Below are 50,625 nucleotides of genomic sequence, written 5' to 3' on the forward strand. Positions count from 1 at the left end.
CAATTTTTGAAGGAGGTATATCATTATACTTGATTTTGCTATGACTGGGATATCAACTATAGCTATTGTTCACTTAACTACCATGCTATATAGTCTTATTCTCGGTTAATCAAGGAGAAATGAAACTAGTATTAAAATATCCTTATTATCCTTATTAGGGTGTAGTAGCTAGGAGTAAGACGCTCTCGTTAAAATTGTTGTGGTGGGCATCTTTGCCAATTGGTCTTGGTGATGTCCGTTATATGGTGATTACCTGATGATTTTACTTTCAGTTCAATCATAGTATGGTATAATCACTTCGATATCCTTTCCAAGACTCTATCCAATGCTTTTCAACCACAAGATTAATGCCATAACTGTCTATTTTTTATAAGGTAAGATGATGACAACGATGACCAAGAGAGAGAAAAAGGATAATGACATTACAGTAATGATACAAATCAATCATGACATTGTATTCCTAAATATCAATTTACAACTTCGATCGATAAATTCATCTCCTATGGCTAGGAGAACATAATTTAGTCATGGAAAATTTTGCTAATCAGTCTTTGTAAGATATTTTCCACTTCAGTAGAATAATTCATCCCTCAACAAATGATTTTATACCAAATGTAGAATAGCACTGGACACTTTTCCGACTGACTTTAATGATACATTGATTGAATAGTAATCATTTCTTTTTATTCCCTCTTATGATGGTTAATGCTCGCTAATGTCGATCATCAAGACAATCATTGTATGTGTTATTACGACGTGAAAGATCGTCTTTTAACAACTTCATGGCCTTAGTAATCAAGAGGATCGCTTCAAGCTATATCATATTCCTCTTCTTGGTCATTAGCCTGGTATTACCCACATCCAATTTAGTCGGTAAGTCTTGTTACTTTTTTCATTTATTTCAATTATCTTCAACTACAACAGTCTACCCACATTTCCAAATAATCACCTCATATGCTATGCTAAGTGTTGCAACATGATCATTAATTAATGATCACCTCGCTACTGTACATGATTGTATCCACCAAAATTGATAGGAACGAATTTGTGCGATAGCCACGTTTTTTAAACAATGTTGTTTTTAATCGCATCATGACGCTTATCATCAAATACCACTTTTTCCCCCTTAAATTATTACAAATGCTTTCAAGATAGTGTTAATTAATGGATTAATGCTGGCTATCAACTGTGTCTTGTTATGTAAGTGACCGATTATTAGCAAAATTGTATACAGTACTACCGTATGTATATCAACAAATTCCATCAAAATTTCAACAAAACTTCGCTCTTAACTGAGCCTGTAGTAAACTAACCTGCCGGTACAATACACTAAAGTGATAGATTGTAACCTTTCAATTGATAAGAGCCCTATAATTTCCCTCAAAATGAACCTATTTCCACTCTAATTTGAAGCAATTACGTTCGATGTCATTAATTCTATTTCCATGCAATAATGGATCATGAGATTGATATAGCAGCGCTAAAATGATCATTAAATCCAAGTGCCCCCCCATGTGGCGAAAAGACATTATTTGAAGCATTATCGAAAATAAACGCTAAAATTTCTCCACCAAAAAGTCATCGATGAAATTAACGAGTTGTTCTACAGTATATACGCGTAGAGTAGAGGCCAATATCACTTTACTTTAAAAGCTGAAGTAATACAGTCTAATCGAAATCGTTTACTTAAAACATTCCATATACTGTAAGTTAAAAATAAAACTAAATTTTCACTGTATTAGATAGGCGTTATAACATAGCTGTTGGACGATAAATTATCCTTCTATATTGTACAGTAATCATAACAGATTAATTTTTGTCTTGATACATTGTAATTGATTTCAAAAGTGTTCTCATGGTATTCCATGCAGTAAAATGAATTAGATTGTTGTCATTTTATTAGAAGAGTGTAACTAAATCTGCTTTTCATAGGTAGAGCTCATGATAAAGTAAATAAGTCAGAGCATTAGTCATCATAGGAATCAAATCCTCAATATTTTAGTACCATCTGACATAATAGCTCACTAAATACCATATTATAGTCCACAAGACTGATTTTTTGATATCATCTCTCTCTAGCAGATTTAGTCAATTTAATAGAATGATTTAATTATGAGATTACTACCAAAATGCTTTAAATAGTAACTTCAATTTGAAATCATAAAGGCTAAAAAGAATTTTGATATCAATTTCTGTTACAATAATACGAATTCCGGCAGGCGATCTAATTTGTCGTGATCTGATAGAATTACATCGTAATGGTAGAAGATCAGGAGGCTTCCTAGCTAGAAAATAATAATAATGATTATAAATAATTTTACCCATACAATGAAATCTGGTAGTCCATCGAATTGACCTATATACGATAGTATTACTCCTCATCTTAGGCATAGAAAACTAACTGGTTTCATTTTACAAAAGTCATCATCATCGGAATAAACTTTACTACTGTAATACATCGATAATTATTTTAAAATTTTATTATAAGCTGTAACCGTCATCATTTTTGATCAGTTGATTGATTATCAATGATAGCAGGTTAGATAGATAGAATAGGAGGTAAACAAACAACTTTGGTATACTTACAGTCATCTCTTTGTGAAAGTCATTAGGATAAGTCATAAATATTGGAATTCAATAGTAACAGACAGATTATCGATTGAAAAGGTTTTTAATTTCAATTATAGCTTTCACCATACAATGATTACTTCTAAGTGATCATTGTAAACTAAAATGTTGTAACTAACAGCGTTTAATTCTATTGCTAGTGCTGCATGGCTCAACTAATTTAGCATTATCGTTCGTTCGTGTATTACTGATCTCGTAGGAAATACAATCCGTACATATATGCCAGCCTTAAACTGTTTTTGTCGTTATTATCGACAAGTTATAATGACATGTACACACGTTTCTTAGTATTTAGTTGATAGCAATAATATCACTATATCGTCATTTTATTTATAAGGGGGCTAGCAGTTATTACAAATTAGTTAACATATTAATTTCAAGTAACATTTCCAAGCGATACCATGATTTTTCATCGCTAAAGATATTGATTCTATAAATTATTAATGATTAATTATGGACAGACTGTCTGGCACCTTGCATATTAAAATTCTCAATGTTATGTTTTGTCTCTCATTAAATCATGTTCATGACTGCTATCATTCACAATCCAACTACGATCGTATTATTTCTTTAGACGATAATACCTGGTCTTGTGATAAAACACAGTAAGCTTGATTTTCTGTCAATCGCTATTAGAATTATGCTCAAAAAGATCAGTATGAAATTTCACATCAATACCTTAAAATTTCAGTATAATCCTCTGCATATCCTATTTTTAAAGTCATTTTTAAGTTAAAGCTATATGTCAGCTCAAATTTCTAAATTTTCCATATATCCTCGAAGGATTTCACTAATTCAGCATCAATTAAAAAATATCCTAATTATACATAAATACAAATTATAAAGTTCAGGGGTTAATTACGAAGTTATGAATACCTTTTTTATTATTAGGTTATAGTTAATATTAAAGGTAGAACTTTTATTGAATAGACAATATTGAGAGTATAGTTATATTATTGTAATGGCTAGACGTTTAAGGCCATTATTTATGTCTGTAATCTAAGAAGCTAACATGAAACGTTGTGCATTATGATAAATGATCACAAAGAAAGATGAAATGATCTTTAATAAGAAAGAAAACAAAACTAACAGTACAGTTCATGCCCACATTGCCCAGCTACTATGCTCTATTTAAATAAGCGAAAAAATTTTATCCTAGTCAACAATTTGCTTAGGCTATGATTTACCTTGAAATAGAAGCGATAGTCTTAATTAAATATTATAGAGTAACCAACATTTTTTTCCGATAGTAATTAATATTGTAATAAGCTAGAACGATGTTATTTATTTATAATTCGGTAAAAATGTTCGAAAATGTCCATTATGCGAACGTATAATACATGTATCGTGCTGTGGAATTTAATTATTTCATATCCGCTTCCTTTATTTTTAAAAGCAGACATCAAAGGGTAAATGTCTCCTAAATTAGTACTAATTGCTAGGGATGTTCTTCATACTGTATAGGAAATGAGTGTTAATGCTATTTCTTTGGAATGTACAGTTATGCTATCACGATAACTATTTTTCTACAGGTTTATATGCTCTAATTACCTGTATGAAATCCAAAATGATTTTGAGCTATAGAATTTGATACTAGTCATAATCATTCTAATACGGCAGATCCAGCAGACAGCCGATAGAAAAAGTTTAAATTACACAAACATCAAGTTATAAATACCTGCTGTAGATAGCCAGATATTTCGAATGGAACAATTTAATTTATAGAAATTATTGCAATTCATTCAATTAGGAGTATATCTTTAAGCTACAAATATCGGTAGCCAGATATGTGTAAACTGATACAGATATGATCATTTAAACACTCGATTACGACGATATCACGATAACAATTTTATTTTTCTATAGCTTGAAACTATACAGCAGCAAATGCTTACTTTACTAAACAGTCTAAATAGAATAATTATATATTATATAGATATAGTTAAATCTTCAATGTTATAGAAATCTGACGATTAAAACTATACTAAAGTCCTTAACATTTTGCATCGGGTAATAGCTTAATTAATATTAGAAAATTTTCAGGCTTCAACTTCTTGATTAAATGGTGATAAATAACAAATTGACCAATATAACTATAACTGAACACTCGTTATCTTTCGAATCATTTACATAAACCTATCTTGGGCCTTGTTTAAATTTTTAGCTTTTCAAATATTTCTTAATTAAGAGCTTTGTCTATACATTTTACTTTTGGTACTATGCTTGGGAATTTATCTAAACTTTGCTATATATTTAATCTAACCTTATATATACGGTATTTTCTATCTAGCGGCTCAAACGGTGCAAGCTACTGGTTTCGGTGTTAAAAGAGTTCGAGTTTATTCTCGAAATATTTTATTAGACTGCCAAATTACTGCAACAGCCGGTGTCCAGTATTCTAAATCATGGGACCGCAATGGCAATATTCAAATCTCGAACTCTAGTCGTTTTTCTATATTACAAAATGGTTTACTAATTAGAACAGTACAAGTTGGTGATAATGGAACTTATACGTGCACTGTTCGGTATGCAGATAATAATAACAACCCGAAATCTACACTTGCAAAAGGCGATTTAATTGTAGAAGGTAAGAGTAGTAGTTATTATCACAACTAATATGCCACCGTATAACAATTTTTGGATCGCTGGTATTTTTTTTATAAACATGTGACTGATTGCGCAGCGATAGAATATATCCAAAATAAGATGCTGATATCATGTTGTAAATCATGGTGTTTCTTTAACCTTATAGTATTTTCGATTACCATTTCACTTTAATAATTAATTATCTACCTTTTATACTCATTTATGCTAGACATCAAGTGAATTTTCTTTTTAACCAGTAATCTGTATAAGCTATGCTACTATATCATGTCAGCGTATAGTCTACAATATCCCCTTCTTTCAATATAATATCAGTTAAATTTATAGATTTAGCATAACTACTAATCATACTTTCCGATCAAAGTACGCATGCTATAGAGCTAGCGAACTCATTGTTGTCGAAATTATTAGCACCATGATTATTTTATTTAGCCTAGTCGTTAATGTTCATTTTGGTTACTGAATATTAAGAAATTGACCTCGTAACGAGCTAGTAAGCTAGCGACAGTGAATTGTTAAGGCTACAATAGTTACTACCAAAATTTTTTTACATCTATATTCATCGTTAATGGTTGCTCTTGATTCATGGCTTTTAAAATAAATTGTCGATTAATAAACCATTTTTAAACTGTTTTATTCAATTTATAGCGCCACCATCACCACCAACTAAACCGATTGTTACTGCAATCAGTTCTAAATCGATAATATTATTATGGAATCCACCTTTAAGTAGTGGCAATTCGCCTATAACAACTTATATTGTCGAATACCGTACAGCAAGCACCTCATGGGCAACTGTCCTACAAACCTTATCCAATAACAATGTAAATATATCTAATTTACGGCCCAAGACATTTTACTACTTTCGCATTAAAGCTGCCAATATTGTTGGAACTGGAAGTGAAAGCCCATTCACCACTGTAGAAACTTTACAAGCAGGTTTGTACACCACTTATAGAATATCTATTATAGCCATACTTAATCAATCGTCTCGAAATAACCTATACGTCTTAAATCGTCTAGAACCTTCTGCTCCACCACAAAATATTAATATAGTCGCTCTCCAAGTTAGCAATACCTTAAGAATATCGTGGCAAGTAAGTTGAACTTAAAACGAAATAAAGTTTGTACTAGTTGTAAAATATAAGTTACGATAGTATAAATGTTTATAAAATGTTTAAATTGTATATTATTCTAATTGAATTAAATTTAATCTTTGCAGCCCCCACCGGTCGATCAGCAATATGGCACCATAGCAGGCTACAATATAGCTTACAAGCCAAGTGGCGTACAAAGTATCGATTTTGAAATGATTAATATTGGTGGTAGCACCACTACAGCTGATTTAAACAATTTAAGCCCTTACACAACATATTCCATTAAAATTCGAGCCAATAATAGCATTGGTTTCGGGCCATACAGCCAAATTTACGAGAAAAGGACGCGAGAAATAGGTAAAAGTATTCGGATCAAGTATAATAATTAATCACGTGCAAATTTAAACTTTTATACTATGTAAAAGTTGACATAGAAGTAAAGATGATTTAATTGCGATTTCTAAATTTGTTTTATGTTCTATACAGATCCGCAGGCATCTCCACAACAAATTCGAGGAAACAGTGTAACGTCAAGTGTTATAACACTAACTTGGCAACCACCTGATCCGTTTCAAACTTATGGGTCAATCATTCGATATCAGGTTAATTCTATTAGCGTAACTTTTTGTGTAGATTATCTTTTGCTCGGCATTAACATATAGCGAAAGAGTCTAAAGATTGTAGTTAATTAATACTTCTAATTTATTTCGTTATTATACTAAATGATTACATATATCTTTATTTTGTTAATTTATTAGATACGAGCTCAATTGACAAGTAATACCAATATTGTAAGATATTTTGATCAAGCATCTGATAGCGCATCCATTATTCAGCGTGGAAATGCTACCAATTTAAATAAATTTACTACTTATACAATGACGGTTCGAGCATATAATAGTGCTGGTCCTTCACCTTGGAGTTCGTCTATTCGTACAACAACCTTAGAAGACAGTGAGTCATTTTATAGAAATTATGGCTAATAACTTAAATTTAACTTAATATTTTGTTCTGCTAATAATATAACATTAAGTACCGATTTAAGCAGTGTTTTATAGGTTAACCATAGATTGATCATACTATTAAGTATATGGTACCATACTAAATGCTTTACTTATTGCAATAAATTTAGTTCCAGGAACTCCTTCAGGAGTTACAATTTTAGAAATTACTGATCGAACGATACGACTATCATGGAATACTCCAATAGATCAGAATGGAATTATCATCAGTTATAGACTTCGTCAATGCTTGTTTAACACTAGCACTTGTAGTACTTGGCAAATTTATTCCAACACCACGTTTTCTGGAGCTCTTAGCTCGTTACAAGCTAACACTAATTATGGCATACAATTAGCAGCAAGCACAAGCGTTGGATTTGGCAAAATGTTTCAACAAAGTGTCACAACAGCTCTGCCAATTAGTGAGTTTATGCTTTGATGTCCCATTTTCTTTGAGTTCTATTTTTACCTGTGATATCATAATTCAATCTTTGTACTAATGTACATTTCGAATTTTATTAGATCTGCCGGAAGCCCCTGGTAGACCTAGTCCAACTGTACAATCGGCAACATCGGTTTCACTATCATGGTCACCCCCGATCTCAACTGGATCTGGTTTACTATCCCATTATAAATTAACTTATAATAAACGAGCAGAAAGTACTTGGACTCAAATTAATGTGCGTGCCAATGAGACACAATATACGGTTACAAATTTAGCACCTTATACTTATTATCGATTTCGGGTCTATGCCGTCAATACCTTGGGCTCAGAAACCCCTAGTCCGATTACATCCTATATTTTGACGTTTGAAGCAAGTGAGTCTGTAAAAATATAAAACTTATATAGTGGCAAGGCTACAGCTAGCTTGTATAGTGATCTCTGTAGTATGCTATCAACTTTTTGCGGTGACATACCGTATTTATGTTCAATTGGTAAATACTTTTATGCATCTGTTAACGCACAAATAGGCAAACGTTTTATGCTTTACAAGAGTAGAAATTAACCGAATCATGCAATTTAATTATTGATTTTAGTTCCTTCAGCAGCGCCTCAGAATGTCGTTGCTATCCCCATTCGAGATACTAGCCTATTAATCAAGTGGCAAGCACCCCCAAGCAGTCATTGGAATGGTATACTATTAGGTTATACTATCGTTTATCAACAGCGTGGATCAACTTTGGAGCAATCAGTCAACGTAGATGGTGCAGAAAAGGATAGCTTTCAATTTAGTCAGTTGTTAACTAATACTGACTATGAAATTCGAATTCAAGCGCGGAATAGCCGTGGAGGTGGAGTATTTAGTCGTCAAATCATAGCTCGTACTCGTGAAAGAGCTCCATCTCAGGCTCCATCTCCGATTACAACAAAGTCAATTAATGCGACTGCGATAGAAGTGAAATGGGGGCTTATTCCTGATGGTGCTGCACGTGGTATTATTATGGGATACAAGGTATGATAGTATTTAATTTAGTAATAACTGTGCCTGGTTATGGACTAATTAGTCATAGAGTGTTAGTAATTACCTTTTCTGTGATATGAATTAGCTTAGCAGAACGTATTTTAACTACAAGAATATCTGATTTAGTGAATCGATTGATGAGTATGTTCCCAGATAACTTACTTAATTACTAAACAGATTCGATATTGGCGAGAGATAGTCGCTGGCATATCCATCAGAAACGTTAATAACGCCACAGCAACTTCTACAATAATAAGTGGTTTAGTCAGTGAGCGGTCGTACTATGTACAAGTTTTAGGCTATACGTCTCGAGGAGACGGTCCGGCAAGTTCACCACCAAATTACGTCTACGTATCTCCCTTAAGTATGTCATGGTATTACATTAATTATCAATTCACTTGTTTTGGCTTAGCCTCATGTGTGATAACACACCCAGAGAGGATTTATAAGATAAAATAAGGAAAGTAATAGCGGTCCTAACTGATAATTTCTTTTGTTAACATAGTTCCATCAGCTCCACAAGGCATTACCTTCAGTTCGATTTCGTCTAATTCTCTTCGAATTAATTGGGTTATGCCATACCGACCTAATAAACCAATTCTTCAATTTCGAATTGGTTTTGCTCTTAATTCTGCCACGCAGCTACAAAATATTTACATTGCTGGAAATAGTACATTTAACTTTCGTCATAACAATTTGCTATCCCGGCGTGATTACAAATACCAAGTTTGTGCAGAAAATGCTGCTGGATGGGGATGTAGTCTTTTCTACATTGTTAGAACTGAATCTACTATCGGATGTAAGTACTGCAAATTCATAGATAATTTAATGGAAATATGTATGTAGCAAATATTGAACTAGAACTATCCAAGGGAAAGGATTTTTGTAGCGAATTTTTTAATTAATTCGTAATTGATTTCACTGATTGAATTGCTGTAATTAGTATGAAGCGTACGATATAAATTGTAAGCTAGAGTTTTGTAAGACTTCAGTCGGTTGCGGTCGTCATTATCTTATTATGTTATAACTTTCCAATTTCAATAGTTTATGTTGCTTTGGTAGTTTATCTAATTCATATTTTCAATCACATTGTAGCAATCCCAGCTCTAGCTCAATCAATACGATATCCGGCAGAGACTATTGGAGCTCAATCATTTGTTATGTTATGGAATAATCCAGCAGGTACTTATCCAATCCGTTATTACAGAGTTCGCTATAGTAGTGATGGAAGTACATGGTTCGTTTTGGATGAGCTCATTCCTCCATCCCCTACAAGTTTTATACTACGTGGTTTTCAGCCTAATACCCGCTATTTTCTGCAAGTTATTTCAACTAATGATTATAATAATGGATTTTGGAGTAGCTCAATCCAAGCACAAACTTTACCAACTTGGCCAAGTCAGGTTCCATCTAACGTTTTAGCGCAAGTTGATAATTCAACGACTATCCTCGTTACGTGGACAGGCATTTCTACAACCGGCTTTAATGGTGTTCCACTTGGTTATCGCTTGCGATATCGAATTGTCGATAATGCTAATGTTTACACAGTTCTTCAATCAGCAAATACAACAGCATTTCGTTATTATATACAAGGTTTATTACAATATTCTACTTATGGGGTCTCTGTTGCCGCATACAACAGTAATGGTACTGGGCCTTATAGCAATGAAGTGACTGTTCAAACTCAAGCTTCCGGTAAAGTATTTCTTGCTTCGCGTTATCCGGAGATTTATTTATCGCTTTTCTATTATATAATATCAGCCTATTATATAATTTATATTAATTCATTATTACTAATTCTTTTATAATGCTCTGTAGCTCCATCAGCAGCCCCAACTGAATTAAATATAGTATCCAAAACGGCTACGAGCGTAACCCTAAGTTGGACAGCACCACCATCTAATACGCATAACGGAGTACTAAGGGGATATTTGGTTAGTGATTTGAGTATTTTCCGACATTTATAAAACTAATTGCTTATTCTAATCATTTTTATAACGCTTTTATGCTCTTATTCGACAGATTGACTTCTGGCTTGTACAGAATAATTCAACAAAGAAGCAAGTTAACACCAATTCTATCATTACACAATACACTATCAACAATTTAAGGAGTTTTGCTGAGTATGCTGTATTAGTTAAGGCTTTTAATGGATTTGAAGGACCTGCAAGCGTCACTGTTCGAGTTACTACTTCGCAGTCAGGTAATGAAGGATGTAATAATAACTGTGATAGCTCAGTTAAATGAACAATATATCTCGTATTTATTTTGATTTGATATTGTATTGCCAGTACATAAAACACAATAGATATTGCAGTTACTGCACTACCCTAGCTATTAATTATGTAAATATTCGATGATATGCATGATTTAGCATGTCTAATATCGTATTGGTACGTTTTGGATTTATTTTTTAACCTGATATTATAGTACCTGGAGCGCCTTTCGACATTGCAGCCGATAATGTCGAACGGACAACTGTTGCAGTGACATGGTTACCACCTGATCGACCCAATGGTGAAATTACAAGTTATGAAGTTCAATTTGGTTTAAATACCGCTCGAGAACTAAATACTCAAGTCGTGCCAGACCCTAATCAACGTCGGTTGAATATCGCTATGTCATGGAATAGTACTTCTATTATTTCTATACGAGCTAGGAATAGCATTGGCTTTGGAGTGAAATTAACCAAATACTTTGTTAATGTTTATCAATATGGTAAAGTAGATATACTTTTACAATCATTAATTTTATAGATATTTACTTTTCTCCATTAAACTACCATTTTCTAGAAATTGATCTACATGAGAAATTTACTATCATTTTTTATCTTTTAAAATTGTTATTGTAGTGCGTCTCCAATACAGCGGTACATCAGTTGGCAGCGTTACATTGACGTGGACACCAGCGATACCAAGACTAATGCCTAATCAGACAAACTATATCGAATATCAAGACATAGGTATGTCAGAGCAATTTTTAGGACACGCATAGTATAAAGCAAAGCATAAACTATGGTATAAACGTTGGTAATGAAATACGAGCACATAAAATTCTACATATAATTATCTACATCTTAACAATATTCTTGTACTGATATCTGCAAGAATTAATGAGTTTTAGCTAACGTAATAAGATATTGAATGCATATTGTTTACTTACCATTTAGCTAATAATTCCAATTGGATATCAGCCGCAAATGAAATTCCAGTTGCTTCGACATCATTTCAGCTAACTGGTTTAAAGTTGAACACAAAATATCGATGTAGACTTATTGTGAAAAGTGCAGATAAAGCTTATATTAAATCTGTGATTGGGATTGCACAGGGTGAAACAATAACGGGTAAATACAGTTACAAGCTGTACCACTATTAATCATATCATCCATGCTTGTTTTTAGAGTTTTACCTATGAAATAGTGAGAAGCACTCATTATTTTCCATTAAATCTACTTTATTATACGTATTAAAAATATACTTAAAGGTTGTAACACTTATTCATGGTAATAATTATACATTTTCTATTGAAATTGTAGGTAGTGGTAGTCAGCAATTTTATCAACAATGGTGGTTTATTGTCATCATAGCTGTGATCTGCTTAATTGTCCTCATTTTGTTAATTGCTACATTATATTGGCGAGGAAAATCAGAACCTAATAAAAATACTGGTATTCAAGAGCTGATTTTAATAGCTTATACTATATTGCATATTGCAGCTATTCTAAGAGTATTTAGAGTGCTATTTACTTTCGTATTAATCACACTTCTATCCTATTTGTAGTAATCTTTAGACATCCAGAGGCAAGAAATTCACAAATATCTGAGGTTCGTACAGGACCAGTTGGCGATATGGATTTAAATGGATCAATGAATGGGATTCCATTGACAGCGAGAAGTTCGTATCAAGGTAGTGGTTATGATATCAGAAGTACAATTCCATCCGAAATGCCTTCCTCTAGGTGAGAATACTATGGATATTTTACAGTGTTAGCTACATTTAAGTTATTGTTGCGTCTTGACTGCGGCTCCTTATTAACAGTAAATTGATTACTTGATAACTTTAGGCCACCTTCAACTGGACTTCCGTCTCATATCAACGATGGATTTAGTGATGAAGAAGATGAACGGTCTATGAGCCATCATCCATTGACTGATGACGATCATTACCAGAGACCCCCAATTGATGTTCGCCAGAATGGACTAATTCAACGAACTACTATGAATCGTTTCAATGAATTGGTTATCGATGAAACTTCTGAAGAAAACGATGATGGTGATGAAACTGACTATCAACAGAATCGTAGTTTCTTTGTGACAAGACGTCAAGTTGATAGACCTAACAATGCTGTAAATAATTATAATAATCGATCACAAGGACAACATTCAAATCAATTACCTCCTCATTTAAGATCGAATGGATTTCTTGTATCTAATCAGACCACTGCTCCATCGTATAGCAATAGCAATAATGGCACTAATGGCAGTAATGGCAATAGAGTAACCGTAAATAATAATCGAATTGATCCACCGCCTTTTACAATCACGAAATTAAGTGCTCCTAGAGCAACTGTAACAACTGACGATGATAGTGAATTCGACGATCCTCAACGGTTAAGATCACGTTTTAACCAACCACCTTCTAGCCTATCAGAATTACCTTCTCGTCGGCCAAATCGTCTATTGACTTCTCACTCACCATCTAGCCAATCTCGTGATGCTATAGCTTCTGATTCGCTGCCACAATCACCTCGTGGCCATTTAATTTCCCGTTCACCACCTCGTTCACCTCCTCGTTCACCTACTCGCGGTGTACCTCGTTCACCAGTACGTTCTCCGACACGCTCGCCACCGAGGCGTGGAAGAAATACCAATGTTGTACCTAACGGAAGGGAGAATCCATTATATAGGCAAGAATCACCTCCACCGAGAGGTAGAGGAATGCCAATGAGAGGTAGAACAAATGGCGTTCATCAACCACCTATTATGCAACGTAGTAATGGACAACCGCATTTCAACGATTCTCCATCACTATCTGAAAGTGATGGCGATCAATTAGATGATGAAAGAGTAACTGGTGCAATTCCACAGCGCAATCAGCCTTTGCCGATTCCACCGCAACGTACGGAATCGTTAAGGGGCAAAAAATCAACTCTTGCTAATGTATCTAGAGGTCGAGGTCGAAACAGCCGTGGTAGCAATCTTCGTGATCGATTAAAGCGATTGCCTCAAAAGCGGTCATCGTTTCCATATCGTATAGAACATTTACGTCACGATAACGAAAGCGTTCAAAGTACTGATAGTTCTATACCTTCAATGTTAGAAGAGCCGAGAAATGTGCGAAGTCCACGCCAATTTACTCAACGTGATATTGTACAAAACTATCGTGATAATGTTGTTCGCGCATCTATGAGACTGAAAGGGCTAAAGCATCAAAATGGAAATATTCGTTCTAACCTAAATAAAAATCCCCCACGTACGAATGGAAATCTTCGAACGAATGGAAATGTACGCGGTGGTGGTAGGGCAACGGGTATTCCCTCTGTTTACTATCACAGCGAGCAAGGTCGTGTTAAACCAGGATTACCAGATCCTTCGTATTTTATATAATGCATGTTAACTTTATGAGGCTAGAAGGATTTTATTTATTTTATGGAAACATTTCGACCGTAATTGTTTTTATAGATCATATGAGATTTGTTATATAGATTAAGATGGAAATATATTGGATGTTTTTTCTAATTCATTGTACTGTTGTAACAGTATTTTGTATCATACATTATAACATAGAAATGCTATCAGCTGAAGAGAATAATAAATAGTGATATTAACTGAAAGCTATCCGCTGTCCTATGGTACTGTATTATTAAATCTACTTTATACAAAATAACTAGGGGCTTTTTAAGCTACTTTAGATAGAATTCTATTGGATCCAATTTATATTTTGATTCTCTAATTATTCTTATCATCAACGCCTGTTGTGGATAAAGCGTTCTATTTTGAATAAAAATTTATAACACTCTTGTTAACTTTAAAATTAATCTTGTGTGATGATTCGAGTACGGTTTGGCTACACTGTAGTCTATACAAATATGATAAGGTATATTGCTTTCAAGTTTTAGAATCTGTACAGGGCAAAAGGCAATTGGTTATCTACTTTTAAGAATGAAAATTAATTGCCCGGATATGATTTACAATGGTATTTTATATTAGCATTTCTTAATAATTACTAAATTGTATTTTACTTTCCCATATACGAAGGTAGGTTAGAGTTAACCTCCAATGTACACGTACGTATGTTCAAGTTATTAAAAATAGCAGCACAAAATACACAAATGAATGCTATAACTAAAACTAGCTTTATTTCGTTTCAATATACCTGTACCACAGGCATTTGCAACACTAAAATACGCTCAATGCAGAGCGTTGTTTATGAACCAAAAATGCTATCATAAAAAACATCTTTTTTCATACAGATACTTATATTGCTGTAGCTGACTATAGTATGAACATTTATGTAGGATAGACTTAATCAATTACTAGATTTTATCATTCAAGATATTAGCTTCGATTTCCTAACTGTGCGCTCTATAATGAACGAAAATTGACTAGGAAATTCTATTGATAAAATGCTATCATACTGCAAAATAGGCAACGTCAATACGCAATTGCATATGTCATGGACTAGAATAGCTTCGATATTAATTTTAATAAGATTATGTCAGCAAACGGTGCTATTTGGCTACTCTACGATTTATAAGGTGGAGGGCAAACGTGAACATCGCCCTTTGAAGGTAATCCAGCTTTCTCCAGCAACCCAGGTAATGCATCGGCTTGTAGGATAATGTATTGAGGTTCTTGGCGTTGCATTCGTCGCAGAATTATACAAGCCATCAACCCAAAAAACATGAGTACCAAGAATCCCAAGCATCCCCTAATTATGGTCATTAATATCCAAAAATTCGATATTATTATTACATGTTTGTCTGATACGAAAACATTCGATTATGCTGCAGTCATGGATATCACTAGAACAATCTGTTTTTATGAATTAGCTAACGATAATAATAAGTGTAGAAACTTTAAATTGAAATTGGATAACTTACCAGAAATACACTGCTTTGGCTAATATAAAGCAGCACTTGTGAGGGCCACAGCATTGTGTCATCATAGGACATTCGTTACCTTGACTATATCATTGAAAGACAAGTTTATTATCGAGTAATCAACGAAACGATGGTGGTTAGAAAGATCATTTAGCCGTAAACATCGACTTTAAAATCCGAAATGTTTATTTCTAATGATAGAGTGCATTTATTAGTTAATTAATCACTATTTGATGTGTTCTTACCATGGATCCATATTGATTTGCCTAAAATGATGAAAGGAAAGAGGTGAAAATTAGTCACTGGATAAGCTATATACCGAATAACAATACGAATTAAGACAATAATATATGTCAGAAAATGGAGTGCAAATGAATAGGCCAAATAAAGTGATGGTATACGAGGATACATCTTCAATTACCGGAAACTTAAACTGTGTAACCCTTATAAAGTAAAATATTGTTAAAGCCAATTTCTATTTCTTCTAGTAATGATTTATTAATTCATTTTCGGTCTTTTACAGTCGTAGCATTCGACATTGAACACTAGTACGGTGCTTATTCAGCTCTCCAACGAGACTGAATACCGACTATCAGCACTAACTTTACAATCAGCAACTGCTAGAATTGAAGAAATTGTCAGCAATAGGTTTACTTCCAGTCTTGATGTTTATACGAGTAATATAATTTTTTTAAGAAATCGTAATTGTAGGGTAAATGTTACGTTAAGATTTGAATCTATTTACCACATCATACCGTAATCGCTATCACTATTAAATACGTCATTTTTAAAAGATAATTATGATTTTCTAAAGCATATAAAACGCGATAATATGCAAATTTCTTACAGTAATTGCAGATTTTAAATCACCGTTAGACTATGATGCAGTTGTTGATTATATTCACGGAAAGTCTATTTCATTCTTTGATCATTCGCAAACCGTTTAAGCTATTACTACGATTCACTAATGAGGAGTTCGTGTGGTCGATTAGCTGTAGGTTTTGTAGAAAGATGAGATATACAGTTTACTGATGATTACCAGCTTAATTCTAAAGCGTTGGTGAGACAACAAAAAAGAAAGCGATAGCAATTGGATTCAATCCGATGATAGAGTATCTTTATATACAGTAAGACGAGTTGAAATATTGTAGAATGCAAATCTAGTACAGTTATTTTTCGTGTGTTTTATGGTGCAAGGGATAGACAACAAGAAAGAAAATAACAGCAATTGGATCTAATTCGACGATGGAACATCTTCATAAATGATGAATTGGAGTATTATAGGATGCAAAACTAGTATAGTTATTTTTTGTATGTGTTATGATGCGAGCGATTAACGACAAGAAAGAAAGCGATAGCAGTTGGATCTAATCCGATGATGGAATATCCTCAAATATAGTGTATTAGAGTATGATAGAATACAAATCTGGAGCAGGTATTTTTTTTGTGTGTGAGTGTGTTATAATGTAAGAAATAGACACATAAAAGCAAACGATAGCAATTAGATCTAATCCGATGATGCAACATCTTTCTATGTGATGTGTCAATAATGTAAAATACAAATCTGATGTGTCAATAATGTAAAATACAAATCTGGTATAGCTATTTTTTGTGTATGTGCTATGGTGCAAGGATATAAAGAAAACGATAGTAATCGAGTCTAATCTGTGATGGAACATCTTTACATATAGTGTATTAGAGTATTATAGAATACAGCGTGTGCTAAGGTGCAACGGTATAAAAGAAAATGATAGTTATTGAATCTAATCCGATGATGAAACATTTTTACGTATAGTGTGTTGGAGTATTATAGAATGCAAACCTGATTTTTTTTTGTGAGTGTGATGGTGCGAGGAAGAGATAAATATAAAATTAAATCTATAAAAAGCTATGATAAAAGCATAAGCTTGTATAAACTCAATATCTTTTCAGGTGCTATCACTATGTTATCAGATCGAAGCTTATCAGAAAATAATCAAGCGCAACAATTGATTAGTCTGTTTAATAAAGAATCGTAATCGATCATCAACGAGATTGACTTATTAGAAATAATCAAAATGCAACAGTTAGCTAGAGTGTTTAATAAAGAATCGTCATCAATTATCAACAAGCTTAACTTATCAGAAATAATCAAATAAATCAAATGCAATAGTTAACTAGACTGTTTAATAAAGGATCGTAATTGATCATCAGCGAGATTAATCAAAAGTAGCAATTAGCTAGAGTCTAGACTGGTTTAATAAAAATATATATGAATCGTAATTAATCATCAATAAGCTTAATGAACTTATCAGAAATAATCAAATACAATCAAGTTCAACAATTAATTAGAATGTTTAATGAAGAATTGTAATAAATTATCAACAAGATTAACTTATCAGAAAGAATCAAATGCCACAGTTAACTAGACTGTTGATAATGAATCGCACGGTAATTAAACCTCAATATGCTTAGATTAACTTATCAGAAAGAATCAAATGCCACAGTTAACTAGACTGTCGATAATGAATCATATCGTAATTAATCCTCAATATGCTTAAATTAACTTATCAGAAAGAATCAAATGCAACTAGACTGTTGATAATGAATCGTATCGTATGTAATCCTCAATAAGCTTAATTTATCAGAAATAATTTAATATTATCAAGTGCTATAGTGAACTAGATTGCTTAATTATGAATCCTAATTAATCATCAATCAGATTAAATTGATAATTTTATCAAGATTAGATTCGATGTTCATGGTTACTAAATTAGCGAAAATTTACCCAAGATCAGATTGGAGAGATCAAAACGAGTATAAGTAAACCAAATTGGGAAAATTCTGCCTGACTTTGAACGCAAACACAACAAAAATGTTTATCTTGAAGAAAAAATTCCTTTATAAGCTCTTCAAGTCCGTTTCAATACGCCTGTTAAATGGCCCAACAAGTAGATGACAGAGAAGATACTGCCGTTGCAATTTTATTACACTACCCTATCAGATGTGATGGTCTGTCCAAGTATTTCCACTAGGTAGAATCCAAGTATTGTCTGAGCACTGTATTTAAGCAAGTAATAGCGGTGCTCACAAGTTCTCCACGAGTCCAGAGTCCAAAATTTTACTAACAATAGCTAAGACTAGCCTGGTCGTAGATACTCTTGTAAGACTATGAGAAAAGCGACTTCGACTAGACATGGCGTAAGCCGCACCTTTACACCCAAAACTCTCAAGTCTAGTATTTACTGAGTCCTATATCGCATACCAACTTATTGCAATGGAAGCCTGCTTTGGCAGAGTTTTGTCAGGCAATCTCTTACTCGGATTAGAATGGCGTAAGGCGCATCTTAATCTCAAATAAGTTGATTATTGCTTACTGAGTACTGTATCGCATAGCAACACGTTGCAATGGAGGCCTACTTTGATCGAGTTTTGTCAGGCAATCTCTTACTCAGACTAGATATGGCGTAAGCCACATCTTTATCCCAAATAGATCGATTAATATTTACTGAGTCTTGTGTCGCATACCGACGCGTTGCAATGGAGGCCTGTTGTGACAGTTTTTGTCTGGCAAGTTAATTAACAAAATCAATTAAATTTACTTCAGGCAATAATACCATCAGTTTGAATCACAATAAACATTAGAAATGGTAGATATTTGATTTACCAGTAATTTACTTTCCTGCAGAAATTCTATGTTGGAATTCTTTATATATATATATATAAAGTTATTTAATTTTTTAATATCAGATAAAGAATTTATAGGACAGAAATGATCACATTTGATTATATGATGTCTTAGATAGTGATAATCTCAAAGATCGTTTTTGCTGTTTTACTTTTGCCGTAATTAATGCTTGAAATATAATTCAATTTCTTTTGGAAATAAACTGGCAAGCTGGTCATAAAACGACATTTCATGTTATGTAAATATGATCTTAGTTGTTAAAATACTCTAGCATCATCATCTATGCAACATCTTCTAACTTTTGATCTTGGGTTCAATGGTATCTAACTGAATAGTATAGTACATAGTAGATATTTACTGTAGTTTCCCGAGATTAAGAACTTCAGCTCAAAAATAATTGTATTGCAATTACTTATATCTATGATTTGACAAAACTTCTCTCTCTATAAAATACGCGTATAAGACATATGAATTGACTAATGGTTATATCTTAAAAGTTTCAAAGTTACAGTTTTAATTGCTATTAGATATTAGTGCCTAGTGGCTAAAGTTTGACACGATTTAATCCTTTGACTTTGGAATCTCTGGGCTACGGTGCTCAACTGTAAATTGACAGTAAATCAGTTTTGAATAAAAACTAGTGAATATTTAACCCTAACCATCATAGCTAGTTCCTCCAGAAATCTACGCGTATAAATAAAATTACATTTTTTAGCAAAATCAAACGGCCTATCATATAAGTGTTGATGTTACTCATTAGTTCAATATTAAGCAAAGTACGCTAACAATATTGAAAATATTGTTATATTTCCAGTTGCTTTATATAATCAAATATAATTATTTTTACGTGAAATAACGACACATGTTTTTATTAATTAACTCATGTAAGCTAGCACCTAAGTCATCATAGGTCAAAGTGAAAGGCTTAACAAGGAGGAATCAAAATGATTCTATTGGTTGGACTATATATGAAATATTAGATTGAATATGATCTGTATCAGAATACATTGATTAAATTCTCATTTATTTGATCTGAAATGTTATACTAGAATACGTCTTTCACCTATTATGATATTCATCATTTTAACAATACTGCCAACGTTTAAAGATCTACTTATTAAATTTATGTTTCTAAGAGTTTCACGCCATGGTCGGTAAGATAAACATAATAGAGTGTAAGGTTTTGCCTTCCGGATTTGTCTTGAAATCAAGTTTATTCAGGACCAATCTCTTATATAGAGTTCTTTCTGGTTTAGCTGTTTCCTATCCTTTATAACAGATTGATGCTCTATTACAATATATAATTCTATAAATTAATTTATTAAGGAATTGATATCCATTGACATAATTTAATTTTCAAGTGGCATGTACTGATTAATATCACTTTGACTTATTTAAAACATGTTATTTTCTTTATTTATTGTAATCTTTTAAACCACTACCTAAGATTGAATTTGTCCCTTCCAATTGGATCAATAAATGCAATATATATATTACATTAAGTTCTGTCAGGGCAGGGGAAATCATAAAATATTCGATTAACTTATAAACATGGTGATTTTGCACAGTCGGCGGCGCAATCATATCGTAAAAATAGTACGTAAAAGGAAGCTTAGTTTTTGATTCAAATATTGCTCTTATCTCACGTTATTTGGTTATATCTTCTGTCTGAAAAAGGATAACGTAAACAAATATTAATAGGTTACTAAGAGAAAGAAGTGATCCATAAACGACAGGTGCAAAAAATAGTAATGACTATTATAACTACAAGTATCATTAACAAGGCTATGGGAAATAAACAACTCCACCAGAATAGACCATTTTAATTTGTAAAGAGGAACTCTATTTTTCCTTGAAAGATCTATACCAAGGCAATAAAATAATCTTTCTATTACCAATCGACTGTGAAATGGTTTCGTAGAATGTAGGATAGCAAGAATTAACTATATGAACAGTAATCTCTTCAACAGTGACCTAACGGTGCCTGAGGCATCTGTTCCTCTAAAATGAATACGCTAAACCAAGAAAAAATTCGTTGATATGCATGTAATTATAAACGTTAATAAATGTAAAGCTAACACTCTCTAGCTAGATTGATTATCGTAATAAAGAAATCTTTTATTCCTTATTATTACCCACAGTTTAGTAATCCTTTTTTTACTATTATAGATTGAAAAGTGAAAAGAAAAGGGTAAATTGATTTATTTAAGATTCATATATTGAATATGCATAGCTTAGCTTATAAAATTGCATATCTAGGAGTTGGTTTTCTCAATTTTACGCGAGTTATTCCATTTAATTTTATCTTGTGATAAACATAATATGCTGCTGATCAGCTTTGTTCAATTGATTTCCATATTAGGGATTATTACTGGTTATGTTCACCATTTTACAATACTTTATGTTATGTTCAACTGATTTCCATATTATGGTATAAAAAGGAGATACGATAGAGAAAAAAGAGGAGACTTCGGCTTAAATTTGAATAAGTCATTAAGTTGCTCATTGGCTGTTTGCTATTTGTTGTTACTCGTTTAACTTGTAGTCATAACAAGCATCGCCAAGGTTTTTCTTTACTGCGGTTGTTCTATTGGCATTTATATTACTATTTCTATCAGCAACCACCGCAGTTATTGTATTTACGTAGATCTTACAAAATTTTATTCATAATTTTATTCATAATTGCTGTGATGATATTTTATACTAATAGAAATCTCTTGCCTTGTCTACATATTCTACTAAATCTTGACTGCAGGTAACGAAATAAACAAGTTCATTTTTATGCGCTTGCAATGCTTTTAACTAACTATTGATAAATATTAGGTGCAGTAAGTTCTTAACGTTAGTCTCTTTTCATGTTTACTTATCTATTTATCTATATTACTCCGATTTTGATGATCGGTCGCATGATACTACCTGCAGGAGTTCCCTTATATAGAAGATTTAAAAAATAAATAAAGTAATACCGTTTCAAATTATAATCAATTACTGGTATCACATTTTGATGACATTGAAATGAAAGTTTTAATCTCATTACCGTTAAACAAGCTTGACTTCTATCATGTTATCATGACCTTCCCGCCATTGTGACCTATTAATTTGTTTGTGGAGGCCTAAACGTCTGATTATACAACTGCTAGCTTATTCCGGTTATCTTCATTTAAATTAAATTATATCAATTCCTATTGGTAGTTGATATAGCAATAAACGGCATTACTGGCCGTGTTTAACAGAACTAATTAGTGCTAATTAAGGTTATTCCTGATTTACTGTGATGATTCAATATATATATTACATAGCGACTATCATAGTAATCAAAGAGGATGACAAACGGTCATTGATGAATTACATTTCCATTTCTCAATCTTTCAATGATGTTTATGTGACTAATACAAATGGAATCACATTTTCATTGTATCTCACAGCTATAACTATAACGTATAAGCAGGATATCTATTTATTCTTGCAATCGTCCATCTGAATTTCACAACATTATCCTACTTCATAATTTCGTAAAGATTTTACTTTAGCTACCGGCCAATTGAGTTATGAGTTCATTCAGATGATGGTCAATCACTAATACCTTTGACTAGATTCTACGTTATATATGAAAGATCAATATTGTTGATATTCCATTGAAAGTCTTGTCAATCATTAATATTAGTGCAAAAATATTATATGTATTTTAATCTGTCACCTTAATAAATTATTCTTTTCAAAAAGTAGCTTTTATTCTAGTCTGTTTCACCTAAAATTTGTTGTTGTACATTGCATCATTAAAATATCAGCGTAAAAGTAAAAATTTTTTTTATATGATAGTCAACGGCATGCTAGACCAATCTGGTATATGAAAAAAACGGTCATTTTTATCTTATTAACATATTACAGAATCTTTACTAATCCTTTTTATAGTAACAAAAATTAGTCGTAGAATTAAACTAGGCCTTTATCTTCTATTTTTCATCGTATTTGTCTTAATCATCCAAGTTTTACTTGATCTTTTTTAAATTATTTAGCAATTTTAAATTTTTACTGAGTAAGAAGGTTATGTTATAAAGATAAACAACGCTAAAGAATAGGTGGAGACAGGTGCCATAGCTAATGCTTCTAGATGCCAACTCATATTATATTATCTGTCAATTCTTATACTGCACCACTAGGGATAGATATCATTCATCATCTACAGATAGATATTCATGTGTAAGAGTACTTACATCTCGAAATCCCACCTTTATTTTCTTATCCTAAAATAGATTGAAAATAAAATCATTTAAGCAATAATTTATATTAGAGATTTTCGGTTTATTATTGATATCATTATTTCATTAGCAACAGCAAGACCATATTTCACTTGATAGCTTAATTCTTCCTTACCAGTCAATAACAGTAACCCAACTATATGTAAACATGATCAAGAATTTTTGAGTGTCATTAACTTAGTAATTGTAAACTTACATTATTTCTTCTACCACGGCTCGGCAGGTTCATTGAACAAAGAATGTACTGACGTAATGATCGATTTAGGAAGAGTCAATATTGAAGTATTTCTAAATGGTAGCCATTACCAATGAATCTCGAATACAATTTTTGATTACTATATCAATGTTATATTGAGTAGTAGAGTTCAAATTGATTACTAGTTCACTGTTTATTTCTTAAGACTAAGATTAACAAATCATTCTATTCTACTCACAATTCTATTTTCTTTCGTTTTTGTTAGGAAGGTGATCATTTGTTTGCATACATGCGGTTACAGGATTTGCGTTATAAAAAATCAATATTGATGACAAAAAGCTATCGGAGACCCTATGTTGAAGTAAAATGCAATACTGCTCATCCATATCCTGTACGAAATTACAAATGACGGTAGCGAGATTAATGCTATTACTTTTTAATATACATAAATTAATAATAATAAAAAATAAATGGATAGCGTGTTCTTACTAAATATTGTACGTGAATGATGATCATAAATTTATAGGTAGCATGTTGCTTCTGAATGTAATACGATAAGTATATCAAAGGATTCACCGAATATCTCTCCTATCTTTATAATAGTTATTTTGTCATGATCTATTTTATATAGGGTGAAAGTTTGAATCAACTTTATCACGTTAAATTATACAGTAGAAACGATTTGTTTTTTAATTCATTCTTTTGATTGAGCAACGATTTCATTGATCTTATTTTACATTAATTTAGGACAATAAATGAAAACAGTGAATTTGTGAAAGTATATAACTCCTTTCAACCGACACATATTAAGCTTAAGTTCTGTTCAGTCAAGGTGATATTTCCTATTCTAAAATAGATAATCTATTTTTACCCTTTAATCCATTGATTTCATTTTATGAATTTTTACTTGAAATAAATGGTTAAAAGTTTTTCATAGAATAGAATAGCACAGAGTAGATTCCTTATCATTTGAGTTTGCTGGGACAATATTGTCATTTCGTATTAACAACATAATGATAACATTCTCACGTTCATAATAAAAACAAGAATGTTCAGTTGTGCTGTTGATTGATTGGAATGATGGTAGACATGGTATCGATTTGACTTTGATGTCATCTATCAATGATAGTTTCATTGTATAGGCTATTGAAATTTAGAATTTGTTTTCAGGAAGAAATATGACTGGTATTTCCATGGTTTCTGTCGTCATTCCCTTCTATAATGTATACTATTTAATTCCGCTAAATGAATTAATCGAATGAATAGAGGATTGTTATTTGTGCCTTAGATACACGTATATCTATATCTGTAGTTTCATTTTGATAAATTAGATTTATCAGTGTTTCACAGGTCTCAAGTTACATGTTTTTTAATATCAGTGACAATTTCTATGTCCTTGTATGTTAGAATAAATGAATTTACGCTAAATATTAAACTTTGCTTGATAGAACTCGTCACTTTTATCGTTATTTATCATTACAACATTTCTATAGATTTATCAGTAGACCGTATTGTTTAGTAGATGGTGATCTATTTGCCTTTATTATTATTATCTATTCAAGTTATTATTTATTTTTACATCATTGGATTATTATCATTAGCATGGTGTTATTGGATCAATTTATATTTAATCGCTTTCTATTCAAACGCATTTATTCGTATCATTCCCCTCCTCTCTTTCTCTCTGTCGAAAGCTATTTATAAACTATGGTAGCACCTTGATGCAATATTTTAATCTTATCTTTCGATTCCTACCATATGAATTAAAAAAACACTTTAAGATTGATCATTCTTTCATTCATGTTGGTTGCGACAACTTCATTTCAATTCCTCTAAGTTTTTTCAATATTAACTTACCTTTTCATTTCGTCTTATTCATATCCTTAATTTGTCACGTTCTACTCTAATCCAATGGTGTTCCATTCCATTCTTTTTTAACTTAACCGTAGATTAACGATTCATAACAACGCCAAGTTTTTATTAGCAGGGCTGATTTGATTTCATCATTTCCTCATTTAATTTTAAAGTGTTGATGTTGACGTCTCTTTTTAAGAGATTTATCTACCTATTCTATATAAAATTGAATTCTTGTTAAGTACATAAAGCTACATACTGGTTGTCATTTGGCTGTTTATCAAGAACGTCGAATCTATACCTTACCAGTTTTAGTCTATCACAAGAGAAGAATTGAATATTAAAATCACTCTTTCATACCATTTAATCGCGAAAATTGAAAAAAAGACACTGTACCAAAATGAATATGAGCAACGGCTCTTCTGGTGTTAACGGTAGCACAAGTTCACCACCAATACCAGTGCCATCGCCACCGCCTATCCATATACAGTGGCTAGTTATTGGTATTATCACAGGCATTACAAATGCAAGCCTACTCCTTTTTATCATATTTAATCGAAAATTACACAGTATAACCAATTTTATTCTATGTAGTAAATTAGTCATTGGATTCTGTTTTGGTATTATTTACGTTATACCACGGCAAGCAATACCATTTATTAGTAGCGTTGCTATTCTATGCGATTTTATACCACAACTTGGAACTGGATTGATGATTAACTTAAATCTACATGTCTGTTTGATTAGTTTTCATCGTTACTTCCTAATTATTAATCCTTTCCGTTACAAGGAGCGTGCCACATCTAGAAACGTCGTTATAGTCCTTACTAGCACTTGGTTACTGTCTATTTTTATCGCAGCAATTCCCTTATTCACGTTTCGCCCTATTCATGGTATCCAATGTATTACACTGGGAGATATTAATGCCGAAACCGTTTATCTATCTTCTGTATTTATTATACTGTTCCTTGTTCCCTTGGTTGTTTTAGTCGCAACTTATGGTAAAATTTTAGTGATTGTCTTGACTCTTCACAAAAATCATGTCTATCCTGCTGGAGATAAATCAGCAAATATCAGTATAAAAACGAATCGTAAAGCGTTAATCCAAGCAGCTGTAATGATTGGTATATTTTTTTGTTTATTTGTCCCTTTTGTTGTTGGTGTGATTATCTTTTTCTTTGCGCTAAGAGCTGGCAAAGTTGGTCCACTCGTTCCTGTACTTACGGCAACTCAATACCCGGCATTCTGCTACCCGGCCTTAAGTCCAATTTTAAATATTCTGTTTATGAGCGATATTCGCGTCGAAGTTGTAAACTTCGTAAGGGCTAGTTATTCGAATATTTCTGGTGATAATAATAGCTATACGTACGAATCATCACAAGCTCAACGCCGTCGAAAAACTCTAACTTCGAATTTTTGAAAATCCTAATCAAGTTGACTATTAAACTATCATGACTAGTATCAATTGCATTGCTTAAAACAGTTAAAGTATTGATATCGGTATAATAACTATCGAATGCTCTTTAAAAACAATGTAAATGTATAGCTAGTGCATTCTGTATGGTACTTCAAAAATTATCCTCATTTGACGAGCATTTCATTAGAAGTTTATCATGCCATTTATTAATCATTAGAAGTGTATTAGAGAACTGATTTTTTATTGAAAGAATATTGTAATTTTAATGATTTCAGTATTGAATAGACAACGATGGGATTATAGACGATCGTCTCTAGTTGTTGTGTGCTAGTCCATAATAATAATATACTTGCGGTATGGAATGAAAACAAGCATATTTCTTACTTTGCAAAGGAAATGATGAAAAAAAATTGAAATAAAAATGTAGCCTTAACGACTGGTGTCATCTTTTGATGATGAAGCCCTCAAAGTATTTCTACATTAAACTATGTTAACCCTTTTACTAGAGAGTATACGCATGGGTTATAGACCAATTTGCTATAAGATAGGATGAGCGTATCGATCATGAGTGTTTACTGCAATTGTGGTAAAATTGCGGTACTTTTTCTGGTAGTAATTTATATATTGTAGCTTATAAAACTGGCAATGCTAGCGGTGATTTAAATATTTCCATAAAAGTAAGAGAATTGTTTATTATACTTCTTTGCGTATGTAAGGCTATGGTCTTCCACTATTTGTAATCTACGATAAATAATATCCATGATTATTATTATAATAATTCTCGGAAGTTGTTGGCGAAACTCATAGTACCAAGAAAATTACTTCAACCTTGAAAATCTTTCAGACAATATACATTTATTAATAAACGGTATATGACCATTCTCTCGTGGTTTTGACTAGGTATACTTAAAAAGCTATTTTGAAAATAATACGTAACATACTAAGAATAAGATAGCTAGAATCAAGAATTTCTAGGTCTTTAGTACTAACATTGTCATTTCCTAGCTTAATTGGAAATAAATGGTTTGATATTGATTTACATAAAAAATAATTTCTCATTCTACCGTAAAGTTACAGATATTAACGTAGGTTATCAAATTATTACATATACGATCTTGATCATGTTATAAATCTCCGATGTGAACGATTAAATTACAGTATGGTATACCAGTGATGACGTATGGCTACATTACGTTATCTGTTATTAATTTTATGGTATCTTATAACCAATAGCTATCATTTTTCGAAAAATAAACTTCTCTTCCAAGTCAATTTTCAACTTAGAGAAGAATCTCACTGTTCCCTTAGCGACAGTAATATACGAGTTTATTTATTTGTTGTTCAATATTTACGAACCATCGCATTTTATCTCGATTATCTGGCTTATACTTATACATGTCAGTGATTATGCACTTTGGCTACTATTTCAACGTTGTGAATTGGATGGTCTATATAGCTTTATTTTATACTGTATAATTTCTACTTACTCAGTATGGACAGCTTATCTAGTGTAATATCCGCAATTACTGTAAATTGAATACTGAATTTTGCACAATATGTATATAATTTCTTCCTTAGTGAAGAAAGAGTGAATATGAATACCAATTTAGTCTAGCTATCATTTCTTTGTTATCATTATTAATTTCTTTCTAGGCCATCATGCTGTGGATGTATATTGTAGATCTGCACCTATGTTTATTTAGTGGAATCATTGATTATGATTTGAACAGTACCGCAATAATATCAAATAATTATTTGATTACTTGACTATAGTTCTAAATCAAGTTTAAAGATTGTTATTACTCTTTTATCCAATCGAGATGATTCTACCAGGAAGAGGGTAATTACAGTAAGCTAGAATAACCTTGGTTACGTAAAGGATATGGTATAGAATGCGTAATATACGTAGTTCTTCTAATTTGATGTTGAAAGATTATAATTTCATGCTATAATAAACAAGTATACCACTATTCAATAATAAATAATTCTGGCGTAAACTTTGAATAATACAAAAGAAATCAATTTTCTATTAAATAAGGGTAAATACTTCACAAGTATCTTTCTCTTAAAGATTTCATCAACATATGGAATATAATATAAAGGATGGAAATTTATCCAATAAATCTATAAACTATTATGTATGGGGTATGTGCGTAAGACAGATCCAAGTTTACTTGCATTAAGCTATTACCTTCCATATCTCAAATAAACTACTTCCAAAAATACTACATTGGGTCAATTCATAATACTCTAATCACTTGTAAAGTACGGCTAATTTACCAATGCTTATAGAATTGATATACCGTATTAATTCTAAATTGTCGAGTAAAAGATAGATCATAGTTATGGCTGTGTTTAGTAAAGGTTCGGCAGATACCAACTTTTGTTGGATATACGAGTAAATGTTGCTCAACTATTTTTGGCGTAGATTAATTGTTGCTTGGTTTCTCATTGAATTAAAAAATTACAATTAGACGACTCATACTTGGCGCACCAAATGGATTTTCTATGCTATAATAATTCCTATTAATCATATAATTAGACAAATTCATTAATTCTGGTAGGGATTACTACGGTATAAATGCTTTTGGAGCCCGTGGTAAAAGGCAAATATGGCTTATTTTTATAAATTAGTTGTTAGGCGAAGCAATGCGTAATCAAATAAATGATTTCAGCAATATTTATGGAATAAAAAATTCATATCTAGCGAATCTTACTGTATGTAGTAAGATTGGCCAATTCCATAATGACCGAGACTTATTGTACATCATGGTGTTATTGATAGGTTAGATAAGTGCGATCGTAAACTTAGCTCAGCTCTTTTTATAATTGATCAGGCGAACTACATTAATGAGTGGAAACTGTAGCAAAATACGAATTGTAGGCATTCTTGGCTGCTAGGGTATGGAATTCATTTTGTCAAGGCAGAGATTTGGCAATACCGAGGCTTATTTGATTATCCCGGCCACGCTCCATTCCATCCAAGGGGTCCATCACTTCGTATGAGGCTTTGATGGTATGTTTTATGTCATTAAAATAGAATTTATACTCCTCTTGCAATGGAAAGTTACTTAATGCAAGTAGTTTCTACATTGCTTGTACTTCAGGCCCGGTGAACGTTCTATTTTCTCTTCATTCATAATTACATCAATTATATAATTATTGGGAGAGTAGTGAGTTTCATTTTAGATAGGAGAGGGAGCGTTTGTTTAGTCCAGGAATATACTAAAAGAGAAAATGATTAGGTGTGGCAGTTGCAATAGTAGTACGGTACTTATTTGGCATATGGTGTTAGCGTTTTAGACTGCAATAGAATGATCCATAACGGTGGAGAAGAGCTTTATCTTTTACCTTGATGAGACACTAGTAGTTTATGATTGAGCTCATCATGTGCTCCGTAAAGTTGCTTGACTAAAAACGAAAGAGAGGGACAGAAAACGGTCATTCGGTATACTAAAAATGTAGGGGTTGACTAGTCGTTGATCATCTCAATTGAAGCGTATGTCCAAAACGATGCCGTACACTACGGCTATTTCTGCATATTGTGCAATGTAATGGTGGCACATTACAACACTGACTCTTGTTATCCTATTTGCATGCAGGCAAGAAGCAATAAAATTCCCAATCAATGAGATCAATGAAGGGAGTGGTTTGAAATTCTAACATATAATAAATAATTTTATTATTCTATTGAAAAATATTTCATAGTGTAGTCCTTCATTGAGGTATCAGTTCCTCAGCAGCGCTGGCTGGCTCGGCCAACAAACCAAGCCGAAATCGTAAATACAGAATGGCAATGCTTGCTTCCCCAATGCGATCCAATACTATTACTGACATACGAGTCTATTATTATGATTATTTTTAGTCAATGTGATTTAAAGGCAGCGTGAAATAAAGAAGACTTTACACCCCTACCAATCCCTTTCGTCGCCGAAAGCACGCTGATGTAGTGTACACCCTACAGGTGAATGGGTAATGTTATGACTGGTGTAGATTCCTTCCGCAGCAGGGTCACTTCATTCATTTCTAGTACTAGATTTACTGCCAGTACACTACTGCCTTTCCTGGATCAAGAATCAAATAGAGGCAATAATTTCTAATACTTGATTTACTGCCAGTACATTACTGCCTTTCCTGGACCGAGAATCAAATAGAGGCAATAATTAATTTCTAATACTTGATTTACTGCCTTTCCTGGACCAAGAATCAAATAGAGGCAATAATTTCTAATACTTGATTTACTGCCTTTCCTGGACCGAGAATCAAATAGAGACAATAATTTCTAATACTTGATTTACTGAACCAAGAATCAAATAGAGGCAGTAATTTCTAATACTTGATTTACTGCCAGTACATTACTGCCTTTCCTGGACTAAGAATCAAATAGAGGCAATACTTGTATCTTGGACCAATCATGTGGCCGACTCAACTGCAGTCAATTTAAATGACTAATCACGTCCAATTTGGTATGGGGATATAGTGAACTAACTCTTCCTTTTACCGTGCAGTATATAGTTCATGTAGGATTGGTTGTTCATATTATTGACTGCGTTAATGTACTGTGTAGTAATTTATTACGACGATTCTTATTTAGCCGGTCACGTATTCAAGGTAATTTACCTCGGCCATTGCCAAGTCTGGTTGCATCTGAGTCTTGTAGTACTGTCTAGTAAGTACATAGGAAAGTCGTGGCAAATTCCCTGTCAAGCACGTCTATAGACAGTACAGTACATTGCAGTCATGACACTGTCTTGATAATACCAATACGCAAACATGGCATTGTATTACATACTGTAACACATGGGCTTGCACCAGAACTGAATGATACAGGATCATACTGTAATCTACAGTACAATGTATTCTAGACTACAGTACTTTGGCCCAATTGCTTACGCCATCCAGACTGCTGTACAATCCTCTCTTCTCTGGCTGCGGTTTCTGTACTCGGTAGATCGTGCAAAATTGCAAAGATGGCGCTGACTCCGGCACAGTTACTGGACGAATTGATGGGACCCAACAGAAATGCCCTACCCAATGAGGCAAAAAGTGAATTACACTGGTCCGACGATAATGTAATGCTATTATAAATGGATATTGATAACGTAATTAGATTGCATTGCAGGGTATACAGTACTTCTATGTACTTGTTAGTACACGTTAGTGTGGACTTGCATGACAAGGTAGCGCCAAATGCAACGCTTACTGGATCGCATGCACTCCTCTCCCGACGATGTTGCTATCGATTCTATGTGGATTCCATCTATTTTAAATTCGGTTCTAAATACCGTACAGTCCAAATGCTATACTGCTGTATATTGAGTAAGACTACATTAGTAAACTTATAAAATGAACCGTTAGTAGGGGAAAAGACTGCATTACAACTGACAATGCATAATACTGTACTTATTAGGCATAGAAACAAAGACGCATACTTGAGTAGTATGCGAGGGATGGTAGGAATTTTTTTTCAAAGGCTGTACTACTGTATCATTATTAAGACAGTATTGGATATGGATCGATTGACTGCAAATGAGGCCGTTGAGAATGGATAGTTTTTTAATCTGTTAGAATGCGTAAATATCGTTGAAGATGACAGGACGATATATCAATTCAGAGAGTTTTGTTCATTGTAATTGCTGTCATTATTATTTTTACAAAAGTGTCCGAAATGAATTTGACCCGTACCTCCTAAGAAATTCATGATCCATTCTCAGTTGTTCAATGGTCTAATATCTGTATGACGTTTTTCTTAATAGGTTTGTAAACGATTTTTATGTGGATTTTGCCCTTCTCAGCTGTTTACCAATACTCGTTCCGATCTAGGTAAGTTATAAAAATTCAGCTTTCTAGATACAGTTACAACCGTTGCCTAGAGCAAAGTGCTCAGTATCCCCTTACTATATATTTAAAGGTGCAAACACTTGTTTCTTCAAGTTTTCACGTATAGTATACTGTACTGAAATTCAATTTTTCCCCATTACTGCTACTCTATTAATGTAAACATGTGATATGCTGATATCGTAATCAAACTCCTTTCACGATTTAGTACTGTACTGCATGTAGTACAGTACTTGGCTATACTGCACGCGTATTCTTACGATGTCAGAATCTCGTCAAAATTGCAATGGAAGTAAGACTATTTGATCCGACTTTTTGAAGCTACAATATTCTATCAGATTTGTACAGCAATTCTTATCCATACTGCAAGTACACGTGCACATTGTCATGATTGGTTGATTATATATATATATTATTATTGTCACCCAATCAGTATGTTATGTCTTATAATTGCTATTAACGTAATTTTGTTGAAGTGCATTAGCCAGAGATAAAGATTTAAATACTGTATATCAGATGATAAATCACACAGTGTTATTGATACTTTCTCTTCCTTCCACTTAATGAAGTGCGTGTACTGTATGACAGTACAGTAATGGGCCAACAACGGATAAAGGAGAAATCTAGTATGAGTACCTTTTGAGCATCAGTATTGAAATCTTACTTAAATGTGGTGTAATACCTCATAGATTGCGATACTAATTGCAGCAATCTATAATCAGTATTATAACTCTCAGAGTCGATTTCTGTCATTTTCTTGCAGTGAACTACCCGTCCAATAAATCTACACCTTTAATGCCCTAGATGCATTCTATCGACTACTAGTATTGATAGTTATTTAATATGCTGTTTAGACGCGTCATTGAGCTCCTAATCTTTATTCATATAATTATAGGTCCTTGCGAAAAAATTCACGATGAAAATTTACGACAATTGTAAGTGCTGTGACCTTCAGTGAAATCCTCCCGGCTCTGTATTTAAATTTTTTATTTTAAATACTCTCAACGGATATTTTGCTTGTAGAAGAGAGCTCTTTTTTAATTTATTAGCTGATAGCGGTTAATTTTCACCAGATATACGCGTATATTTTTAGCTGCATACTCTATCGTGCAATGGCATACTTTGCAGTTCGTAAGTGATATTAATGGCTGTTTTATTGTATTTCTTGAATAGATATAAGAAAAGTAAAAGAAATGGTAAAATGCAGTATGAAGAAGACTTTTTGCGCTACTTACAAAGTATTATGGCTGACGTAGAGAGGAGAATCCGTCGTGGTCATCAGCGTCTAAGTTTGAATGCTAAAACGAAAGAAAATGTAAGTTTAACATAAACTTTCACCGAAAATAACTAAATGCAACGGATTTCGCGTGTTACTGTTAGATGTTACTCTATTAGCTACAGTATATGATACTGTACTGTACATAAGATTCCGGATATGTGTTGCTACATCTTGTGGTGTTTACTTATGTAAATGCCTCTATTTTAAAGTTATTATTTACGTCCATTTTTATGTATGATTTCGTAGAAGGATATTAGTCAAGAAGATGAAGAAAAAGTTATGGAGATCAGTCGGGACATTAATGCTCTAATACCTCAGGTACGTAAATTGGTATATAATTTCTTATCTTATCAGCTTCCAAATAATCTCTAACCAGTACATTACGTCTTGAGAAAGTATTTATTCCTCTATTAAGCGTGAAAATCTCACGCTAGACGTGAATTAACATTAGTGACTATTACATTATATTATTTGATGTAAATGCTTATCAAAACTGGTTGCATTGAAAAGAAACTAAACTCAGTGACGAAGAATTTTGACCACATCTTAGGTAGAAGAACTCGGTTCTGAAGGTCGCGTTGATGAAGCACAAGCTTTGACAGAACAGATCGACAAATTAAAAGAACAACGGGAGCGTATTCAAGCGGTAGTGATTTCTATCGTTGTACCTATTTACATTTCTGCCTCTAATATAAAATGTACTACTTGACTAAACGATATCGTTTTCTCCTGCTTAGCAAGCAAGAACGGATAAATCATGGGTACGAGTAAATTAGTTGGTGTAATTACAAACGGTCGAATAAGTACCGTAGGTCTTTGTTTTAGGTGGATACTAAGTTGAGATTATTTTATTGTCAACGAAACAGATCAAAGATCCAATGTCAAATCAAGATAAGCAAATGGAGGTTTGTGAAACTTGCGGTGCCTTTTTAATTGTGGGAGATGCACAGTCTCGTGTTGATGATCACCTAATGGGCAAGCAACATATGGGTTATGCTAAAATTAAGTTAACCATTGAAGAATTATTGGTAATTTTTGTGCATCATTTCCTTTTTATGTGTATGTATTATTGGTGAACTGTTAGTGATTTTCGCGTTGTCACTTATGCTTAAAGGTGACATCAATTTTTAGTTAAGTAGTTGAAGGAATACGAAACTTTATACACTACCTATGTATGCATTACATCTCTAAATTTATTGATGAGGTACATTACAAGCAATTATTATTTACGCACTCTAGATTAAAAAGGATGGTGAAAATGAATCTCGTAGAAATAGAGACATGGATACCCGTGATAGAGATGGCCGTAGAAATCGCGATAACGACAGAGGTCGAGATCGGGACAGAGATAGAGAACGAGAACGAGATCGAGATCGAGATCAGGATAGAAATCGGGATCGCAAAGATCGACGTGAGAGGTATGATAAAGATAACGATCGTCATCGTTCCAGTCGTCATGACGACAGTGATCGCAGAAGAAGAGAGCGTGATGAATATAGTCGTCATAAAGCACGTAGCAGGTGAGTGTAAGTAAACTTTTTACCAGTTTTGCAGTAGCTCGCTAAGGTGTAACATTAAGTGGCTATCTGGGCTGACAAGAGGGAAAATGAAGAGTAGAGCTTTCAATGATTGGAGGTGAAGGATTTTGTAAATCATTTATACTCATACACGAAATATAAACAAATTAGTGCACGTTCGCATATAGTATTGTTGGTCAGCGATTGCCTTCTTGTCATGGCTGGTAATACCAATCTCTACTAAAATGAGCAACAGAAAACAGGTGCATTTATTCCGTATTGTATTTAGGCTAAATATGTGGTGTATTTGCTGCTGTATTGCAGTAGGCTACGTATTGGTCATGTTTCATGCAACAGAATACGGTAGTTTCCTTTTTGTACTATTTCAATCAGTAGACTAGCGTATTTGAAGAACATTTTGGATCACTCTTTTTGCTGTCGATGGTGTTACTGTCATTAAATTATTTCCATATGACGTCCTAATTAATGTAGCTGCTCTTAGCAGTTTTTCAATATGCCACGTTATTCCGCTTTAAGACATCCGAATAATTGCAGTTCTGAGGTTTCATCTTCTTTGCTGTGTAAATCAATTGATTTTGTGTAGTTATATTTTACTTCGTCCGTTACCGTCAGGGTTTCTATAGTTTACCAATAAAAATTAACTTGACGTAGAAAAGCCAATAACATACAGTATCCCTTAAGGGTATAACACATTGCAAGCTTTTGCGTTATAATGTTATGCAAGATTTATATCTGCGTTGTTATTCAACAGCTAAGTGACTTTGGGCAATATACCCATATTAGTTATTGATTATGTACGTCCGCTGTCGTATACAGTGAAGCTTTTCTATCGACTTGTAGTAATGTAGCATGTAGACTTTGTAACTTGAACTACTGTACTGTACATATCTACATACTCGTATCTGGTTAGTTATTCCTATCATTTTCGTATAATCTATAGTTTATGTTCGATAACAGTTTACCCCTTATATGATTTATGCTATCAGGTCAAGAGAAAGACATGGACGCAGTAGACATGATGAAAGAGACCGTCGTAGGTCACGTTCTCCTCGTCGACGCTCTAGGTCAAATTCTCCGCGTAGTAAATAAAGGTTGAATTATACAAGATATATTTTCTAGTATATGTCCCTAGCTGTATTAGGTATACGCGTGTATCTATGCTTACGTTGACAAAAAGTTGCTCGGTGTACTCTGTCTGCTTTTGGTGAAGTCTGCTAACTTTGTGCTAATTTGGCTAATGATTTACAACCTCCCATCTTCTACGTATGTGATCATGCCTTCTTCTTGTGCGTTATCTCCTAGGTAATAATATTTAATAACTAGGATACGACACTTGACTTGTTTATCAATTTACCTTACGCGTAAGACATCTCAATTAAGGTGCTGTTGATCATTCTTCTGCCGTCGAATTAATGAAGGTATTTGTAGATAAGTACTAGCTTATTCGTGATCTATGCAGCCCACTAGTCTTTGATAGACTTGCAAATATAAAATAATGACTGCATGGATTAGTTCAATATATATTGCTTTAAAGTTACAGTAGAGTTGAGACCGTTAACGTATTGTATCCTAGACAATTTCCTTTGTAATAAAAACGTTTATTTTCGAAAATGTTGTATGGCTACAATAAAATTTTAACATTGTAAGCAAAATATGAATGGATACAATCAGCTTACTTTGTTGAGATTTTTTGTCTAGAAAGTTCCTCAACAAGATTGCATGCTACTATACTCATCATATATGCGTATCGCTACGAAGTCAGCTTATGTACGAATTGTGTGCTGTACTTATCACTCACCGGTGATAACTCGTACGCTTACAAACAACCAAATGCGAGATAAAGCCGCACTTGTCTGCGTATAGCTACCGCCAGCTCTACGATGTATTTGGCAAGTGATGTAGTACAAACCAATAAAAGGCTACGTTATAAATTAACCAAGTCAACACTACCTAAATTTCAATACAATCACTGCATACTTGTCATGTAAGTGATATACTATCTATTGAGTTACGTTTAAATATTGATAACTCAAATTCATTTAGCATAGTTCTATATATCTTAGTTTTACAATATAATAATACATTAGTCAAGACACGTAAAAATTTCATAAACGTTATATTAATCATATGACGTATCTAAAAATTTATCGCATTACAATCTCAAAATAATAGTACGTACTAGGATCAGTTTGTGATAATCTCTTTAATTAGTGTAAAGTAAATCCCCCAAAAATAACAAGACTGTCTTTACACGTGTGCAATACAGTATGTTTCGTGCTTATCTCTAAAAATGGAAAGTGAAACTATGAAATTCGCGATGTCATAGAAATATTATTACTATTGGTTAATTATTAAGTTTGTCAACATGGGATTCGTATACTGTAGAGGAATTGAAATACTATAATTAAGATTAACTGATAATTCCAGGGATAAGACGCCATGGTATTATTAGCGCCGTAGGAATTGCATTAAATACAGTACAATACGTTAAACAAGTACTATCAATATTACATAGCTTAGCTTTCTACTGGCACGTGATGACATAATTGTACTGGAAGTAAACCATATTATAGATTAATAGTAACTAACATCAAGAGCATTCGGTTGCAGTCTATTTAGTAAAACCACTTCCAACTCCTGATTGTCAGTTAATCTTTGCAAATCTTTATCCTTACGAATAAGGATATTAGGTAACTTGCGAATCTTTTTTACAGCTGATTTCGATAGATCTAGTTCTTCGCAACATCGATCAAATAATGATTCGTATGTTAAATTAAATCGATCCAGTTCAACTTCTACGAAATCTTCTTCACCAGAATTTGCAATACGAACTTTAACCAATAATTCCCCTATATTGAATAAGAGGTTATAGAAAGAAATTGCAATAAAAAAAATTGAGAAATAATGATAAATTGAAGATTTTACGTTTTCCCATAGGGTTGAATGATTTGCCATGTGGTGAAGCCACAATGGTTGCTTGAGTTGAGATAGTTCGACTTTGAATAGACAGCTCTTTTACATCACCTCCAACCGTGACGATAGACTTTGGAGGTGAAGTACTACGTCCATTTTGGGAGACAGTAGTTTCCGTAACTGTAGTATTTGAGTATGGAAAGGGAGGATTTTGCATGTAGTTTGGAGTGATAGGCAGTTCAGTTTTGTTTGTTTTTGGAGAGTTATTAGGAGACGCACCTATATCGCTTACTCCCGCTAGTATAGAAAAAATTCACTAATGTTATACAGTATTAATGATTGTAGGGTATAAAAAGGCAATGCATTCCCAAGATTATTAATTGTTCTTGCCCAACTCAATCCTTAGCTTAAGATAATATTTGTAAGGAGATTGTAATCTAGTAAAAGTACAGTACATAAAGAGCTACTTACTATTTGCATGCATTACTTAAGCTTACTATTGGAAAATCAGTCTACACTAATATAACAAATACGTATAATGCCATGCTGTTATGAACATACACTGTACATACAGTGTACACTGAATGCATAGCAGGAATTACTGTATAATTAAGTATTAATATTTACAGCGTCTTTCAGTCTTGTAGTAATACTGTGTCATAGAATGTACTTATATCTAGAAGCTTCAACAGAGCTATACATCATTCTAAACATGACATAATATTACCTGCATTATTTAACATCACTTTAATTTCCTCACTGCTGGATAACTGAGCTGCAGTTTCACCGGATTTAGTTAAAAGTGATGGTTCTGCACCCTCGCTTAGCAGGTAGGCTACAATATCATTATGCCCGCGGCAAGCAGCCCAATGTAAGGCGGTCCTGTCCAATTACAAAATATGTCAATATAGTAGTTACATTAGTTCTTCTTCTTATTATTGAAATCAATGTTTGCACGATCAATAAAACTAATGATGAGATATAGTTAGATTGAGTCAAGATCGATTGATCTTGACATCTCTATACCGCCATTTAAATACTTATACACTGCCATGCCAGTTGTAGTTATATTTATTGTTACGGTATTTTGAATAATGAATGTACTAATATACAATATTACTGCTGAATACCTACAGAACAGTGTACAGTGCTTGTATACGTGCATTACTGTAGGCGCATTATCTCAAGATATAAGTGCGAACAATACTCTAAGAATGTGATTAGAAAGTAATCAGAATAGAAGAGTTGCTTCATAACATTTAGAAAGTTATAGCCTAAGAAATGATTTAGTTATAGTAAAGTAGTGAAAGAAAGTGGTTGCTAATCTTGTTTGATGGACAAATTTTTTGTTATGAAAAGGAGCTTACTACAATGATTGTTCTCTAGACTGTAATTAACAACGTGATGAGATAAAAGAGAAAATTGTAGCTATTAAATTCGAATTCTTTACTGTTATTTGCCTATTTTGCTTAGTGCGAAGTTTTAAGTGTGGAACTACGGTATCAACGACTTTAACTCAATGGAAGTATTTCTACAGTTTGTTCATTTTATTCGTATTGCTAACGGTCTGATGACAATTTAATAGTATGGTGGTTCGGTATCACTGTGTCACAAGTGTTATTAAATTACACTGTACATTGTTGTCTTGTCATTAAATATACTCCTGTGCCATGTCAGTAAGGTTCATTATGTTGCTCTCCTTTATTGCGCGTAGTAATTACGCCGATTTAACGAATACGTGAACTCTATGCTTTAGAATATAATATAATCTACTGTATCTTAACTGTTAGATAAACAAAGCTCAAGTTGGACGGTAATCGAAGGACGAATAGCAAAGTCAATCTCGATGACAACTTTGTTCTCTTATCATGACTAAAAGGTACAATAAGCCATAAGAGATCGACTTGATCATGAGAAATTTTTGCTAGTGTCCATTCAACTTTATGGTCTATTGTATCTAGGCGTAAATAATTACCATCCATTGATTTTGTGTTGGGAATTGATGTTGACGCCTCGTTGTACTAATAACTGGACAGTATCTTTCTCACCAAGACAAGCGCATTCGCGAAGTCTTTCTTCGATTCCATGAACGGGATTCATGTGTGATTAATTTCAGGCAATAATTTAAGATTTTTATGGAGGAAAATGATCGATTTCAATGTCGAATAGCCCACCAATTTAGTAAGAGTAGGTAATTTTTTTTCTCACCAATCCTAGAGATGAAATGAAAGTTTTTTTCAGATTGCAAAATCATAACAATAGTCTTGTTACGTTTAAACGAAGCGTAAAATTCTGAATAGAATGCAGGAATGGAGGATGAACTACCTTCTTCTATCTTGGTATCTTGGTGTAATAATTTTGATGTTGTCAATTTCAATGTAATTGATGAAGATGACGAGTAAGATCGAGTCGAAAATGGTGGTAGATTGGCCTTTGGATAGAAAATGGTATGAAAGTAATGAGACGCATTAGCTTGAATATCATGAATTATACAAGATAGGAGTATACTGCTCTGGCTTATTGTTCTGGCTTTGTTATGATTGGCTTTTGGGCTATTGATCGTGTTTGAAAACGATCAATAACGTTTCAACTTTCTTTTGTGATGGGCATCTGTGGTGACGCGCATCGCTAAGCACCAAGCCAGTGTGTCGCTAGGTGCTCTCCTGCAGTACAGTGTATAGTACTGTACTTGATGGAGTATCATCCAGTAGAGTACTGTACAGTACGTAGAGGTATAGTATTTGCTAATTAACGATTCTCAATTAAACCGACTACCCATTACCACGAATAGATCTGAGAAGGTTCGATTCGGTTCGGTTCGGTTCAATACTTTTATGATCTGTACAGTACAATACAGTACTGTATGTCCACCAACATAACAGTACTGTACAATACACAACAGTGCCTCTACCAGTCTACCAGCATTGCTTGCATGCTGGACTATTCTGGAAGGCACTGGTTGGACTACCTAAAAGTCCAATGGATATTCTGCTGTAAAATATGCTTTTAGTTGGTTTCAGTAGGACAGTCGTATTCTAGATAGTATACTGTTCTATGACTGCAGCAGGGACTACTAAACTGCTGTGTACAGTCAGTATTTGCTTATTCAGATCGCTGGTTGATGCTTTTCAAAGTGACAAAATACTTTGATACACACTGTACATTGTCGAATACAGTGCTGTGCAAGTGAAATTCAAGGTTGAAGGCCGTGAAGATCTTGACAGTTGAAAAAGTCTTCTCTTTATTGTACCGTACAGCACTACTTTGGTAGCAGTTTGATGGAGAAGAGCTGTTACTGATATTCACAAGCAGTACTCCTACTGTATTTGAATGATTAACATGGCCACTTGGCGAGTAAAATAGTCGGTTTGCGCGTTTCCAGTGTAGTAAAGAATTGCCTGTGCTCTCCGTCTTTTATTAATAACAGTCCACATAATAAATAAATAAAAAAAAAAATAGCAGATCCAGTGTACTGTAGAGGACGGACCCAGTCAATTCTGATACTGTACTGTACAGTAGAATGTACAGTACAGTACTGTACTGCAGTCATCGTGGTAGGTTGAAAAACCTCGATGACGGAAGTGAGTCACAGTACGGCACGGAACGGAACGGCACGCTAAATACCAGTACACTGCCACTGACCAATAGTACTGTACAGTACTGTATGACCATGCTCTACTGTACAGTACTGTACAGTCTACAGTACAGCCATTACGAGTTGTACTGTACTGTACAGTACTGTAGACTGAGTACAGTACAGTTATGGCATTCGTTCACCCTACTGTCCTATTCTGTACACTGTACTGTATGAGAAGTGATAGTAATAGAATCATATGGAAAACGACTACGTACTGTACTGTACTGTACCGCACTGGACTGGACTGGACCGATCCGGACCAAACTCGACCAAACTCGACTGCACTTTCACTACTGTAGTGTTGAAGCACTGGCTGAACTGCAGTCTGTCACTAGACGTGAGAACGAAACTCGCCTGTCTGACGCGTCTGTCGGTCAATCAGACAATGCTGTTTGACAGCCAAAGCCTCGCAGCTGCGTATTGCCTGCTGAGGAATCAGCGGCAAGCTTCATGTGATTCCCAAGCTGTTGTGTCTTACATCGTTTCAAGCTAGAGTAGAAGAGAATCCAATTGGAATTGACAAGTATCTCGATCATTCCAATTGTAACTTGACATCGTATTTGAACAGAATTTGCTGTAACGTGTAGCCAAGCCATTGGGATACCTCATCGAGCATTCAACGACAACTTGAATTCTATCCTTGACGAATAGACCGAAAGTATGGACGATTTAACCAGCGCTCCACTCGAGCTTTCCAGCATCAATCGTAAGTCATGGAAGTAAAAACTTGCTCATCCATTCAAGTCAACAAAATCAATGACTTAAGTACTCTTTCCCTTTCTACCTATATTGTATTATGACAAAGAGTGGCTGTAGAGGTTATAACTTTGATACAAACAACTTACTATCTACCCTTTCAATGTCAACTATACCCATCACGTCTAGGTATCTTTTTGCGCGGCTTATATAGCTTACCTGCAACGTTTGATTCACTTGCTCCAACTTATTAATCTGTTGTCGATCTCGATTGTATCGTTGATTACTATGATCACGCATATACATTCGATACAGGCTTGAAAATGCAAATGATGCTAGAAGGAAACTTGAAAGTACAATTGATACCATTCTACAGCATCAAGCATGTCAGCAATTGTTGCTTTCCAAGAGGAAGAATGAAGGTTGAAATTCCATTTTCGTTGCCAGTTTCGTCATGTCTATTATCATGTCATACGAGATGGATTCAATGATGAGTTATCCTAATCTAATTCTTTACTTAGCTTTCATAAACTACGATGACAGATGAAAATCAGGTAGATATTAGGAGAGTAGAGTAGAACGTCATAGACTTCAATCTCCTTTTCCTGACTGGGAAGGATACAATATATTGAACGACTTTCAAGTTGATACGCACTCTATACTGTACAACGTACAATACGCGTACACTTCCTTGTCAGTCTTACAAGAAGTTTGCTAATTTTAAATACTGTTGATAAAAAAGAGAGAAAAAAAAAATCACCGAGATGATATATGAAATGATAGGTAAGCTACATTCATTGACTAAGAAAATGGATAACTTGCTCTTTTGAACGTATTCAAGATATCCAGAGTCATACATTTCTTTCTAGGTGTGTTATATGTATAGGACTGTACAGTCTTCGTGATAAATCATACTACTGCATAGCAATCTCTCTACGATCCTACATGTTTTACTATGACTGTATTTATTGAAGCTAGAATGTCACAAGCCAGCACTGCTATCTATCTCATGGATGTTAGTGAAACAATGTTTTACTTACGACATGATATCAGACCGAAATCCTAATATCGATCAACTGATTACGGCCGTATCAATGTTGTTACCTAATCGAAATCAAGTCTTACTTTGATGACATCTTTCTCAACTCCGGACCTTATAAACAATCTTCTGAAATCTATATTTTGGATAGCTGCTATAGTTATACTTAGACACCAGAGTTGATTACTTGTGAACACAATATGATGATAGAGCTATTCAGTTTTTCCAATGACATACTGTCATGGCAGTTAGTGAAGAATTGTAAAAATGTTACTGGACGTGAGATCCTTCAAAAATCCCTTATCTTATGCAAGTGTGTAATTTGTTAACTCCAGGGCCCCTTCACTTAAATTCTATGCCAACAGTCTACACAAGAAAGAATGCAATGCATGACAATATTCCTAGGAAATAAACATTATGGATGAGCAAGTCCAATACAACTCGTCATGACCACTTACTAATAATATCACTAGTAGTACTTATAAATTTTAATACTAAGCAAACGTAACTTTTACCCCTTTACAGTACTGTATATACAAATTTGAGCAGTAACTTCATTTCTTTAACTATCCTTAACAAAGTTAAACAACCACTAATTTTGGATTGGATATTTTTAATTATTATGCAATCTATTAAAGACGCAAACCAACCAGAAGGAAACAGTTACGAAGAAAAGAGGAGAGATCGGTTTGACGACAGAGACAAAGGACGTGATCGCCATAGAGACCGAGATCGGGATAGAAGAAGTAGAGAACGTGATAGAGATAGAAATAGAGATCGGGATGGTAGACGACGAGATCAGGACCGAGACCGAGACCGAGACCGAGACCGAGATCGAGATCGAGATAGAAGAAGAGATTCCGATCGCGATAAGCATAACAGGAAGGATCGCGAACGTCCTAAAAAGTATGTTGGACGATGAAAATTTGATTCCAACTGAATGAAAATGAATTCGTTATTTATAAGTGATATTTTAATCTAATTATTAAAATCTAGGAGTCGATCACGTTCGCATTCTCCCCGAAGAGGAAAAATTCGCCGTACACAGTATGTATTAAATTAGCTCAAATGGTCGTACAATAATAATGCAGTTATACACATTATGCATATCAGTAAATTTATAAATAAATAGTGTTAGCAGTGTATTGCAAGTCAAGATACTATTTTTTATTAGGCCATCACCATACTGGGATGTTCCTCCTGCAGGATATGAAACTGTTTCGCCAGCAGACTATAAAGAGTTGCAACGTAATGACTCGTGACTACATTGACAAGTTAAAGAATTAGGTATAATGATGCTCATATATTCTTTACTCTTTATACTTACGGTAACTAGGGGACGGTAAAGTACCAGCTCAAGGTGTACCAGCAGCGGCAGGATTAGGTATCGATCCAACTGCAGCTCCTGGGTCAGGCAGCCAAATAACGCGACAATCTAGAAGGTTATACGTTGGAAATATTCCATTTGGTATAACGGAGGTGAAACATTGCTTCTACTTTATATGAATTGATAGCATCGTAATAGATAACTACTCTCTCTAATATTGAAAGATAGTACTTGACTAATTTTAGTAGTTTTAAATTATCTTAATTAATTACTCTACACACGAATATACTTCATTATGTAATCAAGATATTATAACTCATTTATAGCAAGCTATGATGGATTTCTTCAACGAGAAAATGGTCACTACAGGATTAACGCAAGCTAATGGTGATCCTGTATTAGCTGTGCAGATTAACTTTGATAAAAATTTTGCTTTCTTAGAGGTAAAATAGGCTAAATAAATTAATTTAGATTCTATTTTCAATGATTATCGATAGATTTTAGTTACTTAACCATTATGTGATTGAAACGAATTTTACTGACCTAGCGTACTTACGACTATTTATATATGAAAATTTTTCGTTTATTGAAATAGTTTCGTTCAATTGAAGAAACGACAAATGCTATGGCTTTTGATGGAATCATGTTTCAGGTATTGCATTTATGCCTGATATTGTTTCAAGGGTTGAGTAGTCAATTTTTATTTTCGATTGCAGAATCAAGCCTTAAAAATCAGACGTCCGAAAGATTATCAGCCACCTACTGGTGGTATGTTTATAGTTTTAAATACTGATATAGAATTTAACTTTTAATCAAGTTTCTAACTGTATTTTAACAATCCTATGACAGATCCAAATTCATCTGCTAATATCCACGTACCAGGTACATTAACAATTTGTGTTATATTTGTAGTATTAAATTTTCATGAATCAATCTCACTTTGCGAAATATACGTATAACACACTGTACTTTGTATCGGATAGGTGTTATTTCAACCGTTGTTCCCGATACTCCCCATAAATTATTTATTGGTGGCTTGCCGAATTATTTAACAGAAGATCAGGTTAGTTTAAAATTATTGTTTTTTCTTCGATAAATGTTTAGGTAGCCATGTTAATAAACCACTATTATGAACATAAGGTTAAAGAACTATTACAATCGTTCGGTGAACTGAAAGCCTTCAATCTTGTGAAAGATAGCGCTACTGGTCTATCAAAAGGTTATGCTTTCTGTGAATACGTTGTTGTCGAAGTAACAGATCAGGTAATTTCAATGTGGGATTGTTCTTCATATTAAATCCTCTGTATTCTAAGTAATATAATTAATTGAATAATTCGTAATTCTTTTATTCTTAGGCAATCGCTGGCTTAAACAATATGCAACTAGGCGAAAAGAAATTGGTTGTGCAAAGAGCTAGCGTGGGCGCTAAACATAATTACTCGGTAAGATGTCTAAGTACAGAAATACAGTATTTTGCTAATTTTTTGAAGCGCCTATTTATATTTCCCACCCATTAAACAGGATCAAGGCGGTATTCCAGTAACGGTCCAAGTGCCCGGGTTGCAAATTAGCAACAATGCATTAGGAGAAGTAACTGAAATATTACAACTAATGAATATGGTCACTGAAGAAGAGCTGGTTGATGATGAAGAATATGAAGGTTACCAAATTTTGCACTACATTATGTCGTCAGTCAACAGTAATTAAATTGTATCACTTTCTATCTTGATAGATATCATTGAAGATGTTAGAGCGGAAGTAAGCAAGATTGCACCGGTTAAAAGTTTAGAGATTCCAAGACCAATTGAAGGAGTTGATGTCGCTGGGGTTGGAAAGGTTTGTGTGTATTGTAGCGAAATGTTTATAATTTTAATCTATATTTAGTAAATTGTTAAGTTAATGTCTAAATCCCCTAAAATATCCAGTTAATTAACATAGCTTTTATTGTTTAATTTTTATTCATAGATATATATTGAATTTCACAACTTGGACGATTGTCTTAAGGCTCAACAATCGCTTGCCGGAAGAAAGTTTGCTAATCGAGTTGTTATGACGTCTTTTTATCCCCCTGAAAGTTATCATATGAGGCAGTTTTAAGAGCATTTCGAGCACATTATTAGTAATTATATAATTGTACCATTTTCTGTTTTAGCTTTTCTTGAAATTAGAAGGATACTAACCTTTGTACAATTAATCAGTTTCCTTATAATATGCCTTTCAATAGAAAACCAATCTGTCTCCTGATAATAATCGTCTAATATATAAGCATATGTAGCACTCTAATCCGGTGTATTTTTCGTTTATATTGTTGGGATTACGATTAATCGTTGACAGCTCACCATTCAATATCATGAGTCTAGCATGATTATATCAAGTATCACTTGACTTTTGTTCTGTACATGCTTGATTGCCAGATAAGTTGATGACTGAATATTAATTAATAGTTTTTTAGTGTTTAATGATGATAAGGCTCATATTAACGTTGTTTATTTGGCAGGAAGCTTATCGATCGTTTGTACAGTGAGATTATAACATGCGGTAAAGAAGTTTACTGCAAATTATAGCTGAAATTTGAAATAAATGCAGTACAAATATTGTAGCATTAACACTAGTTTAATTGAGATCAGCAAGATACGCATGAACTTCGATATGAACAGTAGTATTATCTTTCTATAATTAAATGTAATTATTTACATACACACTATGAGATACACATGATATCAATTAGAATACAATAAATTTATTACATTACCCATTCGGTAGTGAAAGTTGTACATTGCAGTACCAGAAGCTTTTAATGTATAGTTGCAAATACAAAATTTGAGCATAGCCAGGATGATAAATAATAATTAGGGTTTAAGGTTTTCGTAGCATACACTGTAAAATGCGAAAATTTTGAAGGTCATAGTATACTTATTACAAGTAACATCAATCTAAAACCAAAAAAGGGTTTACAGAGAGGCTCCATTTCATGCAATCATTAGTAAAGATAGTTATGTAATCACAGGATTTACTCAAGATAATTTAAATTGATTATACACGATAGAAATATTTTTGGTTATCATCTACTTTCCGCCTCTGGATAATCACTGAAAAAGACCAATTACGTACGCTAATATAAAGGGGATTGTTATACTCTATTGATCCTACTTTCATCATACAAGTACAGTACATTATTAAAGACATTGGCAATTATAATTTCCAGATCACACGACGACGGTAGATTTTAGTGATATCAGAGTTGCTATTCGCCTGGCTTGTAAGGATTTTTTTGCTCGGGGTTTATTGAGGCCAATGTATGATTAACTAGTCGATGATGTGCTTCATCTGCTCGTATGGCCAAGATAACATCACGCATTTTGGCATCAGGCTGGCATCATGAAATGGATAAATATAATTAAAATCCAACATACGCTTAAGTAAACTCTTGATTTACTAGTTTATCCTTACCTTGAGTTGCCAATAAGTTCTTGCGATATCTGGGGCATCCATCTTGGCCCACATAGGTAAATATCCTCGGTCAATTTGCTAATGTAAGGTAAGAATTAAGTTTTTATAATTGTTAATCATTTGTAGCAATAACGATCCATTCAATAATAGCATAAATTTGCAATGGTGTACTAATTCCAGTACGAGTCCTATTTAATAGGCTTACATTGAGACACTTGGTATAGGTTATTACAGCTTCTTCTTCAAGGTAACCAACAAAACGATGGCAAAATCTGGGACTTATGAGATAGGAAAGGATGAAGAAGTTCACAAAAATACCTACAGCAATTTAATTGAAGAACACGCAAAATCTAAAGTTAGGACTAATTTGAAAAAGTACAATTTTAAATTTATTATGAACTATTGTATTGAAATAGCAAAAGAGTAAGAGGCGTTCTTACAGTCAAGGTGTTCACATATAAAAGTAAATTTAAGCAAAGTAATTATGATTGCATAATAGATCATATCTCATTACCTTGACCTAAAATTACGCACGCTCTGAAAAATGGGCCAGGTCTTTTAAGATGTAATGCAGTTAAAAGATGCATCCTTTCATTTTCTGCCTCCTCTATAACACGCGTAAATTAAGCAATGTAAGAACATTAAATTGCTTTAAGGCTATGGTCGTGAAAGCGATCTTGAGTAAATAGTAAGAAAAGCTATCGCTTTATCTAAAATTTGCAACAGCAGAAACTACTGAAGAAGTATTCCTGCTAGCGATTACGCCTATCGTAAAAATTCAGAGTTACTAATTGAATAACAAACAAACCAAGCAATGTATGGATCCATCCATAGTCTCGTCGCATCCTACGCAATGAATGCAGATGACGAGTCATTGCTGCAACCATTCCAGGAACGCCAGCAACAGTCTCTAAGAAAATAATGCGCCTGCAAATCGAATACATTACATATCATTATTGAATTTATGGCTAAGTTATTATTGCTGATACATAATGATACCATATTCGATGCATATAAAGGGAAAAAGACGGACCTTAACCATTTGTTTTCGTTCATAGAGCCAAACCAATAGCCAGAAAATAAATCAAAGCCAAATCTCAATAGTTGCACAGAGAAGTACGCAGCCTGTGACACAATGAAGTGAGGTACCTCAAGTATTTGACCAATATCAGAACTTAATAAAGAAAGATATTTTACCACACCTTTTCGGTTTTATCTCGTGGTTTTTCATGGGTAACTGTAATATTGTTGGCTTCCTCTTCACTCCTAAAAATGTATAAAATCTTAATTGAAGTCCAGTAAGAGCCAAATTGTACGCTTACAGTATTAAGCTAGGATCATACAAATATATCGTATGGTTTAACATAGGTTGCCAAAACTATTTTTAACGGTACTACAGTAGACAAATAGGTAGACATGCATAAGCAATAGCTACTTTTAACTAATGTTTTACCATATCGGATGTGGCAACAAGTAATCATTTTCTTGAATTTGTTGTTCTCCTTCCTTAGGTCGAAATTCTGGGCCTAATGGATGTTTCTTGCTCTGACTGGCTACTCGGAAATGAGGAGAATTTGCTAGAGCTATAGGGCAACAGGACAGTAACCGTGATCTAATCTA

At 33.5% G+C, this 50,625-nt stretch overlaps 6 protein-coding genes across 6 annotated transcripts; 4 read left to right on the top strand and 2 right to left on the bottom strand.

Annotated features, from left to right (window-relative positions):
• Positions 1-3,942: 3,942 nt before the first annotated feature.
• TRIADDRAFT_53774 (uncharacterized protein) lies at positions 3,943-14,399 on the top strand (the record flags this gene model as incomplete). The annotated part of the gene is made up of 21 exons (XM_002109554.1): positions 3,943-3,970; positions 4,919-5,215; positions 5,881-6,171; positions 6,256-6,329; positions 6,455-6,686; positions 6,816-6,931; positions 7,088-7,283; positions 7,462-7,752; positions 7,853-8,149; positions 8,369-8,784; positions 8,971-9,157; positions 9,299-9,592; positions 9,889-10,488; positions 10,612-10,727; positions 10,816-10,996; positions 11,224-11,511; positions 11,645-11,755; positions 11,963-12,136; positions 12,329-12,460; positions 12,574-12,751; positions 12,857-14,399. The coding sequence occupies 21 exons, from the start codon at positions 3,943-3,945 to the stop codon at positions 14,397-14,399; spliced, it is 6,042 nt and encodes a 2,013-aa protein (XP_002109590.1).
• Positions 14,400-26,271: 11,872 nt separating this feature from the next.
• Positions 26,272-27,291, top strand: TRIADDRAFT_53775 (uncharacterized protein; the record flags this gene model as incomplete). Its single annotated transcript, XM_002109555.1, has 1 exon — positions 26,272-27,291. The coding sequence occupies one exon, from the start codon at positions 26,272-26,274 to the stop codon at positions 27,289-27,291; it is 1,020 nt and encodes a 339-aa protein (XP_002109591.1).
• A 4,967-nt stretch (positions 27,292-32,258) lies between these two features.
• Positions 32,259-35,481, top strand: TRIADDRAFT_20548 (uncharacterized protein; the record flags this gene model as incomplete). Its single annotated transcript, XM_002109556.1, has 7 exons — positions 32,259-32,360; positions 33,045-33,111; positions 34,022-34,061; positions 34,300-34,441; positions 34,652-34,723; positions 34,956-35,066; positions 35,272-35,481. The coding sequence occupies 7 exons, from the start codon at positions 32,259-32,261 to the stop codon at positions 35,479-35,481; spliced, it is 744 nt and encodes a 247-aa protein (XP_002109592.1).
• A 963-nt stretch (positions 35,482-36,444) lies between these two features.
• On the bottom strand, positions 36,445-40,956 carry TRIADDRAFT_53777 (uncharacterized protein; the record flags this gene model as incomplete). The annotated part of the gene is made up of 6 exons (XM_002110091.1): positions 36,445-36,560; positions 37,742-37,862; positions 38,533-38,792; positions 38,968-39,153; positions 39,584-39,738; positions 40,832-40,956. 6 exons carry the CDS (start codon positions 40,954-40,956, stop codon positions 36,445-36,447), a joined length of 963 nt encoding a protein of 320 aa, XP_002110127.1.
• A 3,894-nt stretch (positions 40,957-44,850) lies between these two features.
• TRIADDRAFT_21652 (uncharacterized protein) lies at positions 44,851-47,652 on the top strand (the record flags this gene model as incomplete). Its single annotated transcript, XM_002109557.1, has 13 exons — positions 44,851-45,134; positions 45,403-45,476; positions 45,565-45,707; positions 45,882-45,998; positions 46,151-46,207; positions 46,272-46,323; positions 46,405-46,437; positions 46,539-46,618; positions 46,696-46,818; positions 46,911-47,010; positions 47,084-47,215; positions 47,288-47,391; positions 47,521-47,652. The coding sequence occupies 13 exons, from the start codon at positions 44,851-44,853 to the stop codon at positions 47,650-47,652; spliced, it is 1,431 nt and encodes a 476-aa protein (XP_002109593.1).
• A 1,147-nt stretch (positions 47,653-48,799) lies between these two features.
• On the bottom strand, positions 48,800-49,949 carry TRIADDRAFT_20435 (uncharacterized protein; the record flags this gene model as incomplete). The annotated part of the gene is made up of 5 exons (XM_002110092.1): positions 48,800-48,925; positions 49,006-49,083; positions 49,211-49,323; positions 49,520-49,612; positions 49,814-49,949. 5 exons carry the CDS (start codon positions 49,947-49,949, stop codon positions 48,800-48,802), a joined length of 546 nt encoding a protein of 181 aa, XP_002110128.1.
• Positions 49,950-50,625: the final 676 nt, after the last annotated feature.

This window comes from Trichoplax adhaerens, genomic scaffold (genome assembly GCF_000150275.1).
Source record: "Trichoplax adhaerens TRIADscaffold_2 genomic scaffold, whole genome shotgun sequence".
NCBI classification, from domain to species: domain Eukaryota; kingdom Metazoa; phylum Placozoa; class Uniplacotomia; order Trichoplacea; family Trichoplacidae; genus Trichoplax; species Trichoplax adhaerens.